Source organism: Equus asinus, chromosome 3 (genome assembly GCF_041296235.1).
Source record: "Equus asinus isolate D_3611 breed Donkey chromosome 3, EquAss-T2T_v2, whole genome shotgun sequence".
Lineage (NCBI taxonomy): Eukaryota > Metazoa > Chordata > Mammalia > Perissodactyla > Equidae > Equus > Equus asinus.
The window spans coordinates 82,239,767-82,311,855 of NC_091792.1; the positions used below are offsets into that span (position 1 = coordinate 82,239,767).

The 72,089-nt window shown below is 41.8% G+C and overlaps 1 protein-coding gene and 1 long non-coding RNA gene across 3 annotated transcripts; one reads left to right on the plus strand and one right to left on the minus strand.

Annotated features, from left to right (window-relative positions):
- Positions 1 to 1,376: 1,376 nt before the first annotated feature.
- Positions 1,377 to 21,979, plus strand: LOC106827762 (alcohol dehydrogenase S chain). Of its 2 annotated transcripts, XM_014835833.3 has the most exons (9): positions 1,377 to 1,559; positions 4,168 to 4,269; positions 5,139 to 5,277; positions 7,283 to 7,367; positions 7,462 to 7,681; positions 9,601 to 9,861; positions 12,983 to 13,118; positions 13,709 to 13,847; positions 16,282 to 21,979. In XM_014835833.3, the coding sequence occupies exons 1-9, from the start codon at positions 1,392 to 1,394 to the stop codon at positions 16,304 to 16,306; spliced, it is 1,275 nt and encodes a 424-aa protein (XP_014691319.1). In that variant the 5' UTR covers positions 1,377 to 1,391; the 3' UTR covers positions 16,307 to 21,979. The 2 variants fall into 2 exon arrangements, with proteins under 2 accessions (XP_014691319.1, XP_070361416.1); XM_070505315.1 differs by lacking the exon at positions 9,601 to 9,861.
- On the minus strand, positions 20,958 to 32,902 carry LOC139044830 (uncharacterized). The gene is made up of 2 exons (XR_011502108.1): positions 30,667 to 32,902; positions 20,958 to 30,270 (listed from the first exon to the last, which is right to left on the minus strand). It is a non-coding gene; the product is annotated as an uncharacterized lncRNA (long non-coding RNA).
- Positions 32,903 to 72,089: the final 39,187 nt, after the last annotated feature.

The window sequence follows — 72,089 nt, forward strand, 5'->3', positions numbered from 1 at the left end:
TTTATGGATAATCATTGCAGCTAATATTTATTGAAGGCTGTCCTATTTCAGGCTCCCTGATAAATGTTTTAAAAGGATTATCTCATTTGCTCATCAAACAACCCTTTCAGGTGGTACTGTTACTCATCCTCCCTTCACAGAGAAGGAAATTAAGGCCAAAGACAGTTAAATAATAAATCCAAGTTCACCCAACTACGAAGAATAGGGTCTGCCTGAACCCAAGGCCATGGCATAACCACTGCCCCATACTGCCTCTAGGAAGGGAAAGAGGACGTCTCCTACCCATCATTGCTACCCTACCCTGCCCAGGTGAGTGCCTGGAACAGGGATATGCTTAGTCAGTGCTGATCGGTACTGAGTGGAGCAGAAATGCCAGGAATGGTGAGTGTCTTTCCTATGACTGATTGCTGTCTGACTTCTCTGCTATGAAGAGGAGGAAAGTGCTGGAGCAAACACATTCCTCTGGCTTGTAGCTCTCTCTGATCTTGTCCATTTTTGCTCCTTTTTCACTCCTCCTCATGTCTAACTTCATCATGTGGGTTAGAAGTTGGATTGTTTGTCTTTTTGCCATTGAGTTATATGAATTCTTTACATGCGTGGGATATTAATCTCTTATCGGATATATGATTTGCAAATATTTTCGCCCACTCAGTAGGTTGCGTTTTCATTTTGTTGATGGCTTTCTTTTTTTTTTTCTGCTTTATCTCCCCCAACCCCCCTGGCATATAGTTGTATGTCCTAGTTGCACGTCCTTCAAGTTGTGTAAGTTGATGGCTTTCTTTGCTGTGCAGAAGCTTTTTAGTTTGACGTAGGCCGCCTTGTTTATTTTTGCTTTTGTTGCCTTTGCCTTTAGAGTCAGATCCAAAAAGTCATCGCCAAGACCAACGTCAAGGAGCTCACCGCCTATGTTTTGTTCTAGGGGTTTTGTGGCCTCAGGTCTCACATTCAAGTCTTTATTGTATTGCATATTTGAAAGTTGCTAAGACCCTAAATCTAAAAAGTTATCCTCACAAGAAAAAAAAATGCTTGTAACTTTATGTGGCAACAGATGGTGACTAGATTAGCTGTGGTCATCATTTCACAATGTATCCAAACATGGAATCATTATGTTGAACACCTGAAACTAATATAATGTTATAAGTCACTTATACCTCAATAAAAAAAAGTTGGGGCTTAATACACACAAACAGCAATCAGAACTCTGAACACCCTGTGTGGAATTGAGAGAGGAGAAATATGGAATCCAGGAAAATGGGAGATGTGTAAGGAAATATTTAACCTAATGAAATCACAATGTTATCTAAAATCAGCGTATTGCAAACAAAGTCAATGTTTGAGCGCTGGTTCAGTGGCCTTTTGATTCTGATCGCACTTGGGATGAGAAAACGTTCATGGGCGTGGCTTCAAGACCCCAGATGACACGTGTGGAACTGGGCATTACTGGAGCAAACAAAACATCCGTGCAGTCCATCTGCTTGCATCCTCAAGAGGGGATTCCGCAAGGATTCGTCAGACTCCTGGCCTGCAGGGAAAACGGCATCATGAGCACAGCAGGAAAAGTAAGTGAAAAATGTTTTACTTTTAGAATTCTATTCTCATTAATATAATACACAGACAGATAATGTTTAATGAACAATTTAAAATGCATGTCTAAATTAGAAGCAATATATATTGAAATACAGCATAGAGTATATGCTTCATTACACAACACATATTGAACTACGATTGGAAAAGGCTATTCCTAAATATCTTCAGCCAGAATGTGCAGCATTTGTACCTACAAAGTCTCTATGTGCTCTGTTAAATAAATGTGCTGTGGTTACAGCCGATCATGAGTAATCCGCAAATCTAAAGTTGGAAACGTTTTTAGTCAAGAAGTCATCTGTATGTTAAGAAAGTTATCTTTATATTAAGAAACCATAATTTAAGTGTTAATCTTTATAATCATATCTTTTATGAATATGTAAAGCTGAGTCTGACAGAAGTTTGATCCATCTAAAGCATCAGAATGATCCTGGGTAAGCCAGCCAAGTTCGACATGCAAATTCCGACCTAAGAGTCCTGTTATGGCACAGTTCAGGACCCTCCCAGAGAAATCCTCCAGAACACTATCTTCTATGTACAAAAGTCAACATGATTTCACACAATCATTAATACTAGTGCAGTTTGAATCACTTAGGAGCGCTGGGAACACAGAGTCTGGGCCCTGGGTCTTCTGCAGAGTCAGTGTGTGTGTTCAGTGCTTCCAGGCCCAGAGAGGCACGCGGTCATTCAGCGTCGTCAATTCCTCCCGTCTGCCCGCTCAATTACAGCAGCCTGTCAACTCTTCCCAGGACATTTGTTGTGATAGGAGAGAATCACGCATTATAACATCTTGCTCTGATAACTCAGTTTAACGTTCTGAGGTTTCTACACACACTGTGTGACACAACAGGCCTGTATCAGTGAGATTGGATGGAAACCACATGGTTTTCTTATTCCAACTGTCTTATTTTCATTCGTTACTGATTAGCATTTACATTGCAAATGAAGATTAACTAGGGGGAAGAAAAATTAAAATCGCCAAAACTCAGCTTAAGAGAAATAATGAGTTCAGAAAGCCAAACAGTAAAGCCAATGTAGTAATGAAAACAACAAGTAACAGGCACTCAGTCCTCCCCTCAGCTGCCAAGTCCTAACTTCCAGCTCCGTCACAACGCTTCTTTGATGTCTCCCTGTCCTGTGCTACATCGTCTTCACATGCTCAATGGCAACAGCAATAATACTCCTTTATTAGGTGTTGTGAGAATGTAATGAATTAATACCGGCAAGCGTAAGAATAGTGCGGGCTACAGAGAAATAATTCAATAAATGTTAGTGACCGCTATCTTTGTTGTTGTTATTATTATGTTACCTTTTGTTAATCTTTCACCAGCATGAGGTAGTGAAAAGATAAAGGTAGATTCATATCAATTCTCCAGACAGCCAGCTTCATTACTTTAGGAAAATTGCCCAGTCAATTTCTGCATCAATTGAGCCTCGATCTTTTCATCTGTAAAATAAGACCAATAATTCAAAAATACTGCCCGGTGATGTTTACAGACAGAGCACGTAACTCACCCAGCACAGGCCACAATGCGCCTGCTGCATCTGCATCACAGCGCCCGATAAGCCACACCTCTCTACCACTGGTGTATTACTTCCAAGGACGCTCACATTCATGTGGCATTGACCACAAGCACATTGCAAAGTGGGACGATTTGACATATAAATAATGAAAATGAATTGTTAGATAAATTTCAGTTGAATTTTTTATCATATTTGCAATGATGTCAATTCTCTCTAGAAAAACATTCTCAACTACATACATTTACAGCAATCAAGACAGGTTTTATATTACATTCCCAGGCACTGAAAATATGTGTTCAACTTTTATTTTTAAGAATGTCTATGGGTAAGCCATGTTAGCTAGAAAGGCAAACACACAGCTCTCCCATTTTAAAATACGTGTGTGTGTGTGTGTGTGGCTTTAATTTCTAAAATTTTTGGCTCACATCTAATCTGGAAGGAATCTTTACACATAAGATGATAACGAAACAGAGCTGCCGAAGTGAACTTTCAAATTAGTGGCGCAGACAAGCAGCACACAGAGTAGCAGGAGAGAAAATCAAAGGAGGGGAACAGGCAAATCGAGAAGAAGTCTGCTAGGCAGGCAGGCAAGTAGAGAACGGGAATCATGTGTCCGATGGCTTGTGCTCAAGCGGAGAATTGAGCAAGAGGGCAATAGATTTCACATGAACAGAATCTGTCAGCAAAATAACAGTGATTCAGAACTTTAAGTGCCAGCCAACAGTTGTGGGTAAGCAAGCAATTTCAACACCACCTTAGGAAATATCAGCAATAAACAACCTGAAGAGAAAAAAAATACGTGTGGCCTAAAAGAAGATATTCCATTTTATCTCAATGTGTCATTAGAGTTAATTCTGTTTCTCTGTCCCTATGTTCTTGCTTTCCACATTTTTATAAAAAGGTATTTTTACTCTCTTTGCAAATCAGACGTTGTTCATTTCTATGGAACACTTATGTTCCAGACATGAGTCTAGATATGGCACATAAAAAGATGAAAGACTCAATCCTTGACTTCAAGAGTGCGGAACAGCTGGTGTCATCTTTGTGTTCAATTTCCAGGTAATAAAATGCAAAGCAGCTGTGCTGTGGGAGCAAAAGAAACCATTTTCCATAGAGGAGGTGGAGGTCGCACCCCCGAAGGCCCATGAAGTCCGTATAAAGGTGAAACATTTTTCCACTTGTACTGAATTTTAGGTTTAGAAAATTAAGAAAACAGGAAAACTGGAAAGAACCAAAATCCATCAAGGGGCAGTATTTGGGGTTTTTTGGTGAGGATGATTAGCCCTGAGCTAACATCAGCTGCCAATCTTCCTCTTGTTGCTGAGGAAGAGTGACCCTGAGCTAACATCCATGCCCATCTTCCTCTATTTTATGTGGGACGCCTGCCACAGCATGGCTTGATGAATAGTGCATAGGTCCACACCCAGGATCGGAACCAGGGAACCCCAGCTGCTGAAGCGGGGTGTGCAAACTTAACCTGAACCTAACCCCTAGGCGACCGGACCAGCCCCAAGAGGCAGTTTTTATATGGTCATCCAGACAGTGGAATTACATTTATTGTCAAGGAAAGATATAAACAGCTAAATTTTTAAAAAGAAACCAAAGAGTATATAACATAAAAAAATTAATGTATGTGTTTGTACATAAAAAAGTACAAAGGGATTTATATCAAGATTTCAAAATCAATTGGCATTAGATGGTGGAACTTAAGTGACTATTTTCTGATGCTAATCTGAATTATCTTTACTTCTATAAAAAGGATGCGCTGTTGTATATTTATAAGACTTAAATATTTCAGAAACAATCATTCACAGATTATTCCAAATTGTTTAATGCAGGAAAGGCTCATGGAGGAGGGTTTTAGACTGAATAATCTTGGGGATAAACCGCAAGTTTTGTATCTGGGAAGAGAAGGGATTATCGGCAAAATCATGAAAACACTTTAGAAGCCCAATTTCAGGAAAGTGGATATAAGTCCACGTGAGGGTCACAGTCTTCACTGAATCCAGTCCTCCTCCCTTTCCCCGTAGATGGTGGCCGCAGGAATCTGTCGCTCAGATGACCACGTGGTTAGTGGAACCCTTGTCGCACCTCTTCCTGTGATCGCAGGCCATGAGGCAGCTGGCATTGTGGAGAGCATCGGAGAAGGCGTCACTACAGTAAGACCAGGTACAGATTTCACACTTGGGGGGGTGTGACTCGGTTCAGGCCCCGAAGATCATCCAGGCTGGATGAGGAAATTGAAGCCATGAGAGGTGAAGGCCCTGTGGACGGTCTCAGAGGAGCTGGGACTCGAACGGAGGCCGTCCCCATCACCTCCCCTCCCTGCCTGCCTCGCTCTGACACGTGTGTGCATGCTCTCCCACGCTCTCTCCTTGGCAGGCGTTTACTGAGTGCTTTCTAGATGTCAGGTGCCAGGTTGGATACTGGGCTGCGTGAGGACCAAAAGACACGCAGTGCCTGCCAGAGTGGAGTTCATACTCAAACAACTGCCATTTGAGTGTTGCTGAGCACAGCCAGCCAGGGCCAAAGAGAACCACAAACGAGACGAGGGAAAGACATCAGTCCACATCCTGAACCTCTGGATCAGTGTGTGGAAACTGCTCTGTGCCGCCAGCAGCTCACAGAACGGGGCCATGAGGCTAAACCTGAATCATAGTGTGATCTCTGCTGAGCTGGAAGCGGAGTCCCTCCACCGGCTTCCTCTTCCAATATGGCCTCCCTTCTTGTTTGTTTGAGTTTTTAATATTATTTTGCTGGTAAAGACTCACCCTGAGCTAACATCTGTAGCCCATCTCCTCTTTATCTTTCCCTCCCCAAATCCCCAGTAAGTAGCTGTATATTCTAGTTGTAAGTCCTTCCAGTTCCTCTGTGGGAGGCTACTGAAAGACGAGTGGTATGGTTCCTGCTCCGAACCCAAGCCGGGTGGGGAAGTGGAGCTCCCCAAACTTTAAGCACTAGGCCATCTGGGCCGGCCCTGGCCTCCCTTCTTGAACCCAGAAGGAATGAAACAGACCACTTGGAAGGAAAGGAAAGGGACCTAGCAGACCTGGCAGTTTTATTATCTTTAACCAGGGTTCAATGTGACTGGTTACAAAGTACTATTTCATCTTTAACATTTATTTTATCCTAATTTTATTGTATAATAGTATAGGCAAATATTTCTAGAGGTAAAGGGTGAATAAATAGAAAATTTCTATGTCATCTTCTCGATATAAAGTTAACCTATTAAATGTTATGGCCAACCATTTTTCTGGGTCTTGTGGATAGAGAGCATAGATGATTAACAATAAAAATTGTGTTTAATTCTAAAAAATGACTTTAGCCAGTATATTTGACTTCACCCCTTAACCAAATACTTAATGGAGCTGTGGAAAGAAAAGAATAAAATAAATTATCTGCCTTGCATTTTAGCTTTCAGTATCTGCTTCAGTTAGAAATCAATTAATAATGAATGACGCCCTTACTTTTCACCCCTACCCCCTCCACAGTAGCAGGAGAAATAGATGATTCACAGATGATCAGCCATAAACATTTGACAGCTGGTTCTTACTCTAAAGAAAGCATCAAACTCGTTGAGGACTGAGGTTTTCAAAGGAATTTCTTGAATTCTTCTGTGTCCCATTTTTGTTAGTTTCCTTAAAAAACGAATAAACTTTAAAGCTAAGCACTCATTTCATAGTAAAGATAAGCATAGTCACTTTGAAAAGTCAAGAAATGGTTGTCAAAATTCTCACTTTTACTGTACCCCAAACTATCACAAAATACCAGATTGCCCAACATCTGGCAGAAATATGGCAGCCTACTCACAACTAGCATTTATGTTTATACTTACAGTGACAATATAGAAGGTTTAATGAAGATTAAATGAGATGATATGTATAACACCACCAGGAGAAAGGGCACACAATAAAGGATAACGACTAATACAGTGGAACCGCTTTTAAACATCCATGGTTTTCCCACACTTGCACTTCTTTTTTGACAGTCCTCGGGCACATATAAACCCAAATCAACAATGCCAGCAGGCGATGGCCGATGGCACGGTGCTCACCGCATCCTGTTTCGTGGAGACTTTTCAAAGACATGTCTCTAATACACACGCGTAAGCTTTAACTTCTTGCTCTATTAATTCCCAGATAGAAGTTTAAGAATTTCTTTTATCCTCCTCTAGGTGATAAAGTCATCCCACTCTTTACTCCCCAGTGTGGAAAATGCAGTGTTTGTAAACACCCTGAAGGCAACCTCTGCTTGAAAAAGTAAGTTTCTGCTACTCTCCTTACGCAGCCATAGATTTGCACGTAGGTTATGCCCGTCTCATGCCCTTGTGTGTCTGTGTCTTGCACTGACTAGTCTGAGCACGCCTCGGGGAACCATGCAGGATGGTACCAGCAGGTTCACCTGCAGAGGGAAGCCCATCCACCACTTCCTTGGCATCAGCACCTTCTCCCAGTACACCGTGGTGGACGAGATCTCAGTGGCCAAGATCGATGCGGCCTCACCGCTGGAGAAAGTCTGTCTCATTGGCTGTGGATTTTCTACTGGTTATGGGTCTGCAGTCAAGGTTGCCAAGGTAGGAATGACAACGGGTGATAAAAGCAGTTACACTCAGACTGTCAGGAACCAAAAGGAAAGCAGATTCTCACAGGAATCAGAGATCATTCTTCGTACATTTACTAGTAGCTTTCCCCCTGCTCCCATAAGAACATTGACATACTCCATAGAATTGAGGGTATCAAAGATGAGTAGGAAAATGCCCTCGGAAGGAATGGAGAGCATATCATAGAACATTGGTCTGTTTATCACTAATGAAAAAGCTATTGATAATTAGTTACGAAACAGTAAAGGTGTCGTTTTCAATAACTATACTTGTTTATTTTTCTTTGGGATGTCTAAACTCTAGAGCTGGCCGCTCGTTCAGTCATTCATTCTACAGTGAGACAGCACCAACACGCACCAGGCACGGTAGGGTCTGCTGGGTTCTGAGGTAGCAAAAGTAAATGAAATGAAGGGGTTGCCTTTGTGGAGTATCTACTCCAGGGATCCTCCACGCCGAGGATTAGGATTAACAATAGACTCCAAAGCCTTACCTGCTACACCTCCAAATTGAGGGCCATCCACACACCCACTCTGTGGATCCCGATGAGGAAAGCGAGGAAGCTTCAGTGATCCGTTCATTCCACTGCTATGTCTCATCCTCTGCCATGAACACACACACACACACACACACACACACACACACTGCTGAAGTGGTAGATTCTAAGGAGAGGTTCTCTAAAGGCTCCTTTCCGCAAACGGTTGGAAATCCAGCATCTTTTCATTTTATGAAACTGAGGCCCAGAGACATAAAGCTATTTGTCCAAAATCTCACAGCTGCTTCGTATGAGAGCTGCAATGAACCTCTCTCTCAAAACTCCTGCTGATTCATAAAGCATAACACATAATTACCAGCACTTTTAAGTCATGGCCACAAGCCTCATATTTTCCTGAGTAAGGCAAAGAGGGGAGCCGTACCCCAGGGAATGATTACGCGGTACGGGAGGAGCATTTTACCCTCACTGAAGGCTGACTCCAGCAGACGAGGGTTAGTAAACTGTCCCTAGCCACCTTAATCAATTGAGAGCACGTGTTTTCCAAATTTCTGTGCTTGCATGAAGGCCCTTGTGCAATGGCATCATCTGTTTCAGCAGGTGTTCTAATTGAGCAGCAGCCAAGGGCACTCATAATAATGGATTTCATCCGTTATTAACATAGACCAACTTTTCACTGCATTACCGTCCCTTAGTGTATGTTAAAAAGCAGGGAGAAAGACCCACTAAGATCACATTGGCCTCAAGCTGTATTATCTTAAAGTTACCTGTGAGTTTCCCCTGGCCTTAGGTTTTGTGTTAACCTCAGGATAATTCTTCCATATTTCAGAGCTAATTTCTGCTCTCATTATACTGGTTATGACTACTGAAAGTTAATCAACCAAGGAGTTAACTACTGAGGGTTCAATTGGACTATTTTTTTCAGTCTCCTGGAATAACGTTTTCCACTTATTATCTCATTTCCCAAAAATTGTGTTTATGTATGTGTGATGTGCTGAAGCTGGCTGTCAACAGATTTGAGCCACTAGACTCTCTTTAAGAGGGAAGTCACCAGCATTTAGAGCTCAAAGATCATCCAGGCTCCCAGCTCCCAGCCTGGGCTTCCCATTGGAGTCATTTGGGGACTGGGTCCCACCTGCCCAGATTCTGATTTAATTGGTTATGGGCTGTGACCATTGAGATTTTTTTAAGTTCCCCGGGTCTAATGTCTAATGTCCAGCAAAGACTAGTTCAAACCCCTCAACTTAAACACTGAAACAACTGAAGCCAAAAGAGGTTTTGACAGCAGGTTGGACATAGTCTGAGCAGATCCTGAAAACGGACAAGGCATAGCACTTTCCACAGCTTAGGCGCTCTCCAACAATCATTACTTGATCCATTTTTGCATTTTCTGAAAACACAGGTCACCCAGGGCTCCACCTGTGCCGTGTTTGGCCTTGGAGGAGTGGGCCTGTCTGTTATCATGGGCTGTAAAGCAGCAGGAGCGGCCAGGATCATTGGGGTGGACATCAACAAAGACAAATTTGAGAAAGCAAAGGAAGTGGGTGCCACTGAGTGCATCAACCCTCAGGACTTCGAGAAACCCATCCAGGAGGTGCTGACAGAAATGAGCAATGGAGGCGTGGATTTTTCATTCGAAGTCATTGGTCGGCTTGAGACCATGGTATGTACTGCAAAGTGCCCTGAGATCTGCGTCTGCATTCTGGAGGATGCTCTCAGGCTGCAGAATAGAAATATTCTATATAAGGAACATTTTTAAAGCTACGAGTGGTGATTGGCCAGCTCCTGTTTGTTACCTGATTGCTTAATTTATTGTCATGAGAAATCTTTCATTCCATCAGTTAAGCTAAACAGTTATAACTAATATTTCCCCTTAGCAGAGGTAGGAGGTTTGTTTATTGAGCCGTTACAAATTTACCTTGTTAATCTTTAGTTTAAAAATTCAAGCTGAAATATATACAATATAAATTCTGTTCTCAAGTTGGCAAGTTTGATTTTTCCCCACTTTCTGAACAATAATTGTTTAACAATTTTTATGTTTTAATGAATTCTGATTTTTCCCACATATCATACTTTGGCCACTGGAAATAATGAGCAATTTCACGCTTTGAATCATTTTATGAACAGAAAATATGTGCTATCTTACCACAGCAGACCACGCAGTGGTTCAAAGTGAGCACCCAAACCCGGGTGTTGGACTGAATACTGTAAAAAGTCAGCTGGGTTTTGCAATGAAAAAGTTTGAGATAGCTATCTCCTAGCATTGTTTCCAAATTCCATGGATAATACATGGAACATTCTTAGCACAGTGCCACCTGTCAAGTGGTCAGCGCTTAACAAATGTCAGCGGGTGTTATCAATATGAAACACTGTTCCCAGTCTTGCAGTGCTTACAGCAGCTTTGGAATATACATGATATTACTTTCAAATAATTACAAATATCATCAATTGCAAGAGGGAACACATTTCCAGCTGTATTCCACTAATCAGAAGCCTCTAGAATCTACTGAAAAAAGTCCCCAGAGACCAGCAAGTCCCCCTTTTGCGGTTCTCCAGCAAATCCCAGCTGTGTCGGTGAGAAACAGGAAGAGTGAAGCTCTTTGCAGTCTTGAGCTGGGACGATATGCCATGGGTGGCTGAGGTTCCAAGAGAACCCAACTTTTCCGAGGCTGTGTCTTTCCTCCTTATGCCCTTTTGCTGTGGTTTCCCTCCATTTTCTGACGTGGAATTGGGTTGTTACTTTATTTGAAGACACCAATGTCCAACGCCACATGTCCTGAGGTGATCTGGTCTTCCACATCTCATACTTCAAAATCAAAGGACAGATCACTACATCTTGCTGGGGCATCCTAAACAATTTTATTATGATGGACATGTGTAAAAACATGACTGGAGGAGGAGGGCTTTCTTTCAACATTCCAGAGTAAGAGGTATGGTTTAAAGTAAAACCAATGAACATTTTGGGGAGGTAAAAGCACATTTAAAACCTGTCCGTTTTAGGCCCACAACTATATGGAAAAGGTGCTCGACATGGCTCGTCGTTAGGGAAATGAAAATCAAAGTCACAAGACACCACCTCACATCTTTTAGAATGGCTGTTCTCAAAAAGGCAAGAGATAATAAGTGCTGGGGAGGCGGTGGAGGAAAGGGAACTTTTGTGCACTCTTGACGGGAATGTAAATCAGTACAGTGATTATGAAAAGCAGCATAGAAGTTCCTCAAAAAATATAAAATGCAGCCACCAGATGATCCAGCCATCCCGCTTCTGGGTACATAAGCAATGAACATAAAATCACTTTCTCAGAGCGATATCTGCACCACACATTCATTGCCGCATTATTCACAAGGGCCAAGACGTGGAGACAATAAATGTGCACTGGCAGATGAATGGATAAGGAATCGTGGTGTAGATAGATAGATAGGTAGATAGATAAACAATTTATTCAGCCATAAAAAAGAAGAAAATCCTGCCATTTGCAACAACATGGGTGAATCTGGTGGACATTAAGTGAGCGAAATAATCCCAATGCAGAAACACAAGCACTGTGCGACATCACTTATATGTGGAATCTAAAACAGAAACTCTTAGAACCATTGAGTAGAATGGTGGTTGCCAGGGGCTGGGGAGCAGGGGTAATGGGTGGATGTTGGTCAAAAGGAACAAACTTTCAGTTATAAGATGAGCAAGTTCTGGGGATCTAACGTAGAGCGTGGTGAGTACGGTTACTAATACTGTATTGTACACTTGAAATTTGCTAAGAGAAGAGATCTTGTGTTTTCACCACACACACAGGCACAAATGGTAACTATGTGAGGTGATGGTGTGTTAATTAACTTGACCGTGGTAATCATTTCACCCTGCATATGTATATGAAATTTTCACGTTGTATAACCTAAAACAATTGCATTGTACAACTGGAATATACACAATTGTTATTTCTCAACCATACCTCAATAAAGTTGGAAAAAAATAAAATACATAAATCAGAAAAAAATGTACATTTTAGCAATGGATGGTAGAAAGGGGATGCATTAAAAAAGGAGACCATCAAATGGACAAGAAACAAATTTTGATGATGTAATTGACCTTATATCTTGTTCACCATCAAAATACCTGCTTCAGGGGTCTGCCCGGTGGTGTAGTAGTTAAGTTCACGCTCCACTTCGGCAGCCCGGGGTTGTCGGGTTCGGATCCTGGGCGCGTACCTACACACACTTATCAAGCCATGCAGTGGCAGGCGTGCCACTCATAAAATAGGGAAAGATGGGCCTGGATGTTAGTTCAGGGCCAATCTTCCTCAGCAAATAGAGAAGAGTGGCAACAGATGTTAGCTCAGGACTAATCTTTCACCCCCTACCCCCCAAAAGAACCTGCTTCAAAGTACTGAGTTCAAAATATCTGCTTAATAAATAAATGAAAAGTAAGTTAACCAACTGAAATTGCTTGACGGTCATGTGATGATAAACGTTAGCTTTATTTGAGCAATCAGATTTTATGTGTATGTTTGTAATGATTTTTGCCTCTTTATTACTTTATAAGAAAGAATTAAGGTCACACAAATTCATTCATCCACTGTCCTATTCAAGAAATATTCTCTGGGCATTTTCTAAAACCACAGCTGGTGGCTTTAAGAAATCATGAAAAACCGAGGAACAAGAGATGCAATCTCTTCCCTCCACACACTCACGATCTAGCAAAATCAATATTGCGTGATACTGTGCATCATGAGTGGGGGTTACCAGAGAATCCAATTTGATGGTGCGATGGATTGATTTTATTCCAGGTGGCTGCCTTGTCATGCTGTCAAGAAGCATATGGTGTGAGCGTCATCGTAGGAGTACCTCCTGATTCCCAAAATCTCTCTATGAATCCCATGTTGCTACTGAGTGGACGTACCTGGAAAGGAGCTATTTTTGGTGGTATGTTGTTAAGCTAGAGGGCCAAATTCTTATTAACCTCAGGACTTCTTCCCTTTTACAAGTGACAAAGCCAGTTTTTAAAAAGTATCCTGGTTAAAAGCAAATTTAAATTCCTTTGTATCTATAGGCTCCAAATCAACTAGATGTAGAACTAATGCACGCAGAAGGTCCCGACATAGACTTTTCTGGTGTCCCCATGAACTAAGTAGGTGCTTTGAGCACCTCTTTCTATACTCGAGACTGCGCAGGGCACTGGAATACCTAGTAGACCCAGGAACCCATAGCAATAATTCATGTCTGCATTCATCGCCCACATTTAGACAATTGCTAAATTTGCTCCTTCACTGTGGGAGTGCCCGTCTGTACCATAATTTCTCTCTGAGAGAACTGACAACCAGGACCCGATCTAAACAAAGGCCAGACCACTGCGAAAGGATATTGACGCACACTCTCCTATGACGTTCAGGAGAGTGGTTTGTGGAATGCCGCACTTTTCATAAACTTTCATTTACATTCTTTTTGGAAAGTCTCCTCTCCAATTCTCCTCTTACCCCTGGCTGAAGCCAACAACTATGTCACTTTATTTTCAGGTTTTAAGAGTAAAGATTCTGTCCCCAAACTTGTGGCCGATTTTATGGCTAAAAAGTTTGCACTGGATCCTTTAATCACCCATGTTTTACCTTTTGAAAAAATAAATGAAGGATTTGACCTGCTTCGCTCTGGAAAGAGGTAGGTTTTAAGTTGCTTTTTATGGTGGGTTTTGACCAAGAGAGAAAAAAAGATGGAAGGATGAGAAAAACAGAGTGCCTTGGTTTTCCATTACCAGTTCAATCTTTGCATGTAGAACATTTAGGACTATATGGTGAGAAGCCAAGAACAGTTGCTTTGCATTTCCTGTTCTGCTGAAGCCAAATTATGTTGGTTACAGCAAATCTAAACGATCAGAGCCACTCAGCCTTTTTCACAAGAAAACACTCACCCTGGGCAAGGAAAAAGAATCAGAGACTCATGGTCATAATTATAACCAGGAGTGATGGCAGCCTCTGCCTGGCCACCAGAAAGGTTGACCATTAATGGCTATAAATTTAAATTCTATTCAGTACATCCCAAAAATTCACTATGGGAGTAAGTGGAGCTACAATGGGATTGCTTTTTATACAGATATGACAATTTTTTCAGAAAAAAATCACAGTCTGTTGTTAATTCTTCTTTCCATTTACAAAGAATTTTTCGCAAATAAAAATTAGTATATGGGGGGCTGGCCCGGTGGTGTAGTGGTTAAGTCTGCACGCTCCACTTCAGCGGTCTGGGGTTCGCATCTTTGGATCCTGGGCACGAACCTACACACTGCTCATCATCCATGCTGTGGCAGCATCCCACATAGGAAAGAGAGGAAGATTGGCACAGATGCAAGCTCAGGGAGAATCCTCCTCACCAAAAAAACACAAAAAAATTACTCTAGAGAGGAAGGGTACAAAATGCTATTTTTAAATGTTGAAGTCTTTTCTTCAAAGCTTCGGAAATTAAGCTGATTCCAATTCCTACCTGTGACATTTAACTTTTACAGCCACTTAAAAGGAAGGATTGCGTCACCTGTGTTAACATACAAGGCAGAACTAGCAAAAGGCAGTTCTATCTAACTCCACCTTCTCATTTCAGAGTCCCTGCTTTTCCGCTGCCTCACACTTCTTCTCGTGAGGTTTTCAACGTTAAACAGCATTTCTTAAGCAGCCACACACATAACACATTACACTAGACGCTTAGCGTGATGAATATGATTGAGGAAGGAAAGAAACTAGGATCCAAAGAGCACCGGATTCCATCCTTTCTGGAAAGCAATTTGGTAATTTGTATTAGAAACCTTAAAAAAACTTAGATCCTTTGTCCCAGGGTTCCATTTATGGGACTCTTTTCTACTGAAGTAGTCAGAAATGCAAACACGCATCAATTTAAGTATGTTCCTCTATCATCTATAATATCAAAAGTTGGAAACATCCTGAAAGCATAACATGAAGGAGATGCTTAAATAAGTTCCAGCCTTGTACTAGAAATCAATGAAGTCATCAAAAAGAAATGCTTTCATAAAAGTGACAAAGTCTCATGATGTAAGTTTAGGTTGTAGAATAGAGAAAATAAACATATGTACAGTATGATACCAAGTTTTCAACAATAACACTAAAAATTTACATGTGTCTAGAAAAAAGTTGACCAAAATTCAAGAAAATATTAACACTGATTATCTCCAGGTTGTGGGATTACAGGTTACTGTTACTTTCTTCTTTACACTGTCCTGGAGTTTCTAAGTTATGTACATATATTTCTCTTGTCATATGTCTGTATATACAGACATATAATTTTTTAAAGACACAAAGACCTTCGTTTTATAAAAGTATTTTTCTCTCAGAAGATGGTTTTTGGAAAGGACATTGGTTCTAGTGTAAATGTTACATGTCTGATCTGCCCAAGAATGAAGCCTCTCTGAATACAAATCAACTTTATCATCTACTTCTAAGAATCTGAAACATTTCTTCGTCAAAGCTCTATTAAACCTTCAACATAGTTTAACTTTGTTACGTTATCGGTTCCTTCAAGCAAATGACCTCTCATCTTGTAGTTTGTACAACTTTGTATTTGGTTTAAACCCCAGCATCCCACACTAGACGTGTGACCTACAGCAAGTTAAAAAGCTCTCTAGGTCTCAGTATTTGTAATCTTAAAGGTGGAAATCATATTAGAACCTGCCTCATAGTATTGTTGTTTGAGGTTTAAAAGACGTAACGCATGTAACCAGCTGCAGAGTGTGTGAAAGACAGCAAGAACTGCTTCCATACCATCACCCATTGTAGTTTTGTATTCAATATTATGTCAGGAGTGTAGGTGCTCAATAATGATTTTTTGAGGATGCTACTATATAAAGAAGCCTAAATGGCCGTCAAATTCACGATGTTTTTCTTGAGCTTAGGGTTGGGGAAAACACAAGCAAGAGCCAGGACAAGATGAACTGCCCTTTTACTTGACTCAACTTGGGTGCAAAGGCATGGGAAAGGAGTGGAGGGAACAGACACTTTTTCACTGAGACATGTCAAGTGCTCTCGGACTCTCACACAGAAGACTGAATGATCTACACGTTAAAGCCATTGACATCTTTTATTTCCTGTTTCAGTATCCGTACCATCCTGACGTTTTGAGAGCATACGAACGTCTGCACTTGTAGCCGTCTTCTGGCTCCTCTATCCTCTGGATCATCAGCCAAATAACATCAATAATTCTGTTCCTCAAAGATGCTATTAATAGTTACCGCTGGGAGCTTTCTAAAAGAAACAAAAATTGATGTGAAGTCACTTTTCAAGCAAACGTTTAAAATCCAAGTGAGAGCTAGAGGAACCATCAGCTGGGTAACTGAGCCCACTAAACTTTCCTTCTTAATCATTCTCCTCACGTTGAATCCTGTCACCTTTCCCGTTGAGGGAAGGCACTTCTTTTGACTTCTTGCACGATTTGTGTCTTGGGCACCCTTAGTACTGAAGCCCGGGGTGGGGGTCCTCATGATACTTGCCCCTCAGCATACACGTGATGGGCTATTGTGCTCTAAGCCTTCTCCTTCCACATGCATTTCCACTGTCTGTATTTGCCTTTTGATGAAGGTACCAAAGCCGTACAGTAAAATACAGACTGTGAAAAGATACACTCAGATTAATAAGTGGAGCAGGTCTAGAACTTCTAAAGGCAGGGAATTTCTTAGGAAAATGTCATACATTTTTATAAGGTGGAGGGAAATGTCTTTATCGCTTTTATACTGTTGGCAGTGGATATATGATCGTTCTTTTAAATAAAAGCAGTTTCATGCGACGTCGTATTAAATTTGAAAAGGGCCATATTTAAAACTCCATAATTTTTATTCATGGAAGTGCTTTATTGGTTAAACAATCTTAATTATTACAATTAACTGAAAATGAGTCTTAAGGTAATTAAAAAGCAATGTGATGGCCTTAAATGTAGGGATAGGAATGAAGCAGCTATGGACACAGCCTGTAAAATGGGTAACCAAGAAATGGCACAAATGTCCAAAGCAATATACTTTCCAAATAGAGGCATGTGCATTTACAGATGTACACTTTTTCAAAAATTATCTTCAATCTAGAACTTTTCTATGAGCTACCGTGTCTTAAATCAAGTCGATAACTCTGGAATTGGTTTAATTCTTGGATGTGTGAGAGCCTATGGTACCCATTTGTTAGTGCTCTCCCATTCTCAGGGGAAGATTTGCATTTTGAGCTTTGTCTCTAAATACGTAACGAAAGCTTGCTGCTTTAAGGAGTTTTAGCTCTCTCTAAAAGGGTTCCTTCTATGTCTACGATTTGTTGGATGCTGTGGGAAGGAGTGCAGACTTAGAGCAAGTGAGCTACCACTTCCTTGTGACCTTCAGTAAGTTACTCAACCTCTCTGAGCCGACGCCATCCTTTGTTTTAAAGATTGCTCTACGAACCCATTACAGGTTCACGGAGATTAGATGAGATGATGCTACTGAAAGGGCACTGTCAACTGTGAAGTGCCCTGTAAATGCAGGGAATAGTTTGATTGTTTTTTCAAAAGTGCTGAAGGAGATATTTAGGATCAAGGCAGCTTTCAGAATGCCCCTGAGATAACATCATGGGAATCTCTGGGTCCCACGTTGCTGGGTGCTCCGATGTTTTTATATATTGGTGCCGATGGTGTGAGATCCAGAGGAAAAAGAGATGGTCCTAAATGCCCACATCACATTAGCGGGCATATAATCCTGCAGGTTGTGCAGAGGCCTGCATCCAGCTCCAACCCTCATTCCTCTCAGGTTGTGGGGAGTAGGCAGACAGCAGGTTGGAGGTGGGCTTGTCGGTGCCCTCACAGAGGGGCATGGTCCTCCAGGGCTGTGTGGGGAGGTGGGGTGGATGCCTCTGACCCACGCTGGTGCTCTGTTTACATTGACACTGATGGAGAAGGAGGCAGGTTGAAATCAAAGAAGAAAAACGGAACCACAGAGTGGCTGGTATTTTAGTAGCCCTGTAATGGCGCACATGGCCAGGGTGTCCTGCTGGCCTGCAGCAATGAAAATTTTGACTCTAGAACAAGAATTTCCATATTTGCTGGTCTCCTTAAAACAATGTAGCTGTGAATGTTTGCAGCTTGCACTCACTTTTAGCCAGCTCTGAGAAGCTTAGTCGAAACAAGGAACATTTTCAAAGTTTGAAGGGAATTTCACGTTGATGGTTTAAGTGATAGCTCTGACACAACAGCTTAGCCCCTCCGGAAATAGGACATGAACAACAAGAAGTAATGTAAGTGAACTCTGAATTCACCCTTTGCTGCTTTACAGATCACACAAGCAGCCCTCGGATTAGGAAGAAAGCCATTTTGACAGAATCATTAGGAAATGACTCAGAAGTTGAAGCAGAGTGAGAGCAAACCTGTATTTGACAGTTTCATTCTTAGAAACTGACTACCTAATTCTCTTAGCAAATGATCGTTGCACAAATAACTGCTGTTAAGTATTGTCTGAAAATGTTAAAGCAACAATTTTACTGAAGTACATTAAACTCTATTTGTCAAATACCTAGCAATATTCAGGAAATGGGCCATTGCATAAGAAGAGCAGTCAGAATCAGTGGGGCCAGAATAAAGGCAGAATGGGAGCACTATACTGGGGGCCACATGCTCTTTTGATGCGACTGATGGTCAGGAGTGTGGACTTGGAGTTAGGTTTTGTGTTTGGGGAAGACAGTGATCCAGTTTCATTCTTTTGCACGTACCTGTCCAGTTTTCCCAACACCATTTATTGAAGGGACTGCTCCTCCCCCATTGCATATTCTTGGCTTCTTTGTCATAAATTAATTGACTGTATATGCATGGGTTTATTTCTGGGCTCTCTATTCTGTTCCATTGTTGTCTGTGTCTGTTTTTATGCTAATGCCATCCTGTTTTAGTTACTGTAGCTTTCTAATATAGCTTGAAATCACGGAGTGTGAGGCTTCCAACTTCGTTCTTCTTTCTCAGGATTTCTTTGGCTATTTGGGGTCTCTTGTGACTCCATACAAATTTTAGAATTGGTTGTTCTATTTCTGTGACAAATTTCACTGGAACTTTGATAAAAATTGCATTGCATCTCTAGATTGCTTTGGGTAGTATGGACATTTTAACAATATTAATTCTTCCAATCTATGAGCGTGGAATATCATACCATTTATTTGTGACTTCAATTTCTTTCATTGATGACTTATACTTTTCAGTATATAGGTCTTTCACTTATTTGGTTAAATTTATTCCTAGGTATTATATTTTTTCTGATGCAATTGTAAATGGAGTTGTTTTCTTAATTTCTCTTTCTGATAGTTCATTATTACTGTCTAGAAATGCAACAGATTTCTGTACATTGATTTTGTATCCTGCAGCTTTACTGAATTCATTTATTAGTTCTAACAGTTTTTTGGTGGAGTCTTTTGGGTTTCCTATATATACTATCCTGTCATCTGCAAATAGTAACAGTTTTACTTCTTTCTTTCCAATTTGGATGCCTTTTATTTCTTTTTCTTGCATAATTGCTCTGGCTAGGACTTCCAACACTACGTCAAATGAAAGTGGTAAGAGTGGGCCTCCTTGTCTTATTCCTGATCTTAGCAGGAAAGCTTTCAGGTTTTTACCATTGAGTGTGATGTTAGCTGTGAGCTTGTCATATATGGCCTTTATTATGTTGAGGTACATTCCCTCTATACCCATTTTCTTCAGAGTTTTCATCATAAACAGATGTTGAATTTTGTCAAATGTTTTTTTCTGCATTTATTGAGATGATCGTGTGATTTTTTTATTCTTTGTGTTGTTAAGGTGGTGTATCACACTGATTGATTTGCAGATGTTGAACCATCCTTGCATCCAGGAATAAATTTCACTTGGTCTGGTTGTATGATCCTTGTAACGTATTGTTGAATTTGGTTTGCTAACATTTTCTTGAAGATTTTTGCATCTATGTTCATGAGGAATATTGGCCTGCAATTTTCTTTTCTTGTAGTGTCCTTGTCTGGTTTTGGTATCAGGGAAATGCTGGCCTCAGAACATGAGTTTGGAAGTGTTCCCTCCTCTTCCATTTGTCGACGAAAATAATCCAAAACCAATCTATAAATGAAAATTTGGGAGAGTTTATTCTGAGCTAAAATGTGAGGACCATGGTCCAGGGCCTTTCTTCCTGGAGGAAGAAAGGGCACCAAAGAAGTGGGGTGTACAGAGTGGTTATATACCTCCAAAGAGGATGTTTCACATATGATTGAAATGTCCCTTTTACAATAGTCGCGAGACTGCTCTGTCAGTACAGCGATTGATGGACACAGCAGGTAGGTCTGATGTCTTGGTGGACACAGCAGGGTGGCAGGTCTATTGTCTTGAGCTGGGTGGTCAAAGGTGAGCACAGCAATTAGTTCCTAGCCTAAGGAAAGATGCTTATCCCTAAGGAAATGCCAATGTGGGGGAAAGTTGCACCTTTATCTTAAGGCCATTTGTTCTTGCCGTAGTAAATGTTTCAAGCAGATATACAATGCATGATCGATGGCCATGTCAGGCCCTTTGGGAAAAAACAAAGTCAGGCCGAATTAGGTTTACACCAAATGGCTTCCTCATATACTCCAATATCTCCTATTGATTGCCATTTCAATTTGTCACATTTTTTGGAAAAGTTGGAGAAGGATAGGTATCAGTTCTTCTTTGAGTGTTTTGTAGAATTCATCAGAGAAACCGTCTGGTCCTGGACTTTTGTTTGTAGGAAGGTTTTCAATTACTAATTCAATCTCCTTACTGGTAATAGTCTTTCAGATTTTCTAGTTCTTCCTGATGCAGTCTTGGAAGGTTGTATGTTTCTAGGAATTTATCCATTTCTTCTAGATTGTCCAATTTTTTGGCATATAATAGTTTGCAGTAGTCTCTTATGATCCTTTTAATTTCTGTGCTATCAGTTGTAACATCTCCTCTTTCATTTATGATTTTATTTATTTGAGTCCTCTCTTTTTTTCTTGATGAGTCTAGCTAAAGGTTTGTCAACTGTGTTTATCTTTTTAAAGAACTAGCTATTGGTTTCATCGATCTTTTCTTTTTTCTTTTTAGTCTCCATTTCATTTTGAACCCTAACTCAAGCCTTAGAAAATTAGAAGTGAAAGATAAGCTAGAGTGAAGTAAATTCCATCATTAATGGAAGGAAATACTAAGGCATTTGGTTTTATATTTCCAAAATCTTCAAACTATAATGAACAGCAGAAAAGCTTTAGAGCTGTCAGTGGCCATTTATTTTACATTTGGTTCCTTCTCCTCCTTCAGGGACATTCAAAGACAGACCAGTGAAGAATATACTGTTTGGCTTTTGAGCGTGAGAGAGATTTGAGGCTCTCTGAGCTATTCATTCTTCCTCTCTCCAATGGTTCTGAGGAGAAAGAAGGGAGTGAAGAAGAAAGGGGAGATGATAGCACTTACAGCCGAAAGTGATACCTAAAGGAGAAGTCGTCAAAGTTTAACCTGAACCTTGCATTCTATGATTATGTTGATTGTTACCTAGAGCTAACTATTTATGCCTAAATGAAGGATAAAGAGGAGTTTGATAGAAGCAGATTTAGGGCACGGCTTCCCAGACAAAGGGTTCAGCATGAAAAAGCAGAATGTGTTTAGGGAATTATCAACATTTAGTATTGCAGTTAAGTGTCCACATTCCGCTTCAGCGGCCTGGCGTTTGGTGGTTCAGATCCCAGGTACGGACATGGCACTGCTTGGCATGCCATGCTGTGGTAGCATCCCACATATAAAGTAAAGGAATATGGGCACAATGTTAGCTCAGGACCAGTCTTCCTCAGCAAAAAGAGGAGGATTGCCAGCAGATGTTAGCTTACGGCTAATCTTCCTCAAAAAAAAAAAAGAGAGAGAACAGAGCCTGTTTCAGGACTCTGCCAAAGGGGAAGGAGCAGCTCAGATAAATGACCTATTCTTAGGAAGTATAGGTGACTTGGTCCCAAGACTGAGGGAGTCCAGGGGGTGATGCGGTTTGGGGCAGGCCGCCCCAAGATGTGTCACTCTGGTATGTGGATTATTTCGAGCTGAGGACAAGAAAGGCTCAGAAGACGCAGGGAGAACATTTTATCTTCCCCCAAACTGCCTGAAAGAATTTAACCTGGAAGGCATGTTCCAGGAAGGAGCTAATACCCTAAGATAGTTGTAGGATAATGTAAAATAGGTGTGAAAGAAAGGCACCAACAGGCTCATTCTTAGCCCAGCAAAACTCGTTTAAGAAACCTTTGCATTCCTGTCTCCATGTAAATTGTCTTCCTCCCCTCTGAAATCCAAGACCACTACCCCCAACATCCTCCTTTGCCTTCAACTGAAGATAATATTTAAGGTGGCATCTTAAATATTAAGACGGCCACATGGCCGTGTTGCTCAGTCTTCCTGGGTTTCTCCCATGTATCACGTGATTAAACTTGTTGGATTTTCCTCCTTCTTTTCTGTCTCATGTCGATTTAATTCACAGCCCAGCCAGAAGGACTCAGAGTGGGTAAAGCAACTGTCTTCCTCCCCTACGGGTGCAAGGGAGAAAGAGACAGAATTGAGGCTGATTCCGAAGTGTCTGTCATGACACCTGGGTGGGGACTTTCGGCCCCTTCACCAGTTTGGGATCGACGAACTGATCAGGTATCTGTGGTGAAGATCGTTAAGTTTGATATTGGATTTGACAAATGTGGAGCCCTTCTCAGATCTTCAGATGGAGTTGTCTATACAACGTCTGCAGCTGAGAATCAAGTTCTGAGACACATGTACAGATTTGGGGTTGATTCCCATTTTAATAATTCCTCCCCGTAAAAGTCCTCCTTCCCTAGCATTGAATTCTCCCACAGCCCCCTCCCAAAAGAATTACAGACGCAAAAATGTGATTTAAGTTCTGCCGATCAAATACACTCTTCAGATCCCACGCTGGAGAACTGCATTTGGTGAACAGAGGCAGGGTATGGAGCATCCATTCTGCTGGTGCAGATTACAGCAAGGGCGGAAAGGTCCTGGAGAGGGAGTCAGGAGCTATCCTGGCAGCTCCCTGATCAATACAAGGGCACAGATTCTTTGGAAAGCCAGGTTCTGACAATATTTTTGGAAGCTCAGCCGAGAGTCTGCTTGCTCAACTATCTCAGTGATTCTGTGAGCTACATACCTCCTTCAAGAATCCCTTCTGGGTAAACGAGCTTAAGTGGACTCTGTTGTCTATAACAATGAACACTTTGACAAGTATGGGGTGTTAGCTGAATCCATGGGCATAGATAGAGATTGACGCTGGATAAGGAGACCAACTAGGAGAGAATTTCATTGAGTGTGGTAGATGAGGGGAAAATCACAAGAGATGGATGCGAAACACTGTAAAGGAAGGATCGTTGAGACTGGTGTCTGTTCGGAGAGACAAAAGCCAAAGATAACCATAAGTCTAGACATCAGGGGAGGGGTGGTGAAGAAGGATAATCCTGACATATAGAGAGCAACAAAAAAGATGGGGATATAGATTTAAAAATTGGACCACCTGTTAGAAAAAATGAGTTTTTGAGGTGACAGGAGGCTTTTAAAGATGTGCAGTAAGGAGACGTGAGACTTGAGGTCCCAGATGGCACAGGAGATGAGGCAGTTGTTCCAGGTAGAGGTCATAGTAAAAAGCATGAAAATAAAAATGAGAGCAGAGGACCACTGTTGGGATATATTCCAATCTTTGGAGTAAAAGAAGGAAGTTCTGGGGGAGGAGAGAGAAGGAGCAGCCATAGGAGACAGGAAGACGACCAGGAGACCCTGGGTTATGAAGGCCCAAGAACGGAGGAAGAGCTGCCTTTGACCTCTGAAAGTGGCAGTTCTGGAGAAGAGAGGAGACCAGGAGGAGCAAGCGGCATAAACACTGAAGTGCAAGGGTTGAGCTGTCCGAAGAAACAGGCAATTGTGGGAAATGTTAACAAGGGGGACAAACAGACTAAAACAGCAGTAGCAACAGGCCCGAGAGGACGTTCCTTTTAGGGCTAAATGAACATGGCAGTGCAGTAGAAAAGAAACGAATAAAAGATTTTAAAGAGTAACAGATTACATTGCCCCAGAAGACACGGGAGATGGATATAGCACACAAGAGAAGTAAAAGCCAAGAATGTGAACATGGAGATTTTTGAGATAATGAAGGAAATCTCTTATATGGGATTAATCTTCCCCATAATTTACACATATGGGGAAATGCTTTCCAAATTCCAAACATCCTAGAAGGGAACTTCCAAAATATGATGTGTGGCCTGGACATTACCTGTAGCAGCTGTCTTATTAAATTTATCCTGCCCCCTCATGGAGCCGCTGGATCTTAATAACTGTAGGTGGAAATTTTGGACCGTGAGCTATTAACACAGCTAAATTAAAAAATAATAACTAAGATGATTGCTTATCACAGTAGTCACCAACCTACCGCACCTGCAACAACATGTTGCAGTTATACATCAAACAATACTACGTCCTAGGGTAAGAGCACAAGATGTGGATTCTTTTGATGTCAGTGAGGATCACTTTCTGCTGCCCTGGACACAGCACCTTCGTTGTAAGCCTTCCTGAGGCTGGTACATGTATCAAACATGAGTCCAGGATGGTACATGAATAGACTACCAAGTGGACAAGGGGATTCTGAGAGTCTGGATGCAGATTTCAGATGCGGGAAAAAGAGCTTACCTATCCATTTGGGCAACCCAGTTATAACACTTCAATGCAACCCACTGACTAGTTGCCCCACAAATGGCTCATGGAGACCCTAGGAGAAGACTCACAATTTTTATTTGCCAGCTGAGCATCCATCTTTATGAATTCCTGAATACTGCCAATTTTTATAAAAAAGGGAGTGAGATATTTCACACGAAATAGACCAACTCCCAAGGAACGACTCTTTCTAATTCTGATTTGTATATACATTAAGTCAATGAGAGTCCAGGGTTTAAAGACACACGGCTTAAACAGTGTGCCCACTGGACCTACCATCTTGGTGATGCTCTTTCTGTGAGGTCCATCAGTAAGTAAGTAAATTCAAAAGGACCATAGATAGCCTTCTTTCTCCCATACTGTTGGCATCTAAACTAAATCCATCAGGAAATGACCATGATTCAAAGACAAGTAAGAAAAACAGTCACAACTCAAATCACTGGAATGCAGTGGAGTCAGATTATGTATGTTTACCTTACCCAAAAACTTGAAAAGCGAATTGTTCCCAACCTCATGACACCCTACAGTCTTTCCTATCCGACGAATGTTACAAGCCTTTTGAGACCATCGGCAACGGGTGCCATCCATCCAGTTTCCTTATAGAAAGATTCAGGCAGTGCTTTCTCCAAGGATTATGGGGCCTCAGGATCCAGTGGTCAGTTCTCACCATGCCAGATCTCCCTGCAGCCACTGCCCTGAGCGTGCTGCAGAAGATCAGCATTGATTCTCTCCCAAGTGCGAAAAGTGACCATATTAAAAACAAGGTGCTTTTTTATCATCTTTAGAAGATTATGCATTTATGCCAGTCATGTTACCATTGCTCAAAATATGTTAGGAATTCTTTTTAAGCATTGTGATAAGAGTCTGTGACATCCGAGTTTTAAAGTTCTCAGTAATAGTGCAAATGAATAAGAGCATGGACTCTGCAGTAAAAAAAAAAAAAAAAAACAGAAAAAGTTTGAATCTCAACGAGTAGGTTGGGTTCCAGCAACTCTCTAATTTAAAAACTAGCACATAACTAGTACATATTAGCTAACCTCCATTTTCTCATCTGTAAAATGGGGATAGTAAAGTCCCTATCTACAACATTGTTGCTATGATTAAATGAGACGGTTCATGGAAACCACATATTCTCGCCCCAGCAGTTCTTTGTCCCATGACGCATAATATCCATTGCTAAACCAGCACACATTTTCAAACCACTTCCACCTTGCCGTCTCCCCCATAGGGCTTAGGAGAGCTATATACTTGCTTTCCCAGCCTTTCCTGCAGCTCGGAGTGGCCCTATCACATACTTCTTGCCAATAGAGACACAGTAAGATTCTGATGGAGTCTTCTGGGATGAAGTTGGCCATTTTTGGCCTAAGGAAACAAGTGAGATTAGCACTATCCCTTTTTTCCTCCTTCCCCCTTTTGCCTGCCTTAAACGTAGTTGTCAAACCTGGAGCTGAGGCAGCCATCTTGGAACCAATGATAATAATCAGAGGAAAGGCTACAGTAATTTCAGAAACACTGGCCTTGATGTTATCGTGCTGCTGAACACATTCAGGACAATGCCTGCCTCCAAATTCTGATTACTGAGAAGAAAATAACCCCTAGATGGTTAATCCATGCTGAGCCAGGTTTTTGATTATTGGCCTTTGATCCATTTCCAGCCAATACACTTCTTAGGGGTGAGTTAGACTTCCTAACCCTCACACCAAAACTGGAGCTTGAGCTCCACTACCTAGCCTACTCCTCCTCCCTCATGTAAGCCTGCCAGACACGAAGTGCCATCCAAGACCCTGCCACAGCACACTGCCTGCACATAGGAAGCTACTGTTAAATCATTGCTCTTATTATTACCATCAACAAGGTTCGACGAGAAACAGAAAAGTGAGAACACAAACTGAGCTACTAAAATGTTTCTGTAAGAGACACCAGAGCTCCTTTATTGTAACAAGGGCTGCCCAACAATGAGAACATGGACATCACAAGATGTGGCAGTAAGAAATTTCTCTTCCTCTGACTCCTCAACAGATAGTTCCACAGCTTATATGTCAAGTGTTCACATGGTGCTTTACGTAGAACCTTTAATACTATGTTTAAGTTTAATATAATGTTTATTATGTTTAATATTATGCTGAATATGCATAACTTTTACTTAAATCTCTTACTACTAGATAACTTTTCAAGGGCTGTGTCTTATCATGTCATGACCTTGTTTTGTTAATTCCCCCGGTACCTACCGCACTGCAATACACATAGCCAGGGAGCAGTAAATGTTGATTTGCATCATGATCTTTTGCCAACGTAGACACTGCAATCAGCAATATATCACATAAGTGTGGAGTAGTCAAATTTCATCATGCCCATTACACTGAGACTAAAGTTTAAGCCCAGGAATGAGCCTTGTTGCTGCCCAGGTTGTGTATTTCCACCCAATTCTGTGGTTCTCCACACACCATTAAAGATACGAGAATTCTTGCAAAGTAACCAAAAGTTTTTATTTCCTCTAAAACAGTTACCAAAGAGAATTACATTTCTTTCTAGTTTGGTAAGTGAAGAAAAAATGATTTTATTTTTTGGTAAGAACTAGTCCACCACCTGGGCAACTGGAAAATTGAGAAACAAGGAAAAATGACCCATGAGACACAGAGTCTTCCAGCCGGTGCCAAATTAAACATTAACTGAGAAGTAAATCATTGAGTCTGAAGGATGTGACTTAATATATTCAATTATTTCTGACATTTGGGGGAGAGGAAATGTGTATGATAGACATCCAACATCTGAGGATTTATAGCACTTTTACAATACTTAGCGGTCACTAATATGTGATGTGCCCCGCTTGCAGAAGAAGTCTCTGCAACCCTCTGGGAGAGCAGGTGTCTCACAGCTCCCTCCACAGGCTGGGAAAGAGGAAGGGAGGGGAAGCGGCAGCACCCCCCCACTGGGACCAAACTCATGCCTCTGACAATTCCCCCTTCCCTTGCCTGGTCTTCTAGATACACTGGGGGAATTGAGGAACAGTTGCTATAGGGCCAACCATTAGTAATCGTTGGCGGGAGGGACCTCTGGCCCTGACTGTTAATGGAGTCCTTAGGGTCTCTTTACATTTCCAAAAATTGTTGCTTAAATACTCCAGTTAAAATGCCTTTATATAAATGTCAGAAGTAGAAATAAATAATTTTAACATTTAGCCAGTATATTGGACTTTCTAAATTATCTTGGACCTTGGTTCTATTCTTGTATCATAATCTTTTCTATTTTCAATTAAAGTTCCCATTTTTAATCACTGTTAGCAAGTAGGATTCTATTGTTAGTTTCTTCTATGCCTTCCCACAGGTCACAACCTTTCCCAGTGACTTTCCCTTCCCTACTCCCCTGTGTCCTTCCTCCTTCACATCATTCAAAAAGTTCCAAGAACTGCCTCTCCTCCCTGAGCCTGTCCTCGTTAAGGGAAAGAGTTCCCTTTCTAAAGATCTCCCTTGATTCTACATAAAAGTGTACTCTAAATTTGTGAAAACGAACTTGAAAAAACAAACACAGTTGTAGGTGATTCATAATCACATGAAACATGAAAACATGAAATTGCTATGTGACGAATTAGCATAAAATTAGCGGCTTTCACCAACATCCTTTGTTATCTCACCATTTCTATAGGTCATCAGTCTGGGACAGTTTACTCTTCTCAGGGTCTCTCAAGGTTGAAATCAAGGTGTCAGGTGGGCTGCGTTCCTTTCCAGAGCTGGGAGTCCTCTTCTGAGTTCCATGGTTATTGGCCAAATTCAGTCCCTAAGGCTTGCACTCTCTTGCTGGCTGTAGGCCGGGAAGAATCTTAGTGTGGCTCCTTCTGTATGTCCTTTCATGCTTCCAATCTCCTGGTTTCCAATCCCCCTCCAGCCTTATGTAACGTGACATAATCTTTGGAGTGAAATTCCCATCCCCATTTGCCATATGTCGTAACCCAACCAAGGAAGTGGCTAGCTCGTCCATACTCAAAGCTTCCATCTACACTTAAGTGTAGGGGATTATATAAAATGTGCATGCTAGGGGCAGGATTCTTGGGAGCCATCTTAGAATTCTGTCTACCACAACACAACAACAGAATTCAGAACTAGAAACCCTCAATATCAAGTTCTTAAAAATTACTAAAGAATGTGATTGACAGCAATTCGATTGCCATGCCTCTCTTCAAGACTGTCAAGAATATTGGATAAATCAGTTTTTACTATGGGGCTAACTGATTAAATAGTTCAAGAGATTATATTTACATATAAATATGAATTCCAGCACAAAAGTTACTGGCTAGGTCTATAATCGAGTATTCCCACAGAAAGGGAGCAGATGTAGGCAGATGTCATGGGTATTAAACAGAGGATTATAGGAGTAACAGAGGCATGGGGCAAAGAGGATAGAAGAGAAATGTGCATGGTAGGTGAGAATATATTGCTTTGAATCTTTGCTTTCTCATGAGGTATATAAATTCAAATAAAATGGGAGATCTACTTCAATAATTTCATGAAAGTGTTTAAAATCAAATTCTGAGCATAGAGAAAAAATTGAAATTTTGGTATAAAGAAATAAAGTCAAAAATGAAATAATATACAAGGAAAGTATTTGCAATGCATATGATTGACAAAGAACTAATATCTCTACTATCCAAGCGCGTTAGTATATTAAAAAGAAGACAAACAGCTCAATAGGTAGGTGGGCAATAATGGGAATTCATAGCAGAGGAAATACAGCTGTCCAACAGGCATATGAGATGGTGCTGAACCTTCATAATGGTCAGCAAATGAGAAAACTAAACAAATGAGACATCGTACTCACCTACTAGTTTACACTACTGACAAAATGTGAATTGCTGTGGGTTCCTGAAAAGCAATTGGTACTGTTCATCAAAATTTTAAAACATACGTGTCCTCTCCCCAGGAGTACTACACTTGGAAACCCACGCCATGGAAATAACATTGTCTGGGAGCACGGATATAAAGAAAAGGTTATTTAGTGCAGCTTTTCTTGTAGAAGAAAAAATAAATAAAATATCTTTGAACAATCGAACAGACAGAATAAAGAATGATAAATCTCTATTTTGAATGTTAAGTGAATATTTAAAAGAACACATTATATCTTTTAAGTGGGGTGAATATGATATATCATTACGTGTAAAAAGCAAAGTACAGAGTAACATGTGTTGTATGATCCCATTTTTGTGAAAGACCAAACAAAGCAAAACAACTCGCATTTATTGGCGTATAGGTTGGTATGAGCCTGGGGAACGATGAGGAAATGTCCAAAACAGGCCGTTTCCCTCAGAAACCTGGGACTGAAGGTCGCTGGAGAACTAGGTCAAATTTCTCACCGCCGCCGTTTGGTTTCACTTGTTACAGTGAGGTTTAGGACTGTATGACCCCCAAAGAAACTGCAAAGAAATGAAATAAAGATTTCAGCTGCCCACAGTCCTGTGTAATTTTGAAATAACTTGAGGTTACTGTGATTTTTGTTCTCATTTAAGAAAAAACGCTCTGGCCAAATAATTGTCAAAATATTATGAACTATTTTGAGATGTCTCTAAAACCTTAAGAAGGTTTCAAAACACTTTGTCCATTTTGCACATTACTCATAGAGTCATAGACATGTTTTTCTTACTGGATCATTTAGGAATCTGAGATTATAAGATATATAAGGACAGATATTTGAAAATTTTCACCGGCCTTAAAGGAAACCATTTAGAGCTATTAAACATGAGATTATAAGGTCTAACCGATGTTTGGCTTCTAGTCTACGAGCTTAATGTAAACAAACTTTCTGGAGATACCTGTATGGTCCTGGATTCTGCCCTTTCTCTCTCAAGGGGCTTCTATTTGGACCTTCAGTTGCCTCTTGGACCCCAGAATGGTGGCTGCTGGGCATGTACCTTGCACACAGAAAATCAGAAAACCCTTCTCTGAAAAATCTGACCAGCCCAAAGAGAAAAGAGCTCAACAAACCGACACAGCAGATTCCCTAACAATAATACCCACCAGATAGTTCCTCAGCAAATCCCACAGTCAAAAGTACCATCCATGTGTTCAGAGCTCCCCACAGCGTGGCCGAGTCCCGTTCCTCAACAGAAGCAGACAACCCAGAACCAGCAGACATCGGAAGTGAGTATAGCATTCTAAAGTAAGAAGGGACAAAGCAAGCCGAGAGGGAAGAAATCGAAAGAAATGATCCGTGCAAAGAAAAAATTTAAACATCTTCACAAAAGTTGTTATTATCCTAAAAGCGAGAAAAAGATATTGTATGCGTGAAATAAGGACAGGTTGCAATAAAAAAAGAGGTCTTGAGAATTAAAAGTTATCATAGCAGGAATGGAAATCCAACAGAAACTTAAAAGATCTCAAGAAACTTACCACCCCAAGTTTCCCTTTCCTCAGGAAGCTACTTGATGAAGTTCCCCCAAAGTGATAAATTATTCAAGAGGAAGACTTAGGGTCTAGGAAGCTGATGCTGTCACCCTGCAGAGCTTGAGGGATTCCCAGGGCAAGGGTGGGGAAGCTCCTGGAGGGCAGTGCACCAGCCCACACGGAGTAAGCCAAAGACTCCAGGAGGAAGTGCGTCTGGGAATGATGTCCAGGACTGCCTCAGCTCTGGCTGGAAAACACGCTTCTCTCAAGCAACGTGACGGAAGGAAAGTTGACGTGTTCTGGAAAACTGTATTACAAAACCCAAAAAGTGGCTTTGATGAAAAACATGCAGCTTGAAAAGGGGGAGAATAGTGAACCTACCACAGAGGTATTGTGAGACTTCAACGATTGACAAACGCAAAGCGTTTAGAAGTACCTGGAACATAGTGAAAGCAGCAAAGGTATTAGCTATTAGTCTTGCTTTTATCATTAGGTGCTTATTTTTTTATTATTAGTATTTTTTTATTGAGCTAATGATAGGTTACCATCTTGTGAAATTTCAGTAGTACATTATTGTGTGTCAGTCGTGTTGTAGGTACACCGCTTCTCCCTTTGTGCCCATCCCCCACCCCCCCTTTCCCCTGGTAGCCACTAATCTGTTCTCTTGTCTACATTTTTAAATTCCTCATATGAGTGGAGTCATACAGAGATTGTCTTTCTCTAACTGGCTTATTTCACTTAACATAATTCCCTCAAGGTCCATCCATGTTGTTGCAAATGGGACGATTTTGTTCTGTTTTATGGCAGAGTAGTATTCCATTGTATATGTATACCACATCTTCTTTATCCAATCATCTGTTGATGGGCACTTTGGTTGCTTCCATGTCTTGGCTATTGTAAATAATGCTGCAATGAACATTGGGGTGCATAGGGCTTTTGGAATTGCTGACTTCAAGCTCTTTGGGTAGATACCCAGTAGTGGGATAGCTGGGTCGTATGGTAGTTCTATTTTTGATTTTTTGAGGAATCCCCATACTGTTTTCCATAGTGGCTGCACCAGTTTGCATTCCCACCAGCAGTGTATGAGGGTTCCTTTTTCTCCACAACCTCTCCAACATTTCTTACTATTAGTTTTAGGTATTTTTGTCATTCTAATGGGTGATATTCTAAAAGATGTCATTCTAAAAGGTGATATCTTAGTGTAGTTTTGATTTGCATTTCCATGATGATCAGCGATGATGAGCATCTTTTCATGTGCCTATTGGCCGTCCGTATATCTTCTTTGGAGAAATGTCTGTTCATGTCTCCAGCCCATTTTTTGATCAGGTTGTTTGACTTTTTGTTGTTGAGTTGTGTGAGTTCTTTATATATTATGGATATTAAGCCTTTGTCAGATATAGGACTTGCAAATATTTTCTCCCAGTTAGTGGGTTGTTTTTTTGTTTCAATCTTGTTTTCATTTGCCTTGAAGGAGCTCTTTAGTCTGATGAAGTCCCATTTGTTTATTCTTTCTATTGTTTCCCTTCTCTGAGAAGACATGGTGTCGGAAAAGATCCTTTTAATGCTGATGTCAAAGAGCGTACTGCCTACGTTTTCTTCTAGAAGCCTTATGGTTTCAGGTCTCACCTTTAGGTCTTTGATCCATTTTGAGTTTATTTTGGTGAATGGTGAGAAAGAATGGTCAATTTTCATTCTTTTACATGTGGCTTTCCAGTTTTCCCAGCACCATTTGTTGAAAAGACTTTCTTTTCTCCATTGTATGCCCTCAGCTCCTTTGTCGAAGATAAGCTGTCCATAGATGTGTGGTTTTATTTCTGGGCTTTCAATTCTGCTCCATTGATCTGTGCACCTGTTTTTGTACCAGTACCATGCTGTTTTGATTACTGTAGCTTTGTAGTATGTTTTGAAGTCAGGGATTGTGATACCTAGCGTATTGTTCTTTATTCTCAAGATTGCTTTAGCAATTCGGGGTCTTTGGTTGCCCCATATGAATTTTAGGATTCCTTGTTCTAATTCTGTAAAGAATGTCATTGGGATTCTGACTGGGATAACATTGAATCTGTAAATTGCTTTAGGTAGAACGGGCATTTTAACTATGTTTATTCTTCCAATCCATGTACATGGAATGTCTTTCCATCTCCTTATGTCATCATCCAATTCTCTCAGAAAGGCCTTGTAATTTTCATTGTATAGGTCTTTCACTTCCTTAGTTAAATTCACCCCTAGGTATTTTATTCTTTTTGTAGCGATTGTGAATGGTATTGTGTTCTTGAGTTCTTTTTCTGTTAGTTCATTATTAGAATATAGAAATGCTACTGATTTATGCAAATTAATTTTATACCCCGCAATTTTGCTGTAGTTGTTGATTACTCCTAAGAGTTTTCCAATGGATTCTTTGGGGTTTTCTATATATAAGATCATGTCGTCTGTAAACAGCGAGAGTTTCTCTTCTTCCCTCCCTATTTGGATTCCACTTATTCCTTTTTCTTGCCTGATTGCTCTGGCCAGGACTTCCAGTACTATGTTAAATAAGAGTGGTGATAGAGGGCATCCTTGTCTCATTCCTGAGTTCAGGGGGATGGTGCTCAGTTTTTGCCCATTGAGTATGATGTTGGCTGTGGGTTTGTCATATATGGCCTTTATTATGTTGACATAGTTCCCTTCTATGCCCATTTTCTTCAGAGCTTTTACCATAAATGACTGTTGAATCTTGTCAATTGCTTTCTCTGCATCTATTGAGATGATCATGTAGTTTTTATTCCTCAGTTTGTTGATGTGGTGTATCACGTTGATTGATTTGCAGATGTTCAACCATCCCTGTGTCCCTGGTATGAATCCCACTTGATCGTGATGTATGATCCTTTTGAAGAATTGCTGAATTCTGGTTGCCAAAATTTTGTTTAGAATTTTTGCATCGGTGTTCATCAGCAATTTTGGCCTGCAGTTCTCTTTTTTCGTGGTGTCCTTGTCAGGCTTTGGTATCAGCGTGATGTTGGACTTGTAGAATGTGTTCGGAAGTGTTCCATTCTCCCTAATTGTTTGGAATAGCTTGAAAAGGATAGGTATTAAATCCTCTCTGAAAGTTTGGTAGAATTCTCCAGGAGAGCCATCTGGTCCGGGGGTTTTATTCTTTGGGATGATTTTGATTGCTGTTCCAATCTCTTTCCTTGTGATTGGTCTGTTCAAATTGTTTGCTTCTTCTTGAGTGAGCTTTGGGAGATTGTAGGAGTCCAAGAATTTATCCATTTCCTCTAGGTTATCCATTTTGTTGGCATATAATTTTGGTAGTATTCTCTTATAATCCATTGTATTTCTGCAGAGTCTGTTGTTATTTCTCCTCTTTCATTTCTGATTTTGTTTATTTGAGCTTTTTCCCTTTTTTTCTTTGTAAGTCTGGCTAGGGGTTTGTCAATTTTATTTATCTTCTCAAAGAACGAGCTCTTTGTTTCATTGATCCTTTCTACCGCCTTTTTCGTTTCGATAGCATTTATTTCTGCTCTGATTTTTATTATTTCTCTCCTTCTGCTGACTTCGAGCTGTGTTTGTTCTTCTTTCCCTAATTTGGTTAGGTGTAGTTTAAGATTGCTTATTTGGGATTTTTCTTGTTTGTTAAGATGTGCCTGTATTGCGATGAATTTTCCTCTTAATACAGCTTTTGCTGTATCCCATATGAGTTGGTATGGCATGTTATCCTTTTCATTTGTCTCCAGGTATTTTTTGATTTCTTCTTTAATTTCTGCAATGATCCATCGCTTGTTCAGTAGCGTATTGTTTAGTCTCCACATCCTTGTGCCTTTCTCAGCTTTTTTCTTGTAATTAATGTCTAGCCTTATAGCATTATGATTGGAGAAGATGCTTGTTATTATTTCAATTTTTTTTAAATTTGTAGAGGCTTGCCTTGTTTCCCAACATATGGTCTATCCTTGAGAATGTTCCATGCGCACTTGAGAAGAATGTGTATTCTGCTGCTTTTGGATGAACTGTTCTATATATGCCTAGTAAGTCCAATTGTTTTAGTTTTCTGTTTAGCTCCACTATTTCCTTGCTGATATTCTGTCTGGATGATCTGTCCATTGATGTGAGTGGGTTGTTGAGGTCCCCTACTATTATTGTGTTGTTTTTAACATCTTCCTTTAGGTCTGTTAATAGTTGCTTTATGAACATTGTTGCTCCTGTGTTGGGCGCATAGATATTTATAAGCGTTATTTCTTCTTGATGCAGTGTCCCTTTGATCATTATATATTGTCCCTCTGTGTCTCTCTTTATCTGCCTTATTTTGAACTCCGTTTTGTCTGATGTAAGTACTGCAACACCTGCTTTCTTTTGCTTGTGATGAGCTTGAAGTATTGTCTTCCACCCCTTCACTCTGAGCCTGTGTTTGTCCTTGGGGCTGAGGTGTGTTTCCTCATGGCAACAAATTGTTGGATCTTGTTCTTTAATCCATTTTGCCACTCTGTGTCTTTTTATTGGAGAGTTCAATCCGTTTACATTGAGGGTGATTATTGATACATGTGGGCTTAATGCTGTCTTTCTGTTGCTCGTTATCTGGTTTTCCTGCATTACCTTTGTTTCACGTCCTGTGTGTTTTGGCCTACCCATTGACTTCTGCAATTTCTTATGCTGGGTTTCCTAGATTTTTCCTGATTTATGTTTTGTGGCTCTGTTCTGTTCTTTAGTTTAGTGGCTACCCTGAAATTTGTGTTTAGAGTCTCATGTATAATATAGTCTATTCTCCAGTGGTCTCTTACTTACTTGGCCTAGACTGATTTAGTCCCTTTGCTCTTCCCCTCCTAAATTATTATTTTCATCTCTCATTCCAACTCGTGTTATGAGTTTGTAGTGAGAGTAATAAGATCATCTGTACTTTGGTGGTTTCTTTACCTTTATCCTAATGCTATAGTTGAATATTTGCTCACCTATTCTGGTTCTATCTATCTGTCTCCCTACTGTGTGGTTTGTGACCCCTTTCTCCCTTTTTTCTTTTTTCAGGTATGAGAGTCTTCTTGAGGATTTCTTGTAGTGGAGGACTTTTGGTTACAAATTCCCTAAACTTTTGTTTGTCTGGAAAAGATTTAATTTCTCCCTCATATCTGAAGGCTATTTTTGCTGGATAGAGTATTCTTGGCTGAAGATGTTTATCTTTTAGAGTTTTGAATATGTCACTCCAATCTCTCCTAGCTTGTAAGGGTTCTGTAGAGAAATCTGCTGAAAGTCTGATAGGAGTCCCTTTGTAGGTTATTTTCTTCTGTCTTGCTGCCCTGACTATTCTTTCTTTGTCTTTCATTTTTGCCATTTTTACTACTATATGCCTTGCAGTACGTCTTTTTACATTGACAAATCAAGGATATCTGAAAGCTTTCTCCACACATATTTCTCCCTCAATCCCTAGATTTGGGAAGTTCTCTTCTATAATTTCCTTAAGCACACTTTCTGCTCCATTTTCCTTTTCCACGTTCTCAGGTATTCCAATGATTCTTAAATTCTTTCTCCTCAGTGAATCCGCTATTTCTCTGATATTTTCCTCATTCTTTTTAATTCTTAGTTCTCTTTCTTCCTCTCTCTGGAGCCATTCAGCCTGTCTATCTTTGATTATGCTAATTTGCTCCTCTATGGTGTCTACTTGGGCATTCAGGGCATCCGTATTGTTTTATCTTATCCATTGTATTTTTCATCTCTAGTATTTCTGTTTGATTCTTCTTTATAGATTCAATCTCTTTTGTGAAGTAACTCCAGAACTCGTTGACTTGTTTCTCTATCTTTCTCTCTACTGCATTGAGTTTTTTGATGATAGCTACTGTGAACTCATTTTCACTTAGTTTACCTATTTCCAAGTATCAGGACTTAATTCTGTGTTTTTATTATTTTCCTTCTGGTCTGGGGCTTTTATAAATTGCTGGATGGTAGAGGAGCAGTTTTTGCGCAAGATGGTAGTATTCGGTTGCAGTTACGGCCTGATGCCAATAAATGGGGGTCGAGAGCCATGCATTCTGAGCTCTCCACCTTCAGGCAAGATGGCGGCGCCCAGCACAGTTTGGGGAGGAGGGGCACTTTCTCTCACGCGCCAATCTGGATTCCGATCAGCTCTCGTTCTCTAGTCTCCTGGGTCCCTGCCTTCATGGGGTCCCCGCGCATGGAAGCTTTCCCCCATCAGTAGGTTTCCACTGCACCGGCAGCGGGAGTCCTGGATGATCCCCAGGCACATGGCCCCTCCCCCGCTCCTTCCCTCACCTCGGGCAGCGATCCCAGCCTCTAGGGGAGGGAGCGAAGTTCTCTCCTACCCCATTCCAGCTCCTCTGAGGCTGGCTGCAGCCTCTCCATCTTCCGTGGTATTGTTTCTGTAGTTCTCTGAAGGTCTGGCATTAGGATTATTGGCTGAAATTCCTTTTTTTCAATCCTTTGTTGTAGTTTGCAGAGCAGAGAGTCCCGGGTCAGCTCACCCTGCCATTTTGCTCTGCTATTAGGTGCTTATTAAACTCTGCTTAGCCCTCCTGAAACACCGCCTCTGCCATGGGTGTTTTACTTCAGGAAATTTTCATAAGCTCCTTAAAAGCCTTAGTGTCCTCATCTGTAAAACGTGCATGACAATGATACCTACCTTCTGTGTTAATTTTAAGGATTGAATTAGATGAGACATTGTACGCCAAGTACCCAGCAAATTACACACTCCACGAATATTGGATATTGATTGATAGTAACAATTTGTGTTTCTCACGGAAAAGAACCAAATTTTTAAATTTTGAGGAGAAAACTCTGCACTGCGGAATGATTTTTAGTTTTAAGATATTTTTATACTGCTACAACCATCGCATTTGCATTACTTTGTATAATTTTAAAGTATTATGAGCATTTGGTGTTTCTGCATCATCTCGGTAATTATATTTTGCTTCTGCCAAGCACACCATCAAAATGATATAAAATAAGTCACCAAAACATTTGTGGGATGTTCCGATTGTTTGTAGTTTGGCTCTCACAGAGAAGTCTGGAGTGTGTGCCTTTGTGGTTTTGGATTTGGCTTCTCTTAGATTATTTCTCAAGACCCTCGAGAGCTAAACAAACAAAGGGCCCTCACGCTGCTCTTGCTGGCAGGCCCAGGCTCCATGGCCACGGCAGCCTTGGCTTGCATTTCAGCTCCCGTGACATCTTCGGCTTCAGTGTTCAAATCAAAGTGGAGTGCTAAGCGAGCAGTAATGGTTTTGAATGTGGGTGTTTTTCTAAATTGCTCTAGGAATTTAACATCTTGGTCCAGATTTCTGTTAACTGCTCCCAAATTCCCTCCCGCACTCTTCATTTTGCACCTCATCCTTCAACATGCTTTAAAGTCTCCAGACTATTGATGCACATATGTGAAATGTTACATTTTTTCTCTCTAGATATTTTTACGGTAATATTAATCTCATTATTTTGCCAGGTAATTTAAGTGCCCAAATGAAGGATTTGAATGGAGGGTTGTTTCCTTCCAGTTAGAATATTCTTTCTTGATTGCTTGTAAATTGCAAGGCCTCTAGGGAAAAGGAGACAGCAGGGTATCTTGCAGAAATGCTGGTTCTTCCCTCACAGCTTTGGAATTAAATTCTGGCAGTGCTCACTGTTAGCTGTGTGCCGCTGTCAGAGATGCCTGTCCTGGCCTTCCTGTTGATCTTCCGAGAGCGTTTGTGGTAATTTGTTACAACAGCAATAGAAAACCAATACGCGCCCTGTTGTACCATGGCCACCTGGGGACTGTGGTGGTCACATCGCCCTCTCTGACCACAGCCTGCAAAGGTCCTGTATTTTAAGAAGCCCTGTGATTAGACTGGGTCCACCTGGATAATCCGGGATAATCTCCTCATCTCCAAATCTCTGATTTAATCACAGCTGCAAAGCCCTTTGGCGTGTAAGGCAACATATTCGTAGGTTCCAGGGATTAGGAGTAGACTGCTTTGGGCGCCATTATTCTGCCTTCCACAGTGGGGCTCCCCAACTCCAGCTGAACCAATCATATCTTCTCCCTGGAGAATCTAAATTTAGAAGATGGCGCTTGGGTTGAAATGTTCCAAAGAGGTGGGCTGGGTTATGGAGAGAAAGAGAATGAAAGAGAGAGAAGCAGAGGGGAGTGATACCCTGTGACCCTTTAGGGATTGACAGGGTTACCTGAGGACGTTCCAGATGTTCTTCCAGGACTGTTATGGCCTTCTTCATATTGGAATGCTGACAACCATCAATTGTGTTTGCCTTGCTCGTCCCTCCTGCCCATCTAAAATTCCTGAAGGCAAGACGTGAGAGCAGAGCACTTGCCAGATGGTATCAGAAGATGGCCTGCCTCTGTGGAGTTTGTCCTGATGTGTTTTCATAGGTCACGGAGCCGTGTGTTCATGGAGTGATGGAAGGGCATGATTGGGCATCAGGGCTCCAAAATCATTTGGGCCTTAAAAGCAAGGTGGTAATGACTGTAATTCCTTCAAACCCTAGGCCTCCAGGTATGGGAGATGAATAACAGGAAAATGTATAAAAGAGGGTATTAAGAGAAAATAATTAGTTCAGGATTCGTTGTCCATGCTATTGATTCCATCTGTATCTCTCAATTCCAATTCATCTTTTGAGATAAGTCGTAATAAAATATCGTTTGTCAAGGCTTCCTGGATTCTCAAAGTATAATTCACTCCTTCAATTTAGTCAGCAAATATCTGAGCACCCACTATGTTGCCAGGCATTGAGTAACTGCTGAGAATGCGCAAATAAAACACAGGGTGGGGTTTTCTTCTGCTGAATTCCACGTTGGAACTCTCCTGTCACTGCCCACTTCCTAACTGGTATGGGGGCTTCTCTGTCCTGAGGACCTAGTGAATCCCGACCCCACTGCTAATCTGCAAGCACTCAAAGAGGAGGCACTGGATGGTGCTCATTATGGGATTCCTCATGGTTAGCATATGCCCTCCCTAAGGTGAGGGAGCACAAGAACTCAACAGCTATTTATTAAACACCTGTTGCATACATGGTAGGAAATGCAGTTGAGAACATAGAGAAATTTAAGAAGGCCTTGGACCATAAATTTCCAGTCAAATTTGAGAGATTGATCTCTACATTAAATATAAAGAGCAACAGAAGAGTCCCAAATGGTCCCAAATGTCACAGGAGGAATGCTAGTGCTGAAAGAATGACTATGAGATGGAGCTCCATATCTCCATAGTGGGGCACTTTGACCTATGTCTCAAGGTTTCAGTAGGATTTGAATGGACCAAGAGGACATAAAAGAGGAGAAGGAACATGATGACACGATGATATAGGGCTAAATGAGGAATGGATTTCTGCTGGGGGCACAATGTGGACACAAGCTTGTAAAGAACCTAGACCCCGTATTAGGGAATATGCAGGGGTAAGGTAGATGAGAAGGTTAGCGTCCAATTATGAAGGGCCTTGAATGAGAGACACGAGACATGGGACTTTCACATTTTCTTCAGTCCTTTCCAAACTGGAAGCAACTTGAAATCATGGGACCACCCTGCTTCTCTGGTGGGTGACTGTTCCTCAGGCCTCAGTCGTTTCTCAGTGACCATATAATTAAAGCTCAGTGAACTAGTCATGAAATTCTTCCCTTCACAATCATTGAGAAATATGTCCTTTATGTTAATTTGTCCACCTTGACAGACTACATCTAATTAAATAGCTGACTGTACGATGGGTTTTATGAGGCCTCCAAATATGGGTAAAAGACAACTCAAACTGCTATTCTCTGGAAACCGTGCTCACACTAGTTACACTGAACAAAGGACAGTAGAAATGACCCCCATTCTTCAAGATTATTCCAGTCTACCTCAAATGCCTGCTCCTCTACAAAGCTTCCTCTGAGTCCTTCATTCAGAACAGTGCCTCCTTCTCTGTTCCAAAAGCACTAATTTATACCCATAACACGGCCCTTCTCAGAGAGGCTGACACGTACGAGACTTGGTTGTCTGTATGTCTTTTTTCCCCATAGATTGTGAGCTTGCTTTTATGGATAATCAATGTAGCTCATATTTATTGAGGGTTGTCCTATCTGTCACGTTCCCTGATAAATGGTTTAGAAGGATTATCTCATTTGTTCATCAAACTACCCTTTCAGGTGGTCCTATTAGTTGTCCTCATTTTATAGATAAGGAAACTATGGCCAAGGACAGTTAAATAATGAATCCAAGGTCACATAGCTAGTAAGGACAGGGTCTGCCTGAACCCAAGGCCATGTCATAATCATTGCCCCATACTGCCTCTTGGAATGGATAGAGGCAGTCTCTTACCCATCACTGTCACCTCACTCTACCCAGCTGAGTGTCTGGAACAGGGAGGCGCTCAGTCAATGCTGCTTGGTATTGTATCTCATGGAGCAGAAATGCCAGGGACAGTGAGCACCTTTGCTGTGACTGACTGGTGTTTGACTTCTCTGCTGTGAAACAGAGAGTGCTGGAGCAGATGTCAATCTCTCTATTGAAACGTTTTGACTGGTAGTAGCTCTACCATAATAAAATAGGGACTGATATGAATCAGTGTCAATTTAACCCAACACTGAAGTTCAGGACTGAAAATAGCTAGGCAAATGTAATCCCTCAATTAACTATCATTAGGGCCGGCCTGGTGGCAAAGTGTTAAGTTCACACATTCCGTTTCTGCAGCCCAGGATTCGCCGTTTCAGATCCTGGGTTCGGACATGGCACTGCTTGGGAAGCCATGCTGTGGCAGGCTTCCCACATACAAAGTAGAGGAAGATGGGCACGGATCTTAGCTCAGGGCCAGTCTTCCTCAGCAAAAAGAGGAGAATTGGCAGCAGATGTTAGCTCAGGGCTAATCTTCCTCAAAACAATAAATAACTAAAAAATAAAAAAATCAATTAACTATCATTAAACAGCCCTGGGTAGAGATTCAAACCCAGTTCTCCTATATCGAAGTGGAAGAGGAGAAAAAGGGGAAGAAGAAGACAAAGTTTTACTCTGTAGTTTTGACTTCTGTGTTTCTTAACTCAAATCCAACCTAGAAACCGGCCTCTACACAGAAAACAGGTGACAAAAAGGGGTGTGCACGCTAAGTTCCAAATGAACTATACAAACAAAAATCCCCTCATTAGTTGCATGAAGAGAGAGACAAAGAAGGGTGGAGCCCACATCCAAGGAGTGTAGGAGAAAGCCCCCCACTCAGACAGGAGACAGAAAGAGAAGCAGGGAAACGGGAAGATTCACGGACTAATAAACAGACTGGTCTGGCTGAAGCAAAAAATTGAACAAGGGGCCTTAGGGACTACACAAACACACACGACATCTTTTTATTGGCCAAACGTTGGGGAGATAGACCCTCACGCAGTGACCCACAGTTGTGGCTAGATGACCACTTATGGAACAGCCTTAGGAAATGCTAGGAATTAATACCTTTGGAAGAAAACAAGTAAATTACAATAGCCCGAAATCCAAATTTATCTGAGTATCTTATTATGGCTCAGTTCAATTTCTCTCTTTTTATATATTAGTGCTTTTCACTTTAAAAAATCTCTTTCTATAAACCAGTAATTACTCAGTTCATGTCTCTGAAGCACTGAGTATTTTCCAGGCACTGTGCAAAATGTTGCCTATACAAATAGACCTCATCACACGGCCTTCTCTCCTGTGTGTGTCTCTGTGTGTCCTCTCCTCTTCTTATACAAACAACAGGTATAATGGATTTGGGGCCCCTGCTAATCCCGTGTGACCTCATTTTAGCCTAATGTAACTAATTATGTCTGCAACGGCCCTATTTCCAAATAAGGCCACATTGTGAAATTCCAGGAAGACGTGAATCTAGGAGGGACACTATTTAACCCAGTATAGTCCTTCCTCTGGCCTCCCGAAAATTGTATCAACCCCCATCCCACGTGTAAAATTCAGTTACCTCACTCCAGTATCCCCCAAAGTCTTAACCTATTTTCGAATCAACTCTAAATTCTAACTCTCATCTAAATATCTTCAACTCAAAAGTTCCAAATCTTACTCTGTAAATTGGGTATAGGCCAGACTCTGGGTATGATCCATCCTGGGGCAAAATTCCTCCCTATCTGTGAACCTGTCAAACCAGACAATGGGTTACAGGCTTCCAAAGTACAATTGTCACCGAACCAAAGTGGGTTCCCTCCTGGCGAGTTCAATCAGACCCTCCACCAGAAGTTGTTGTCTCATAGAGAAAGGTGTATTTGTGGCAAATAGGAGACCCTGAGGAATCATTTCCACAGTCCTGGCTCCCTGAACAAAGGGAAGCAGGGGCATTTATTTTGGATGGGGAATGAATATTCAAAAGGGAGAGGTGGGTATTCGCTTGCACAGGCTCAGCTGGAAGACATGCTTCCACATAGACTGCAGCTTACGGTAATATGGCCTCAGCTCCTGTACAGAGCTTAGCAATAAAATAAGGCTAAGGCCATAGGCATAGCTCTCGTGGTAAGGCTTGGTCTGGTTCAGGGTGGTTGGTGATTGCATCTCTTGACATAACAAAAGGAAAAGGAACAATTTGGAAAGACAAAATATCCAAACCCACCCTTGACTTCCTTGGGGTGACTAGTCAGTGACACAATGGCAGGTCGGGCATAGGATAGACATTTCCATTCTGAAAGGGAGAAAATGGAACGAATAAAGGACCTCTGGTCTAAAGAAAGGTCTCACCACAGCAGGGTAAGTCCATTAGGTTTCAAGGCCTGAGAATAATGTTCTAGGGCTTGATTCGCCCTCTGGCTCCAAGGAGGCTCTACCCTCTGGGCTTGTCTCTCTGGCCTCTGCATCCACAGCTCTACCCTCAGTCATTGTTCCTTTGTCTTGAAGGGTAGCACATGTTTGTAGCTGACTAGTTCTATCGCCCTTTGTCTTGCAGTGGAATCCTGGAAGTCTGACAGCCATTCTCCATTTCATCCTGTCTCTGGCCCGTTCGGTCCACATCGGCAGTGTTTCTCTGGGATAATAGTCTCAAAAGTCTCGTCGTTTTCTGTGTCTGTCAAGAGGGTCCACACGTCACATAGAAGGGAGTTTCACAGATCCTTCTTGGATAACCTCACTTCTACTCCAGGCTTCTGCTCAGATAGTTGACTAGATCCGTGAAAAACACAGCTGACCTCTTCAGCAGAGGTTTGTCTAGCTGCACCCTTGGCCCTGTTTCAGAGCTGCACATTCTAGATCATTAATTGCTGGTTCCTTTTTCCGCATGTTGATCTCCAATGGTGTAATAATTATTAATGACTTTCGGTGTATAAAACTATAAATATTCCATCTAGTTTGCCCAGAAGCAGAGTGGAAGAAGTGAAGTTCTCTTGGGTATACCTATAAGACACCACAGGAAGCTGAAAATTCATCATGGACACTTTGGGTAAAGTAAGTACTGCCTTTAAATTATATCTACATCGACTTCAATAGTTTCACCAGAAGCGCACATTGAAAGAAAGTCAGGACATCATTTCTCCAATCAGATTCTCATGGAATGTGACGACAATATCCAGTGTTTTCCCACCTGTGGAAACTCATGGACACTGAGTCCCACTGCGGGGAAAATAAATGGCTAGAAATTTCTTGGGTGATATTAGCTCAAGTGCCAATCTTTAAAAAAATAAATAAATAGAATAAAAGTATGATTACAAAGCATTTTGAAGTCCTGGGAAAGTGCTTATGAGCAAGTAAATGGTAAATGTTCAACATATGGTGGCAATTATTAGCAAAAAAGCTAATACAAAATTGCTTATATGACCTGATCTTAATTATACAAAAATAATTTTAAGAGACTAGAAGAAAATATGCTAAAATTTAAGCAGCTTGTGTCTGAATGTGCAATGATCCCTGTTCTGTTTCTTTATGATGGTTGCGTTTTTACAAATTATAACAAATAAGCATTATTTGTAGGATCAGAATAAAAGTTAAACGTTATCACCAAATGATGTCATTTTATTTTCCCTGTGTCAACAGACAATCACATGCCGGGCAGCCATTGCCTGGGAAAGAAATTCTCCTCTTTCCATTGAAGAAGTGCAGCTTGAGCCACCAAAGGCTGGGGAAGTTCGTATTAAGGTAAATTGGACTCTTTTCACCTTTACTATTAAAGGCAAATGAAAGGAAATCCTGTTTCACTTTGTATATAAAACACATATAATTTACATTTTTGGTCTATCTACTTTTCTTAGTAAAAGAAGAATTTTTAAAACTGAGATAAATGAATAGAGTTAATGAATGTTTGCAATAGTCTTAACAATTGTAAAATATTGATAGTTCACTTACCTGCTATCATCTTTATTTCTTTTGCTGAGGAAGATTTGCCCTGAGCTAACATCTGTGCCAATCTTCCTCTATTTGGTTTGTGGGTCACCGCCCCAGCATGGCCACTGACGAGTGGTGTAGGTCGGCACCCGGGAACAGAACCTGGGCCGCTGAAGCAGAGCCCACCACACTTAACCACTAGGCCATGGGGCCAGCCCTATAATTATTTTTTAATTATTGAAATTTTTACTCAAATTATATGACATCATATGCCTATATACTTCACAATGTGACTTAAAAGGAGTCTTAACTGTTAAGGTCTCTTCATTTTTGAGGGGAAGAGGACAAGGGAAGCATTTCCCTATACTTCAATGATACAAAGTTGGTGTTAACAAACACATGTGCAGTGACCAACACACTAATTATGTGTGTCTATCACTTTGTGCTCGTACATTGAAATAACCTCAGAATTTGTTTGAAAACGTGGACCATGTGGTAAATTTCGGTTTCCAGGAGTGAGCAACTAGGATCCAGGATGGCCTTCAAGGTGATTTGAAAGAGTTAACAATGAATTCTTGAACAGAGCTCAGACCAGCGCTGGGGAAACACTGACCTCTCAAAGCCCCTTGCCACTTTCAAATCAACCTCTCAATCAATGTCTCTCGAAGTTTACAAAATCACTAAATATGCAAGGTTAAGAGTATATTGCTTAGCATCTTACTAAACATTAAATTTCCCTATCTCCTAATTTAAGACCAGGACATTCAACACTTGATTTGGTGAATGCAATGAATACTGAAAGCTGTATGCTTCTAGTCTATAGGTATCTAATCAAAGCAGCAGGCATAGGAAGACGGTTAGAAGATTAACAGAGAAAAGGCATGAACACAGTTGGAAAGATGCCAGGAGGAAAAGGTGATGGAGGGGAGGAGGGGAGTAGACAAAGATGGGTGCTCAGTGAAAGACAAAGCAGGAGAATATGGGAACTAACACTAGATAAACATCAACTCCACGTCTGGTGTCACGCTAAGGACTTTGTTCCACCAAGGAGAGAAGGGAAAGAGCAAAGTGACAAGATCGTACACCAAGGAAGCAGTCTAGTAACTGAGTGCTATTCAGAAGCTGTATTTTCCTATTTATCATCCATCCAAACAGGATTTAACTAGTGCTTGTGTGTACGGGGTCACCATCTGATGAAATGTTTACTAGTTAATTAGCCAATAGTCTCTGTTCTGATACTGATATGTTTCTTAACTATAAAGGTTACACCCTAAATAACAAATGCAGAACAGCCCCCAAGGGGGAAGCTCAGCAGCCAGGACCTGAGCAACCTCACCCCGAGCCCTGGACAATCGAGGTTCAGGGCTGGGTCTGCCCCCAAGGACAGACGGCCCCCCTCGAGCTTACACTATGGAGGCTTCTCACAGAGTTGCACGTTCTTGTTTGGTGTGTAGGACAAGACTAGTGAGATTCTAGCCTGCTGTCTACCTAAAATAACTTTTCCAGCCTTCAATAACGCATTGAAGACTTTTTAGTGCTGTGGGAACCAAAAGCAAAGCATACTTCTCGCTAGCATATCTTCTCGCCCACTTGCCACAATCACTCCACGGGTGTTCCCAGGGTTCTAGCAGTAAAATGCTGGCTCCCCCACTGCAGATACTGGGAAACTGGTCAGTATGTTCGAGCGTAGGCTTTTCTGGCCATATTCCAGGCAGAGCAATGATGCAGGGCCTATGGGACATGAAATGCTTCCTTTTTATGATCAGTGGAATTCGGTGGGGCCTATCCACAGACACAAAAACTGAGGCCATGAACTAAGAAGTTTTAAAGCTTTTCAACATCAGTTCAACTTTGCAATGGATAGTTTCCTTAATTTAAACTCATATTCCACTATTAACTTAAGGAATGTTTTCAATGTGCAAGTTTAAAATTTCAAAAATCTATTTCCTAGAGCAGTGGAGAAATGCTCCACTATGTTGAGCCTAAAATTCAGTGTTTCTCAATGGTGGTCTGTTGACATGTGGTCAAAAAGTTCTTCGCTGTAAATGAGTGGCCCTCACATTGCAAAACTGCTTGGTGACATAGGTTGCACAGAGTAGATGTCAAAGGAGCTAAGTTTATTTCCAGGTCTGAGCGTGTGTCCTGTGACTTTGGGCAAGTCATTCTAAATCTTGGACTCTCCCTTTCCTCATCTCTAAGTTGGGGGTGATAAGATTTGCCCTGTGTTCCTCTGTGTTGTAATAGGAATCCAGTGAGATAATTCATGTTAAAAAAAGTTTTTGAAGGGGCCAGCCCTGTGGCCTGGTGTTTAAGTTTGGTGTGCTCTGCTTCAGAGGCCTGGGTTCAGTTCCCAGGCACGGATCTACACGACTCATTGGTAGGCATGCTGTGGTGGTGACCCACATGTGAAATAGAGGAAGATTGGCACAGATGTTAGCTCAGGGTGAATCTTCTTCAGGAAAAAAAAGAAAAAGATTTTTAATGTTCAGTATCACATAAAAGACAAAGAAAACTTCCAAAGCAATTGATCCTTGGTCACTTAATTCCTATGCAGATGACATCTTCAGCGATCTGTGGTTCTGATAATCACATACTGAAAGGATCACTCCCGGGGAACTTTCCTTTAATCCCAGGCCATGAAGGAGCTGGAATTGTGGAAAGTACTGGTGAAGGAGTAAGCTCGGTGAAACCAGGTAGGAAATGGGGCCACAAAACCAAACAGTCTTCCCAAGAGCTTCCCTTGCACAGAGGACGAACTTAAAATGCAGGAACATGTTTACAGGAGAAATAAAATGGTTTGCCTCCAGCTTCTTCTAACTCATCACATATCATGGTATTAAATGCGTCCAGGGATTCCAAGAGTTGCACAGTTTCCCTGCTGTCATCTGGAGCAACCCAGAGGGGCAGTGGCTGAGCCAAGCGTCTATCCATAGCCAAAGGAGAGCTGAGGTAGGACCAGTGTCCTTCTAACAGATTGAAAGCCCCTTAGGGGCAGGAACTGCTGCTTATATATGTTTGTGTCCCCCACATGCTTAGCACAGTGCCTGTCCCACGGTTAGAAGGCACTGAATGTTTGACAAGTGAATGCAGGTTCTAATCAACTAGAACATAGGACTTCAATTTTCATTGACAGGAGGATAGCTACATTTCAAAGAATCAAAGAAGCAAGTACATGCTCTTCCCCAGGCATTTCAACAAGGATCTTGGCATGGCTGTTGTCAGCGTGTCTGAAATGCTCAGAGTGGGTAAGAGCAATCACGCAGATCAAGACAGCCCAGAAGCTCGCAGTTTGGAGCCAGGCACACGCAAAGAGCTGTAAGCAAGTGCATGGTCAGGACATGCACGAAGCCGTCAGCAGGGTGCTCATTCAACAAGTGGCTCTGGAGCGCCTGCCATGCGGCGGACATTAGGCATAGTGGGAGGGAGCGAAGTCAAAAGGCACGGTCTCCACATCTCCGAGAACGTGATACGAATAGGAAGGACAGAACCTCTATGCTCTCTTTGACTAGAAAAACCCCAGTGGAAGTTTTGTGGAAAATGCTGAGCGTTTGAAGGGAAAGGACAAGAGAGCAGAACTTTTCCTGAGCTTGAGATCCAGTACCTTTGGAAATTTTTAGGGCCACTGGAGCTAGGATATGCCTTATCTAAACTTAGGAGAGATTTCTAATGCCATCTAAGCCCTGCAAGAGGCCAAAGGCAAGTCGATTGTGTGTTATAAAAATTTGTAAGGATCAAGATAAAGACAACGTTGTAGGCCTCTCACCAGGCCTTTGTAAGTCTGTGATGACCGTGTCGATTAGTTATCTTCACCCTAGAGCCCAGAAGGGCCACCTAATGACCAGATACAAACATACTCAACATCCTCTCCAGAACTCTGACACCTAAACCCACCCTCTGTTGTAGGTGTTCCAGAAGCAGCCTCACTCTGCAGGGAGAGCGATTCCTTTTATTCTGTGAAGTCTGCCCGTCTTAGAACTTAGACTCACTGGAAAGAGCATGCCAGAGGCCTGCTGCGGGTCAGCGTGCCATCCCGGGGTGGGAGCTCAGTGAAAGAGCCATCCTGCTATCTAGCTGGGCCACCTTAGGAGGCTGACAGCCACTGTGGGAATTTAAACCCTTCAAATGGCAAACAAAAGGGTCAAGCCAGAGACCTCGCTAGGGTTCATGCCTGGTTTTATTATTCACTTTTCAGAGTCAGCGGAAGCAGACCTCCAATGATCCACCCAGCAGGGAATCTTGCCACATTTTCACCCTTCGCCCAAAGAAAAATGGAATTTCTGAAACCTTGTTATATGACTTCTCCTTCACAACAACCATGGGCAATATTATACTGGCTGCCATAATCTGTCCACAGCAAGCTTTCTAGCCATCCTATGAATTCTTCATAAACATGCTATTGTGTTTCTGTTCCAATATTATATTAAACTAATGAGCACATTATTTTTTTCCATATGTAGGAGACAAAGTCCTCACACTCGTTGTTCCACAGTGTAGAGAATGCAATTCCTGCTTGGCCCCCAAGGGAAACTTCTGTGAGAAGCAAGAGTGAGTAGATTTGCCCCTGACTCTCATTAAATCGCTTATGTCGGGCAAGCATCGCTCGGCAGCTAAGAGTGCTCACTTTTCTCTTTACAACTGCAAGCATCTGTGCCGTTGCCTGTGCCTGCGTCTGTGTCACCGCGGAATAGCATTCTACCTTCTTCTGGATTGATGCTGGATGGGACTAGCAGATTTACCTGCAAAGGACAAAAGATTTATCAAGCTTTCCGCACAAGCACGTTCACTGAATACACTGTTGTGCCTGAGATTGCAGTGGCCAAAATCGATGACGCTGCTCCGATGGATAAAGTTTGTCTCCTAAGCTGTGGGATGCCTACAGGCTATGGGGCTGCTGTTCACTCGGCCAAGGTGAGAGAGCTGTCTGTGTGTTGGTGTGCGCCATAGAGATTTGCCTGCAAAACATCCAAACTAGGCCAGATCAGGCCAGATGTTTCAACCGGTGTATAGTTTCAAAAGGCTCAATGGTGCAGTTGATTTGTTTATTTTCCTAGTTACACATGTGTCCTGTCCAGGTGTGGTTCCTAATACAAACATGTCTTGTGGACTTGCAGGTCACCCCGGCTCCACCTGTGTGGTCTTTGAACTTGGAGGAATCGGCTCGGCCATCGTCATGGCCTGCAAAGCCTCTGGTGCCTCTAGGATCATCGGGGTTGACATCAATGAGGGGAAATTTCCCTGGGCAAGAGCGCTGGGCGTCACTGACTGTCTCAACCCTCGGAAGCTCAAGGAGCCCGTCCAGCAGGTGGTGGTGGAAATGACGGGCTTTGGTGTCGACTTTGCTTTTGAGGCCATCGGACTCGTTGAGACCATGGTGTGTGGGCTTGGGGCACGGTGAGTAGATGCTTAATGGGTGGGCACACGTTCAATATTCTCATGTAGGTAAGTATAAACTCTCCTGAATATACCTTTTGGAACTGAGGGCCCCAAATCTAAAAAGAGAATGTAAATTCATTCGACAGCATTCATTTTAAAAGGAAACGCCGTATACACTTAAAGATATGTCATTATAGTAAACAACATTTAAACATGCTAAAGGCCACAATAGCAGTATTCCCTTTTCTTTATTCCTAGCTCTTTCTTCATCTGTGCTTTTATATTTAAGTACGAACATTGTTTACTTCACATATGATAGGTACATGTGTCCTGTATCAAAACCATCAATTCATTTGAGAAATGAGCTCCAATGCACCAATGTGTTAAGTTCTAGGGATGCATAATGAGTAAATAGGCACCGTATTTGTGGATTTTCCGGTTTAGAAGAGAGAAGGTAGGCATTCACCACATTGTGCCTAATGGACTCTGCTGAAGAACAAAGTAGAAGGAGTGACAGGTAACAGGAAAGAGACAAACAAGGCACAATGGAGGCAAGGGGCAAGACACACACACATATATATATTTGTTTTGTTTTGTTTTAATAGAAATGAGCAGGACAGAGAGTCGTGGAAAGTGAGAGAGTCAGGCGAAGAATACAGTGTGTGGCCTTCGAGACAGTAGGAAATTTTATTTAGTAAACACGTGGCACTTGCCATGTGCCAGATAGTTTTCTAATGTTTTAAGAATGATAAATCGCTTAATCCTCATAACAACTCTATGAAGTAGGCAGCATTCCTCTTCTTACGAATGAGGAAACTGAGGCATAGGGAGTTGAGTAACTTGCCTGAGGTCACACGGCTAACAGTCTGTGCTCTCTACCACTACACTCTACTGGTTCTCTGATGAGATCCCGTCACTGGTGGGGTGGAAGCAGAGGTTGAAGCAGCCTCAGCGCAGGGAGGGGTTCGAAACTAGGAGCTCCATGACTCGCTCCAGCTGTGGCGGGAGCTGTTGGGATGCATGTGAATGTGCTCATGGTCGATGTTCTGCTTCTCAGATTGCTGCTTGGAATCCTGCCACCTGAGCTATGGTGTCTGTCAGATCATTGGGTTGGCTCCATCCAATTCACAGCTTTCCCTTGAAGCACTGATGGTTGTCTCTGGGCGGACACTGAAGAGCGTGTGTTTGGGAGGTAGGTCAGCGAACAGAAGCGATTGGTTGGCTTCTCTTGTGAAAGTTTTTGCCAATTTGTGGAAACATAGAGGTCAGAATTCCTCTCCTTGGGGAACAGCTCCAATGGTTGAAGCCTCCAAAGACTGCTCCTCCGACGAATGGGCACATTTTATAAAGCAATGTTAGTTAATTTCATTAAATGGGTTTTTTAAGTTTAAATAAAATTTTTACCTTCTGCAAAATAGTTTTTGGTCTGTTCCAGCATTTGGAATAATTCAGTGAGCTTCGGTTCTGCACTGGTGGGTCAAAGCTTAGTGTACAATTTCAACAGCAGTACCTTCTGGGTGATGATATGCACCAGCCTGGTGTGTCAGCACTGGTTTTTGTCTTCCCAGAGAAGCCCTTGTGTCTGAGAAATATCAACCAACAGCTTTAGTAAATTAACGTTCCCATCTCTGCCCACTCTTCCGATGGTAACTTCTCAGGCCATCTCTGTGTGTTTGAACAGAGAGACAGTTCTACAATGGTAAGCCCAGGAGATGGGTGGGAGACTCCTAGTTTAAAGGGCCATGTTGCAACTCAGTAATGTGTGAATATTGACCCCATTTTCCTCCAAAGGAGTTCCAGGTAACAGAACTGTCTGTAGCAGCCACACTTAGCAACAGCAGTCATTGGCTTCTGATGTACAAATGAATTATCTTTCATGTTCAACGGCAATTTTTCATAGGAATACTTTCTGCATCTCCATGACGTATTTGATTTTTTTTTTTTTTGATTTGGTATTTCTCAAATCTCATTACAATGGCCTTTTTGTTTTGCAGGTTATAAAACCAGAGACTGTATTCCCCAACTAGTGACTGATTACCTGCAAAATAAAATTAACATAGATCCATTAATAACACATCAGCTGCCTTTTGACCAGCTCCACAAAGCTTTCAAGTTGTACCATGCTGGAAAAAGGTGAGTGTTTTATTTGATGATCTGTACCCTGAACTCACAGAGAAAATGACTCCTTAAGCATTTCCCAGTGGTTTTGTGAGAAAGACATGGCTACTTGGACCTTCAATATCTTCCGCCCTGTCCACCTTATTTCCTGCTGTCGCCAGATGAGAAAGAGTCTTCCCTGCAGGCCCCTCTTTGGGAAAGAGCCACATCAACCTGTTTCGGAGAAATGTTTAAGAAGTCAGTATAGTGCTAAGAACTACTCTACCCCACATGGGCCATTATGTCTTCTTTTCCTGGTTAGAGAAATGGTCCAGAATAAATGAGTTCACGTCGCTGGAGTCATGAAACCTTGAAAGAAATCTCACAGGCAGAGGTTTAGGCTCCATGCAGGGCAGAAGTTCTTTCTAGATCAATTCTGACAGACGGGCAGATGCTTCAGCCAGCACACGGCAGGGATGGAGCGTCCACTCGATGTGTTCGTTCACTCCTTCAATGTGTATTTGGCGATGGTGCACTGTTTGCCAGGACCATCCTAAGTGCTGGAGACAGTGGAGAATAAGCAACAAGCAGTAAACGAAGAATTACTCCTGAAAGGAATACTTTGATTTTCTCAGTCGGATCCCAAGCACGTCACCCTTTCATATTCTCTCCCCCAACTCTATCTACATCCTTTGCTTGTTTAGTGATTTTTTTGAAATTTTTAATCTGTCTTTAAATATACCCTGCTATCCCCTGTCGATTTTTACCTTACATGTAAGGCCATTTAAATCAGGAATTAAGAGCCAGGAAAACGCATCTGAAATTTTAGAAACAGATCATGGAGGGTGGGGACAGGGGATCTAGCAGGCAGTAGACACATTGCAAAAGGAAAGGAACCAAGAAACCCATGTTTTCTCCCATAATCAGACATGGGGCTACATTCTGGGGCTGACAGAAGCTGATCCAAAGCTATCACAGAAGGTTTGAAAGTCTCTGTGATCATGCAGCCAGAGGGAATGGTGCTCAAAGCTGAGGCCTTCCTCTCACAGCTGATGTTGGGTCCTACTTTCACGAGTCAATATGGTGAAATTTTGTGTGGGTGAACTAGGGTGAACGTGGAGCTGGCGGTGGAGATAGGTAGGCAGTGCAGTCTCTCAGGATACGGTGCATAGTTGCTTTGCTGAAATCACTGTTTCTCAAGCAATTCAATCATTTCCTTATTGCACTTTTATGTTTCAGCATCCGCTGTGTTCTGCTCTTCTGAGATTCCACAGGATAAAAGGGGCAAGGGCATCCTTGGGGACTTCCTTCCTTTCCTGTTTCACCTTCCTGATTGTTCCAGTGCAGTGGAAAGAGGAGCAACAGAGATGGGAATACAGCAAGATGCTGCAAAATGAAATTTTTATCTTGAATGTAATTATAACAAAATAACTTCTCAGAGAACAGTTCTTGTATGATTCATTCTGTGACATTCAAAAGAGAAATGATGGGGATTAATTGATGATATTCTTGCTACAACCATCAACCCAACTGATTTCTGTCGTGAGTCCAGGAAAGTTGTGACTGAGTTACCCCCTTGTTCCCATCCTCAAGGTACCTTCATAATATACAGATTTCTCTGTACCTTAGATGCCTCTCTAGGGTTTACGTGATGATTTTGCTGCTTGTACAACACGCCAGGGGCTCATAAATCTTTGGAAAGCTATCTCAGGACACAGCCACTTTCTATCCTAAGGTCTTCATACCATCCTATGCTTCTACCCATTAAATGTTGAGACATGGTTCCCATCTACTTTCCAACACGAACACATTTGGGAAATCTTGCCACCTCCACCCCTAGGGAGCACCTATAGGACCCTCTCAGAGGAACTCATCCATATTGACAACCCCATAACTTCCTTTTCAAATCTTCTCTTTTCACCAAACCAGTATAAACAATTCCTCGTTGGGGTTGGGAGAGTGGGAGAAGAGGGAAAAACTTAGCTCCTCTTATCCTGCTTTTCTTCTCCTACTTTTCATGTGTCCTTGAGTCATTTCCATTCCCCTAATCCTTCAGCTTTTGAAACAGAAAAGCCGAGTGGAGAAGTCCTTTGACTATTCTCTTTCAAGTGCAATATTCCTTCCTGAGATCTGAGCCCAGAAAGGCCAGTTCACTTAATGGGGGAAAGTCCAAGAATTAAAGAAAACACATGAAAATTTTTTAAAAGTGTGTAATTCAAATATGATCCTGCCATTCTAGCTCTGTCATCATAACAAGCCCTTCCTTCTATGAGTACCAACTGCCACATTGTAAAATGGGGAAAATAAGAGCAAGGATGTACGATGATTTTTAAGACTGGAGATCACATGTATAAATGTAGAAATAAAAGAGAAAATCTCTAAAACTTTCAGGGAATAACATAATTGGGATTTAAAGAAAGGAAAAAGATAAGGCAAAGGACATTTTAAAATAAGAAATTAAAACTAAAGATTAATGGTAGAATTAAAACATTTTAGGGGCTGGCCTGGTGGCATAGTTGTTAGGGTGGCACTCTGCTTTCGCAGTCTGGGGTTCACGGGTTGTGATCCCAGGCACAGACCCACACACTGCTCATCAGGCCATGCTGTGGTGGCGTCCCACATGCAAAATCGAGGAAGATTGGCACAGATTTTAGCTCAGGGACACTCTTCTTCAACAAAAAGTAAAAAATAAAACATTTTAAAGAATAAAAAGACAAGTAAGACTAGGAGGAATTAAGTTCCAAAAGAATAAAATGATAACTATTTGAAATAAAGTATAAAAGCTATGAAAGTGACCTAAAATCATGAGAAAGAAAACAGTAATACAATGCATTCTTAAGAACACACAAATAGAACAAGAAAAGATTCCAGCAGCAGAGATGCATCTTTATCAGGAGTTTGAGGTTGGAAATGCCGAGTCACCAAGGACCATTTCCCAAGCTGGAGGACCTTGCGCTTGTGGAGAAGCTCTGGAAGCAAACACCGGAAACCCACAGCAGGGCCAGGAGCAGGAAGCACTTAGGCAGGGTGGTCCCTTGGCCTTCTCTGAGAGCCTCATGACCCCAGACAGGACTAGAGAGCCATCAAGTTGAGCCTATTGTCCCCAAGTTACGCAGCTCCCCTGTGGACTTCAACAGAGACGCACATCCTTGGCTTGAGACAAGTGGGTGAAGGGGACATGGGGAGGGGGGGAGAAGTTGCATTCACTACACTCCCTTCACTCAAAATTGAATGCCAGACAAATTTAAAGCTTAGACGTGAAAATTAAATGGTAAAAGTAGTAAGTTATGGTAAAGGTAAATTCTTTTACAACAGTAGGGTACAGAAGGCTATTCTCAGCTTGACACTGAAGGTAGAAACCATGAAGAGAAAGCTTAAATATTTGACCACGAAAAAATTAAAACTTTGGTTTAGAGGGAAAGGTCATAAATGAAGCAAAAGATACAGGAAAAAGTGGGAGGAATTATCTGTGACATATGTAACAAATATTCATGTTATATAAGAAATCTTGATGCATAAATATTACTTATAAATAATTTAAAATGTGATAAATCTCCTAATAGAAAATTGAACAGAAGTCATTAATAAGTAATTTGCGAAATAAACAATACTAAGTAAAATAACAAGATAATTCTGCATATCAGGGTGGGAAAACATTAAATAAATGAGAACACTCAGTGTCTTAGCTCAGGCCGCCATAGCAAAATACCATAGACTGGGCGGCTTAAACAACAGAAATGTGTTTTCTCACCGTTCTGGAGGCTGGAAGTGCAAGACCAGGTGCCAGCATAGTCGGGCTCTGGGGAGAGCGCTCCTCCTGGTTTGTAGATGGCTGCCTTCTCACCGTGTCCTCACATGGCAGGGACGGAGACAGAGGGCAAGTTCTCTGGTGTCTCTTCTTGTCAGAGCACTAATCCCGTCACGGGGGCCCCACCCTCACGAGCTCATCTAAACTGAACTACATCCCAAAGGCCCCACCTTCAAATACCATCACATTGGGTTGAGGTTTCAACATGTGAAGTTGGGGGGACACAACCCAGTCCACAGCACTCAGTACATTTGAAGATGGAAAGAAACAGGAGCACTTTTGCTTCTATTTGGAGGCAATTTGCCATCATCTATCAAAAGTCTTCGGCATTCTCTAACCCAGCAAATTGTCTTCTAGCATTTTATCCTAAGGACATAGCCAAATACACGGATGTTTCCATTTAATTCCATACATATTTTTGAGAACCTATTGTGTGCCATGCATGGCTCTACGTGTGCGGGATCAGCAGTTAATAGAACGCTCTGCTCCCAGCCCCCAACTCTCATGGGAGTTAAACAAGAAAGAGAGACTTTGGGTGAAACATTCAGTAACAAAACAGCCTGGGAAATCAGGGTCCTCCTGGAGCATGTAGCGATGCTGTGACCCAGTCTCGACGAGTCAGGAAAATTCCCAGGGGAAACGATCTCAGTGGAGTAGGAATTGCGCTGACAGTGAGCGGTTAGGACGAGTGTTCTATGGAGAAAGAGTAATGTGCAAATGCTCAGAGGCGAGAGAACGCATGGTAGACATGTGGAAGTAAAGCTCATTTTACTATGAACGTAGAGCACAGATTTGGAAGTGACGGCGGATGAGACTAGAGAAGTGTGAAGGCGGCAGACCTGAAGAAGCTTGTGTTACACATTTGTGCAAGAATAGTCACATAAACATGGTGAAAAATAGAGACAACCTACATTTCCAACAGTTGTGAATTGATTAAGTAAATTATGATCTATCCACATAATGTTATACCACACAGCTTTCCACAATGATGAAATAGTCCTCCTTTTGCTCTGTAGAAAGAGATAAACAATATATCGTTAGGCTTAAAAACCAAAGTGGATATCTAAGGCAGTTTGCAAAGCAACACGTAGGTTAGGACCTTGTTTTGTATCATAACTAAATGAAAACAAACAAACATATGAATCTGGGGGCCGGCCCCAGGCCGAGTGGTTCCGATTGCCCGCTCCACGCATGGCAGCCCGGGGTTCTCCTCATCGGTGAACTACATACAGCTATGTGCTGGGGCTTTGAGGAGGAAAAAGAAAAGAGGAAGATTGGCAACAGATTGGCTCCAGGCCACTCTTGCTCACCACAAAGTATCGCTTAAAGAAGTCTATATAAATCTGGGTGTCTTTGTGGCAGATGTTAGAGTGACTATCTCTGGCTAATGGAGGACAGTGATTTGTGAGAAGACGGTGAGGTGTTTTAAAACATCTTGATTAGAAATATCACGAAGAACTTTCTCCCACATAGCTGTCTCCCAGATATGGTAGATCCAGGTGGGCAGCACCTCTGAAGTGCTCCAGGTACAAACAGTCAAAGAATGGCTTAAAGACATTTAGCTGTTTTGCAAAGAGAGTATTTAGTTGTCTTTGCGGGAGTCAGTTGGTCAGAAGAAATAAGAGACAGAGGCAAAAATGAGACATAAATGACAGGGGAGAGAGGAGAAAAAACTCTGCAGAAAACCAAATCTGGGAGCAATGAATAGCATCTGCATATGGGAGGTAAACTGACTAGCAGGCAGCTAGCAGAGAGGTCGGTCTGCACAATCTTGTCCTTTTGTATAAGCTTACTTGGACTGTTAAAGAAAACAGTTTCAGTTGTTGACGAATTCTCCAGAAACACTGAGGGTTCAGCTGTGGAGCACCTGCACCAGGTTGACGCTGTAATGTCTGTAGGTTTCCTTCCATCAGCGCTGCCCCATTAACCAGGCCAGGTGTGCATCATTTCCCTCCTAAGAACTTCTCACCAGGTAGAGTCTACCCGCTGCAGCCATCTTGACAATATCCAGAGGAATACCTTAATTCAGAACTTTGTAAAATGAAGAAATGCAGTGGTACATAAGGACTAGAATTGCCTTATGAAAAGAAAACAATCTGATTTCCTAAAACGTATTTTGTATAGTGGAACACAGATGCTATACTGTGAGATTTTGATGTACATTTCCAATTTCTCCTTCATGAGGAACTCAGGGCCATCCTAATCTAGGGCTGTAGGCTAGCCCAGACTTTTCATCTTTCTTTGGCATGCAGTTTCTGCCATATCTCTTCTTTGCCTGCCAAACATTTGCATGAAAATTGTGGCCTCCTCTTATTGGTCGTTTCCTCTGTGATTGACCTTTGGGCAATTTTATAAAAGCAGATTCTTAGCTGTGTTTCTGCCAACCTCAGTATATTTGTTGTCTGCCTCATAGCTCTTAGGGTGGTTCTATTTCCAATACTGGCTTCAGATGACTCCAGTTATTTATTCGTGAAAACAGCAACTCTTCATCCAGTGACCTCATGTTCTATCCTCCCTAGGATAGTTGGGTACGTTTTATGTCTTGTTTGCTTTTGAAAATAACAACAGATTAGGATCAGACAATTTCCCTAGGATAAAGAATTATGAATTTCATGACATTTCTTATGTACCACCGTTAAACAGCTTTCTTGGATTTCAAGAAGTGAAAGAGCCCTGGGGCCATTATTTCTCCTGTGAGGTCACAGCACCACCACACTTTATTAGTGATGGTTATCCTTCAGGGCAGTCCTGAGCCTTTCCTCTCTGTATCTAACACAAAGTAAGTGCTCAGTAAACTTTGTTGAAAGAATAACACAGAAATCTGAATGCCAAATTAAGACATTTTGTTCAATGCTGTATGCTAAAACAATGTCCATTTTCAAAGAGAAGGAAGAAAAGGAAGGAATAAAGAAGGAGAACAACAGTCTAAAAATCTCCAATTCAGAGAACACCAGAATAATAAAGATGCAAGCAGGAGAGATGACGGGACAAGACTCTGGAATGGCTGAGGATCTGTACCCATTGTTAGTTTTCAAAATGAAGACGAAAAACATTATCTTCCTGGTGACTTACACCACCACATAGTCCATCTAATAGATGCTGGAAGTTCAAAGACTAATATGACATGATCCCTCCCTAAATAGGCCCCCAGAGTACCCTTGAGTACTGACTAGGGCCAGTTACTGGGCTAAGTGCTTCGCATGCATCATGTAATCCTCAGCTGAGCTCTGTGTATTGGGACATATTATGTCCACGTCACAGTGAAATAACTGAGGCAGAGAGAGATGGACTAATGTGCTCAACATCAAATAGGTGACAAAACAAAGACTAAAGTCTAGGCAATAGAATCATAGAATCTGTGCCCTTTAATCATTTTTCTCCATGACCACTTTCCAAGGAGTTCATAAACATATAAGGCTATTATTTGTTATTATAAATCCTATTTTAGTGGTATAAAGAAATTGTTATGAGGGAAGCAAAAAAGATTCGATGTGCTGGTACAAGAGCTTCAGAAACTCAGAGTAGATTGTGAAAACATGGATGAACTCATTTCGGGTTGTGAAGCAAACCGGATGGTGGAGAATGGAGGAAATAGGCAGTCAGAGAGGGTTTCCCATATCTGGAATTTAAAAATGGAAGGTGTTGAGGCTTGATGTTCTGGGAGCTCTGCTATTAAAGTCCGGCCTGGCTGAGTAGATGGATATGGGACTCCTGACTAGCCAAGCATCCTTCCCAAGCTCACGGGAGAGAAGACCATACGCTAGAATCTGGACAGCTAACTCCCATTTCTTACCTCTCATTATTGGAATCTGAGAGGCACAGAGACAGAATGAAGGGGGAAAGAAAACAGCACGTATGACTCCACTCTGACTTGCCTCCTCTCTCCTTGTCGATATTCAACATCTGCGACAAACCTGTGAGGGGCTGATAATGCCGGCGCTTCCAGCTGGCCTTAAGCTGGCTGTCTGATACAGAACAAAACCGTTTTTGCATTCCACTAACCTGGGGTGAGAGGGGATATTAGAAAGTGAGTAGAAAGGGGACTTTTACCTTGCATTTTACTTCCTGTGCACTATTTGAATTTTAGTATGAAAATGTACAGTTGATGTATATATAAAGGATGGGAAAACAAAAAATGAGCACATGGATATCTATTTAAATATATATAGCCTTGAATTATAAGCAAGTACTGTTTTTAGGGCATGGGACTGTACCAAATACTGTATTGACTTTCAAAAGTTTGCAACATAGTTATAGCTGTAGAAAGAGCAATAGAGAATTGGACAGCCAAATGAACAGTTTAAAAGAAAAACAAGATTGTGAACTGGTTTAAGTGGAAGGGACCACAACAACCCTCCATTGACTTCACTAACTAGTGGAGAGGATGCATCCCACACATCATGGCTTTAAATTACCCAATTAGCTAAAGTCAATTTCCGGGATGTTATACTAATATTGGCTCAAGTCCTCAAGAAAAACCTGGGGAAGTGTCTGTAAGGAATAGCAAACTTGCCTATTTTGTTTACCTGTTAAATATGAGCAACACCCTCAGAATCTGGCTATAGGAGGTGATTAAAAATTATTTGCAACAATGAATTAATGAATCCATGAAAGTGCCTAGGTCGCTTTTTCTGAAGTGGAGTGAACAATATCTGCAATCAAGCCTAGAAGCTACCTGGAAATCCAGTAATGGAATTCTTTAAGCATCTACACATTAGAAATTTTGATAGAACTTCTCCCTTAATTTTGGGTTGAATGTAGATGATGTATATCTCTTGTTTCTTAGCTCCTAACATGTGCCCAAACTAACCACATGGTCACTAGCAATCCCTACAAAAGTTATGGATATTCATCTCTTAGTGTCTTCCTAGAGTGGAGAAAACGTTAACCCTATTTATTCATCAGGGTAGAGACCACTAATTATCCCTTATGTCTATTCTTCTTTTAACAATAAAAGCATAGAAATTTAGCTGTCTAGAATAATAACCACACTGGTCCGCCTCACTAACAGACAGGTATGGTAGTGTGACCAAATTCTGGTCAATGGGATTTCAGCAGAAGTAGTGAATGAAGTCCTGTGCTCTTAAAGGGGAGAGCACTTTTCCGTCATCTCCTCTTCTGAGAAGCCGGGAGAGAGATCGTCATAAGGAGCTAGAGCAGCCGTCCTGGCCACAGACAGAAGTGCATGTTGAAGATGACAGAGCAGCATAATAGTAGGGAGTCTGGGTCCCCGATGCTTATGGGGCTGCCTTGAGAGCTTCCGACAGCCTACGGGACAGACACGAGAGAGAAATAAGCTTCCATCTTGTTTAAGCTCCTATAATTTGAGGTATTTATGTTAGAGCAGCCACAAATATCCTATCTAATACACTGGCAGAAGGTCAGTCATAGTCTGAACAGTTTAAACTATCAAATTTTAGACGTTGAAAATTATTAAAAGGCAAAGCATTCCAGATAATTTAAATGAGGGAATATGAAAATTTTAGCATAACATCTGACACAAAGTAAATGTGATTATTACCATATTTTCAATTATTAAAACATCAATTTTCATAGAAAATACGGTGGTGTTAAAACACAAGACCAATGTTAGTAACACAGATATTTGCCAAAACTATCTGAAATTCAATTGTTTAATTTATTAATTGCCATACACTTAATAAATACATATACTGCATTGTACTAGCACTGTAGATATGGTGGTCAACAAGAAAAATAAGGTTACCAGTCTTATTTTCTGGGTATATCAGAGTGACATAAGGAACAAGCAAATAAATAAGCGAACAGATTGTGAAAAGAGTTATAAAGAAAACAACAGAGGGTGATGTGCCAGAGAATGTCTGAGAAAACTATTCTTGATTGGGTGGTCAATAAATGTGTGTGTGTGTGTGTGTGTAAGTGTGTAAGAATACAGACAAAAAATGAATGTAAACATATTCAGGATTCTGGGTCTAATAATTGAAAAACTTATAAACACCAAAAAGTATCACATAGAAGCACAGAATTTTTTGCTTTTTTAATATTTTTTTGGTGAGCAAGATTGGCCCTGAGCCAACGTAAGTGAGCAAAAGTGAGGCGTTCTTGTTTCCGTAAATGGCCCCAGCCCCTCTTCTGTGTGACTACTTGCAGCTCTGCACCTACTCCAAAAAATTCACACGCTCTCCTAATTTACGGCCTCCCACTTCATTATGTAGTCCCTGACAGCTTGATAAATTAAAACTCTGATCTATGAGTTTCTCTCCATGAACAAGCTGACCTCAGGTGGCAAACACACCTACCAGGTATCCATCACAGCTGGCAGAAGGATGGAGTAATAAAAGAACCTGGAGTCTGTCATGTCTGAAGGAAACCCTCTCCTTACTGCCAATTTTCCCTATCGAACTGCCTCAAGATTCTGTAATCTTTGAAGATGGCTTCCTGAGACATTAGTCACCCATCTTCCCATATGCTGGCTAATCTAATTAAACTTCCTTTCTCCATCCCTAACTCATGCTTAACTGGCTCAGACTGCAGCGAGCAGAGGGAGCCCTTTGCTCAGGATCACTAGCATCTGTGCCAATCTTCCTCTATTTTGCATGTGGGACACCACCACAGCATGGCCTGATGAGCCGGGTGTAAGCCCATGCCCAGGATCTACAACTATGAACCCTGGGCCACTGAAGTGGAGCCTGTGAACTTACCACTATGCCGCCAGGCCAGCCCAGAAGCATAGAATTGTTAGAGCTGGAAGAAAAGTAAAGATACTACTGTCTAGTATCCTTGTTTCACAGACAAGGAAGTTGAAGACCTGAAATGTTAAGAACCCTGTCCAATGGGAAGAATTAATTAAAAGTGAGTCTGAACCAGAGCTCAGGCCTCTTGACTCCCAGTTCACAGCAATAGTCTCTGCATCAGAACTGAATCACTTGTAGAATTGCTTCCTGAAAAGAATTTACTTTCATCAGTTTCCTTTTGGTGGTTTTGGAGTTCTTAGCATGAAAAAGGCACAGGAATGTTGAGTTGAACCATGTGGATTTCCTGAGATGGAAAAAAGCCAAATCTCAACCTCCATAAACTAAATAGCTGAGAAAGCTGCTCTAACTGTCAATCATACAGACGTGCTGTGAATGCTAGGATGTGAAAAGTGGTGAGGAGAAATAGCAGTTATTTTTTATCTATTGCCAGGCATGCTGCTAAGCCAGTGTGGCAGGCAGAATTCTAAAATGCATCCCACACCCTGTCACCAAGATTTCCCGCCCTAATCCTTGGGACTCTGAACATGATGGACGTGGTATCCATGATTCAGTTCCACGGCAAGAGGAGATTATCAAAATTGCCCTAGTCTAATTACAAGAGCCCTTAAAAGCAGAGGGTGAAATCAGAGACCGCAACACAGAGATTCAAAGCACCATTGCTGGCTTGAAGAGGGACAGGCCATGTGCAAGGATTGGAGAGCAGCCTCTAATTGCTGAGAGTGACCACTGGGTGACTACCATCACAGAAATGGAAACCTCAGTCCTATGAGCACAAGGGACTAGACTCTCTATAACCTGAATGAGCTTGGAAGGAGATTCTTCCCTGGAACCTCCAGATAAGACCTAGTCCAGACAACACCTTGACACTGGTCTTGTGGAGGACCCAGTTGAGGCTGCTTAGACTTCTCGCCTACAGAGCTATGAGCTAATAAAGGGGTACCGCTTTAAGCCACGAAGTTTCTGAGGTTTTCTGTTTGTCTTTTACACAGTAATAGAAAAGAAATGCAGCTGTCAACATAACTTGCCATATTTCAACCACCATAAGCACGTAAAGAGGAGGGTGTTATTAGCCCCCTTTTTCAAATGAGAACATTGGAAGGCAAGGGATAAGGGGAAGTGCCCAAGGTGACACAGATAGGGGTATCTAAATTTAGTCTGCCTCTCTTTACAAAGAAGATATGTGGTGTGTAGCTAGTTAACCCTCCGACAACTTGACAATATTTTGAACTGGAAAACTAGCCATTCTAACTAATCATTCCAACTTAGAAATTGGTAAAAGTTGCAGACACATTTCAAACTCCATGTATTTCATTGGCTATTTAGAAACCTAATCTTCTGTTCACTTTTGTATTACTTTATTTCTTCTAAGTATTCAAGTAAACAAGAAGGTCCAGCAGTGTTAACGTCAACAGGTTTGTGATGATTAGAAGGTGAGTACCTAATATGATTAATCATGGTAGCATATTCTAATTTCAAATGTTTTGCATTATGTTTATCACATGGGTTAAAAAATACATTTTGGAATTGGTTTGTCTTCCTTCCTTTCAGTATTTAATACAAATGGTTTAAATTTTTTCTTTTTTCCTTTCTTTTTGATGAAGAAGATTGTTGCTGAGCTAATATCTATACCCATCTTACTCCATTTTGTATGTGGGACACCACCATGGCATAGCTTAATGAGTGGTGAATAGGTCCGTGCCCATGATCTGAACCCGCGAACTCTGGGCCTCCAAAGCAGAGCACATGAACCTAACCACTATACCTCCTGGCCGACTCAAATGATTTAGACTTTTTAAGAGATTGGGCTAGAATTTAGAAAGCATATTAACAGTTGGAAATTCAAGTTTATCAAAATATTGACCTCAAACTTCCCATTAATAGATTTTACACTCTGCATCCAGCTGATAACACCACAAAAGAACTTGTTTGTTTTGGACCAATCAAGATACAAACAGTCCTAAGAGTGCAGGGTGGGAAATCATAAACAATCACTTCAAGTCACTGCATCTCTAGAAAATGAAAAGAGTTTGGAAATATAGGAAAAGAGTGTTCACACCTAAGTAAATGTGTTTCTTCCAATAATATTCTCGTAATTCACCACGGTTCTTATATGAACCAGAGTGAGACTCCAAAAGTGTATTTAAAGTGCATTTCAGGTGTTCCAGCTGTCCAAAATGGCTTCCTTCTCCTCTGCTGAGTAGAGAAAAGAGAGAAGCCCGGCCTCAGGCACCTTTCAGTGTTCCAAGACTTTTGAACGGAAAGATGCTTTTCTTGGCTTAAAGTGGTGGCTCGTCTTCTTAAGTTCCTCATTCTTGGTGAGTATAGGTTTGGGACATTTTGTAAAAGTCTCTTCAGTTAACGAGCTATGCTCTCTCAAAGATCCTCCCATGTGGGATTGGCCCTTCTCTAGGTGGCTCCTCTCTGTCTCCCACTGTGAGGATCAGGTGTGGAGCCAAGCTTCAAGTTGGCCATTCCATTAGGTGGAATAAACTGCAGAATAACTTCACAGTACTAGAAAAGCAATGGTAGAAAAACAATGCCAAATACCTAACTACAAGCCCTTTCTTTCACTTTCTCCTGTTACTGTATTGGGAGAAGCATCACCACCTAGTTCTCCTCCGGGCTTAGGCTTGGTGCTTTGCACTGAGGCCCCTCCCTGGCTGTGGATATTAAAGCAACACACACACACACATTTATACAAAGCTCCAGTCAGCCTTCTCAATCAGGAGAAAAGCTAGTGGGGGAACATATCAACCTGCACAAAAGTAAAGGAAGACAAGAACAGTCCCGTAATAAGCAGGCTAGTCTTTCATGCTGGAATCAAGATAGGCCAGGATCAAAAATGTATAAGTAGCTGCATAAAGGATAAGGAACAAACTAGCCACTAAAAAAGAGAAAGGTAGCACATAGAAGAAGACTAAAATTTAAAACTCTAATGTATGTGCTTAGAGAGGATACAGATGATATTAATTTTATGAAACAAGAAGAGGATGCTAAGAAAAAGGAACAGAGAAAAGTTCCTACCAAGATAAAACATGATTTCTAAAATTGTAATAAAAACAGTGGAAAGCTTTGAAGAGCTATTCAAGAAAATCTTCTAAAAAAGAGAAAAAGATTAAAGAAATTATGACAGGAAAGAATGAAGGGGAGCAACATAGGATATAAAACAAGCAACTAATTGAAATTTCAAAGGCAGAAGAACTAAAAGTCAGGAAATTAGGAAAGAAAAAAATAGACTATGTCCTAGACCTGAAGATATAGAATACTTCCAAAAGGAATGCTCATCATCAAGTTCTCAGAAGAATCAATGGAAAAATACCCACAACTGAGATACCATTATGCCATTTCAGAACACCAAGTCAGAAAGAAGTTTTAGAAAAAAAAAAGCTTCCAGAGAGAAAAAAGCCCTCATTCAATAAATAAGTAATTAATGAAATAAATAAGTGAATAAAAATTCTAAATCAGACTGACTTCATATCTCTTATTAGCTACATTAGTGCTAGAAAAGAATTAAGATGGCTTCAAACTTGTAATGGAAATTGTTTGCAACCTGTTTTCTCAACCTCGTGATATCCAGATTGGAAGGAAGGGCCATAGGAGTCGGGGAGAGATCCAGAGATCCAGGACGCGGATCCTGTGCAAAAGAATTTATCACCGAGAGCTCAGACACTACCAACGTCCCTAGCCACACCTAATATTTAATTTATTTCCTTTTGGCTACACTCAGTAATCATCACTCATATTTTACTTCAATATTGGTGACACTTACAGATTTCAAGAGAACACCAGCGTTGCAGATATCTGCAGTTTGGGCCTGCCTGGGATGTATTTGCCACTCAAACTGGTGATGAGACCAGTTTGTCTTTAGAGCAACACACGCCTCCCCTGTGGTAGTCTGCCTCCTGGCCTGAGCGAGGCTCTTGAGAATTTGTCCCAGGACCTCTGCTGGAGCTCTGGGAAAGAGGTGAGCCATTTCTGCTAAGGCTGCTGAGTTGGTAGAACATTTCCCGGCAGCTTCTGGCAGCAAAGACAACTGGCCTAAGAGTGAAACCAACTCACAGGAAAGGCAATCCAAGAGACGGCCAGAGGCTGCATCCTCATCACATTGCATGGCGTCTGGTACACCAAGTTACTCAACAGATATGTGACTGAATTACCAGTGACAATATCTATTTACACTTACTAGAATTACTGATACTTGATTGCATTTCTTCATCATTTATGTGCTTGCTTTCTACATTGGGTCATCTTTTCTATCTGTTTCTTACCTTTCTTCTTTTTTGACTGAGTCCCTCACACCATTTCCTTCTCTCTACTAGTTTTTAAGTTTTACTAAACATTTTAATATGCATACTTATAAACTATCTTTAACGTTCTCTGAACAATATGGGAAACTTAAAATAGTAACTAGAATCATCTCACTTCTCCATCTCTAGTCTCTATGATTAAGAGGTCTTTTCTCTACAAAGAAATATTATAAACTACCAAGTCCCTAGGGACCTATGCCACATGTAGAAGAGCTTCATTCGATATTTCCAGTAGCTTCCACTTCTTGGATGCTTTGAGGCTTCACATACTATGCCAAGTGCTTTATGGACCTCTCTGCTCATCCTGACAAAAGCCTCATGATGAAAGTAGTCTTCACTCTACATATGAAGAAACAAAAGCTCTAGAAAATTAAACATATTATTCAAGCTCAGGCTATTAGCTAATGGCAGAGTTGGGCTTTAAGCCCAAGCCTTTCTGGCTCCCAAGTCTGTGCTTCTAGCACTAAACTAGATTACCAAGAGAAATCACCACTACAGTGTGCATTCATTTGTTCTGAATATGCATTTAGCACCTTTTATGTGCTAAGTAGGTCTAGAAGTTATACCAATGGACAAAACATATGGGCTGCCTGCCCATACGCCATGGATAGAGGTGTCAATCTTGGGTTCAGTTTCCCATGACCTTCAGGAAGATAATTTACATAAATATCAACTTCTTTAATGATTAGAACATTGATTTCTATTGAATTCTATTTGCCCAGGTTAACTTTAAAATAGAGAGATGGCCATGTGCTCATAAATCATTATAATGTTAAAAACTAATGGATGCAGGGGATCCAAGATGGCGCCATGAGTAGTCCTCTTTGTCTCTCCCCCTTCGAGTCTACAATTATTTGGACACTTATTGCTTAACAAAAGATATCCAGACAGCATCTCAGGACGTCTGAGATACCCACGCGACTATACATCGGAAGGCGGATGGACTTTCCTCCAGGAGGATGTGGAAATAGGTGAAAACTCTCCGACCCCAACCAAACAGCCTAGTACCCACAAGCGGCTTTCTTCCAACGGACGCCCCCAGAAGATCAACACACATCTAGGGCAGGAGCGAGCACACAACAGAGGAACGACGGTGGAAACAGGTGACCAGAACCCTACCTAAACCCCCCACAATTACTCCTAAACGCAGAGGGAAACTTTGGAGTTGCACACCTGGGCCCACGGGGAGAGTCTCTCCCTGCCATTGGTGGGGAGATCCCGCCTAGTGTTCGCGGCGCCCGGAGGGTCCCAGAGAGAGTCGCTGAGGGTACGGAGGTCTCCCGGCTGCCACTGCCAGCACGGTGGGGCTAGGGATTGCCGGAGATCTCCGAGCGGACTGGGGCTGGGTGAAGCTCCAAAGACTGACTCCACGCCCCGGAGGGGAAGCTCTGGAGTTCCACCCGGGCAGCAGACAAAACTCTCTGTCTGCCATTAGCAGAGGGGCCATGCCCAGCATTCACAGCTCCGGGAAAATCCCGGAGAGAATCCCAGAGGGCGGGGCGACCCCCAGCTGCCGTTGCCTGCCCCGTGGGACTAGGGATTGCTGGAGATCTTGGAGAGGCTGGGGCTGGGGGAAGTTCCAAAGGCCGGCTCTGCACCCTGGAGGGGAAGCTCCAGAGTTCTGCCCGGGCAGCAGACAGCACTCTCTGTCTGCCTTTAGCGGAGAGGCAATGCCCAGCATTCAACTCCAGGAAAGTCCCGGAGAGAATCCCAGAGGGTGAAGTGACCTCCAGCTGACGTTGCCCGCCCTGTGGGGCTAGGGATTGCCGGAGATCTTGGAGAGGACTGGGGCTGGGTGAAGCTCCAGAGGCCCGCTCCGCGCCCCAGAGGGGAAGATCCAGAGTTCTGCCCGGGCAGCAGACAAAACTCTCTGTCTGCTATTAGCGGAGGGGCCACACCCAGCATCCACAATACCGGGAGGGTCCCAGAGAGGAGAATATTAGGCAGGGTAGCAGCTGACCAGCTACCACTGAAATCAGGATCTCCGGCTATCCCCCCAAGTCAGGGCAAAGGGCTCCCCGCGTTCCTGGGGAACAGGACTGGGGCTGGGGGGAGTTCCAGTGACCCAGCTCTGTAGCTTAGGGGGAAACCCTACAGGCTCACAGCAGCCTCAGGGAAAGCCTCTGCACAGCACCAGTAGAAAGCACCCAGCTGGCAGCCACAAGGCTGGAAGACCCCAAGACAAAAGCAGCATAGCTAGGTGAACTAACCACAGACTGTAGAAGATGCCAATAGCTCTCCTGCGACCCATAGTGGACAAGTGAGATTTTGTGGGTGCCGACAGCAACGGAGCGACAAATATAAGTGATCCCACACCTGACCGCTGGAAAAGCCCATAACACCGTTGCAGACCCCAAGGAGAGAGCATGTCTAGGTGGACTGCAACAGTAGGCACCAGCAGCCTGAAGCCCCCCTGTGACGGCCCCCACGGCAGAGGAGGGAATCCAAAGGACCACTGGGACTACAAGGAGGGGCCCAGGCCCAGTTAGCAACTGCGAACAGGGTTCCTGTTTGGTGCAGTATAAACAGCTGCTCCCCCACCGCAGCAGCTGAAACAAGTGAAAGGAGCAACTAAACTCTATCTCCATGCGGAGGCACAAATCAACAACATCAAGCAATATGAAAAAATACATTAAATCTCCAGAACAGAAAGAAAATAACAAATACACAGAAAACAATCCCAAAGAAAATGAGATATATAACCTAAATGATGATGACTTCAAAACAGCCATCATTAAAATACTCAATGAGTTAAGAGAGAATTCTGACCAACAACTCAACGAGTTCAGGAGCTATGTCACAAAAGAGTTTGATACGATAAAGAAGAACCAAACAGAAATATTGGAAATGAAGAACACAATAGAGGAGATTAAGAAAAATCTAGATGCTCTGAATAGTAGGGCCGATAATATGGAGGAAAGAATTAGCAATTTGGAAGATGGCAATATAGAATTGCTGCTGGCAGAGGAGGAGAGAGAAGCAAGACTAAAAAGAAATGAAGAAACTCTCCGAGAATTATCAGACACAATTAGGAGATGCAACGTAAGGATTATAGGTATACCAGAGGGAGAAGAGAAGGAGAAAGGGGCAGAAAGCCTAGTCAAAGAAATAATGGCTGAGAACTTCCAAAATCTGGTGAGAGAGATGGATCTTCAGGTGACAGAAGCCAATAGATCTCCAAACTCTATCAATGCAAGAAGACCAACTCCACGGCATATAGTAGTGAAGCTAGCAAAAGTCAACAACAAGGAGAAAATACTAAGGACAGCCAGGCAAAAGAAACTAACCTACAAAGTAACCCCCATCAGGCTATCAGAAGATTTCTCAGCAGAAACTTTACGGGCTACAAGAGAGTGGAATGATATATTCAAAAATCTGAAGGACAAAAATCTACAGCCGAGAATTCTCTACCCAGCGAAAATATCCTTCAAATACGATGGAGAAATAAAAACTTTCCCAGATAAACAAAAATTAAGGGAGTTCATTGCCACAAAACCTCCTCTTCAGGAAATCCTCAGGAAAACCCTCATTCCTGAAAAATCCAAAAAAGGAAAGGGACTACAAAACCAAGAGCAGAGGAGATAAGTAGTAGGACAACAACAGAGATTAGCAGCTCTTCATCAGAACAGATTAAACCACGGGACGAGAAACAAAGGAAATTGAAGAAAACCGGAAAACAAGACACAAAATGGGAGTGGCAGGCCCCCACATCTCAATAATCACTCTAAATGTAAATGGATTAAACTCCCCAATCAAAAGACACAGAGTGGCAGGATGGATCAAAGAACAAGATCCAACAATATGCTGCCTCCAGGAAACACACCTCAGCCCCAAAGACAAACACAGACTCAGAGTGAAAGGATGGAGAACAATACTCCAAGCTAATAATGAACAAAAGAAAGCAGGTGTCACTATACTAATATCAGACAAGGTAGATTTCAAAGCAAAACAGATAAAGAAAGACAAAGAGGGACAGTATATAATGATAAAAAGGACTCTCCACCAAGAAGACATAACACTTATAAATATGTACGCACCCAACACTGGAGCACCAAAATTTGTAAAGCAACTCTTAATAGAACTAAAAGAAGACATCAACAACAATACAATAATAGTAGGGGACCTCAACACACCATTAACACCAATGGACAGAACATCCAGACAGAAAATCAACAAGGAAATAATAGAATTAAATGAAAAATTAGACCAGATGGACTTAATAGATATATAGAGAACACTTCATCCAAAAACAGCAGGTTACACATTCTTCTCAAGTGCATATGGAACATTCTCAAGGATTGACCATATTTTGGGAACCAAAGCAAACATCAA

Coding starts and splice junctions, on each gene's coding strand:
- LOC106827762 (XM_014835833.3), top strand. CDS start 1,392: ATGGGCGTGGCTTCAAGACCCCAGATGACACGTGTGGAACTGGGCATT. Junction 5,278..7,282: donor CGTCACTACAGTAAGACCAG/GTACAGATTTCA, acceptor ATCCTCCTCTAG/GTGATAAAGTCATCCCACTC. Junction 7,368..7,461: donor GGCAACCTCTGCTTGAAAAA/GTAAGTTTCTGC, acceptor TGCACTGACTAG/TCTGAGCACGCCTCGGGGAA.